This window comes from Prionailurus bengalensis, chromosome B1 (genome assembly GCF_016509475.1).
Source record: "Prionailurus bengalensis isolate Pbe53 chromosome B1, Fcat_Pben_1.1_paternal_pri, whole genome shotgun sequence".
NCBI classification, from domain to species: domain Eukaryota; kingdom Metazoa; phylum Chordata; class Mammalia; order Carnivora; family Felidae; genus Prionailurus; species Prionailurus bengalensis.
In genome coordinates, this window is record NC_057344.1 from 67,616,315 (window position 1) to 67,688,403 (window position 72,089).

Genomic DNA, 72,089 nt, shown 5'->3' on the forward strand with positions numbered 1-72,089 from the left:
GAAGGGAGGGATTTGCATCATCAGTTTTTAATTTTAACTTTCTGTTAACATTGTGGAGGAGACTAAAATGTGCAAGGAGTTAGAACAATGTATAATTCACTGCAAAATTGTTGAAAAGAGGTCATGAAGACCTGAGTTATATAATATAGACAGCAGATAGATATGTGAAAAAATATTTAAAAGTATAATCTATATAACTAATAATAAATTAGGATATTCTTCTTCCTAGCAGTTCCAACTAAATGATTACATAAATCACATATGAAAATTACCTCTGTTGGACTACTAAGGCTTTATAATAAAAATACCATAGACTGAATGGCTTAAACAAGAAACATTTATTTTCCACCCTTCTGGAGGTTGGGAAGTCCAACCTCAAGGAGCTGGTAGATTTGATGTCTGACATGGGCCCTCTTCCTGAGTCATAGACTACTATCTTCTTGCTGTGTCCTTACATTACAGAAAGGCGCTGGGATCTTTTTTATGAGGACATTAATCTCATTCATGAGGCCTCCACCCTCATAACCTAATCATCTTCCAGGGTCCCAACCTCCAAACACCAACACATTAAACTTTTAATATAGGAATTTTGGAAGGACACGATCATTCAGTCCATAGTAACCTTCTTTGCTCTTTCTTTGGATAATAATTTATTTAAGTTTTATATATGTGATTAATTTTCCCACTCACAATCAGATGTGATTATCACTACCTATGTTGAAGCATCCATTAAAAGAGTGCCAGGATTTTATGAATAAAATTCTGGTTCATTCGTGATGGAGGAATTCATGTTGGACTCAGTTGGACACTAAGAAATTACAAAATAGGGATCAGGGATGCCTGGGTAGCTCAGTTGGTTAAGCATATAACTTCAGCTTAGGTCATGATCTCCTGGTCCATGAGTTCAAGCCCTACATCAGGCTCTGTGCTACAGCTTGGAGCCGGGAGCCTGCTTCAGATTCTGTCCCTCTCTCTCTCTCTGCCCCTCCCCCACTCATGCTCTGTCTCTGTCTTTCAAAAGTGAATAAACATTTAAAAATTTAAAAAAAAAATAGGGACCAGTATGTGAAGCAATTGTTTTCTGGCATTGAAAAAGAGAAAGCACAAGGCCATGATCTTTAAAAGAAAGGAAACAAAAAGCTCCACCATCATTCTGAGCTTGTACCTAAGGGCACTACCCAAACTAAACACAGAGAGATGGAATCCAAAATGAGAGTAGTGGAAGATGATTTCTTTATGATGTTCCAGCTAATGACAGGGAAATGAAGACTTGATTGCTCCTGAGTTGTGCAGCATTCCACTAATAGACAAGGACTCTCCACTGACTTGGCCAAACTTTTTCAGAACTCTCTTCAGTTTGAAGTTCTTTCTTTTCTTTACTTCATTCTCTCTCCCCTTTAATAGGTGTTAGATCCACATGATTACAGTCTGAGTTTCTCCCTCCCTACACATGTACTATCCTTCCTTATCATTCACAAGCATTTTCTCCAGAAAATCTCTTGCACATCTAATCCCATATTAGCTTCTTCTTCTCTGAGAACCAAAACACATAGAGGGGGTATGGGAGGGTTTAAGAAAACAGATTTAGAAAGGGTTTAAGGACTGGCCACTCATCTACCAGCAGAGAATCGGAGTGCTACGTGGGCAATCAATAGATGCTAGAACAAAATGCAGGCCACTTATTGCAGATTTTGCCTGGGGAAATATTCTGATATACGGAATATCTTTAATAATATAAAGTTTCAGGCATTTGAGAGATATAGCAAATGCTTACAATAACAATGGAGTTGGCTGGTTGTTCCTAGGTTGATCAATGACCTGTGGAGATATAAGGTGAAACTGAGGATAGTTGATAAGCAAAAATTTTAATAAAAAACCTAGAGAGCTTCTTCTGTAGCTTACAGGAAAAGCCTTGTCTCCTTCAGTAGTAAAGATGACACAGCTAAAGGGCAAACTCAGGGTCTGACAGGATCTTGGAATTCCAAAGACATGTAAATTCTTAGTGAAGACAGGTGTGTGATACTATTTAATGACTCCCGGTTGGAAAAAGTTGGGCCCCTGAAACATGTAATGGAGACATTGAGTACATATTGAATACTTGGTATTTTAAGTCTCCAACCTGTATAAACCATCAGGGCTTTCATAGGAGGCCCAAGACCCTGAAGTGAAAGCAAGCACTTCCCTAATACAGGAGGAACCTAGAAAAGCCATCCTTCCCCTCTCCCCCATGAAAGCAAAAAATACTTACATGAAGAGGTGCTCTTACCTCTTTTCTGGTTGCCAGGTCAAAACATGAAGTAAATTTCTCTGTCACCCAGCTTTGGATATCCTTGACTTCATGAACATGAAAGTGTTTACATTCCCCAAGAAGCTTAAGAGCAAGCATGTGTGTCAGGATCCAGGAGAGTACTCTTGAGGCTGGATTATTAACGTTCAGGATTAAGTGATCTGGAACATAAGACTGGATAATCAAGGATTTATTGGCTTGAGGGACATTTTCTTGTGACATAGGCTTTAACACTCTGGCATGAACCACAAGTGATGTGGCAAATGTGCTGCTGGCATGACCTTTAGAAGTCTAGAGAAAGTAATGGTCCATGCTAAATAAAGTAGAAATGTCTGGCAGATGGTATTGAAGTAAATGGGAAATGAGCATGAAAGATAAGATATATTATGTTAGCCCAGAAAAGCCCCCCAACACAGGGAATTATGCCCTTCAGAAGGGCTCAAAGTTAACACCAATCATCAAGACCATTAAGAACATGCTACTAAAAGAAATACTATCATCATTAAGACAGTCAGTGATGGCTGTTTCATGCAGATCAGGGCTGAGCTTCACCCATTAATAGTAATGGGAATAAGAAGACCATGAAGTAATGGAAGTCAGATGATAGTGCTTAATGCCATAAATTAAGGACCTATAGTCAACATGATGGCTGTCAAGGTTGTGGGTTGCCAAAGGCCCATGACACATAGTGAATTACAGAGATGGTTAATGAAGCATGGTGTCGGTAGGGCCAACTTAGATGGGTGGTCAGTGAAAATACTGCTTAATATCTACACTCAGGGGTGCCTGGGTGGCTCAGTTGGTTAAGCGGCCGACTTCGGCTCAGGTCATGATCTCGCAGTCTGTGAGTTCGAGCCCTGCATCAGGCTCTGTGCTGACAGCTTGGAGCCTGGAGCCTATTTCAGATTCTGTGTCACCTCTCTGACCCTCCCCCATTCTCTGTCTCAAAAAAAATGTTAAAAAATTTTAAAAAAATATCTACACTCAAAAGAAGGCAAGAGTGAAGGAACAGAGGGCTGTGAAAATCTACTTCTAAAACAGACATACACCTTTCTCTGGTGCTGGACCAAGGCCAATTTTAAAAACTAGAATTTATTAACTGAATAGATGGCTGGGTCTTAGGAGAAAGACCAGCAACATCATGGCAAGTATGGACTGTAATGATTTCCTAAATCTTTCCCTGGTGATATCTAGAACCACTTATGCAAGTGACTGTATGCTGAAGAAAGTATATACTGAAGAAAGTATACGGGAATGCAGACTTTTTGAAGATGGTTGGACAAAATTTTTAGTTGACATTGACCCAAAGCACTAACTCTTTGTTAGAGTGGAGATTTACAGAAGCCTAGAATAAATGGAGTCCTGGTTCCACTTGGTACATGGATCGATCCAATAGTCTTTCCACACACTTTGAGACCATAACTGGGGTTGACATATTTGGAAGTTGAATTAATTCCAACATTGAGTCCTTGATGCAAGAGTTACCAAGTACACAGCACAAAAGGCTAAGTGGAAACCTCTGAAATTGCTTCCTACCCTAGATAAGATAGTAAATAAAAAATAACATTGCCTTCCAGGATGGAAATGTGGAGATTAGTGTCATCTTTATAAAGCTAAATAATGCAAAGATGATGGTATCATATCTTTGCTTAATTTTCCAGCTTAGCCCTCCAGTAATGGATAGATTCTAGGGAATTTCTGAAAGGTACTGCCAACTCAACCAATGGTAGTCTCATTATAGTTGCTGTATAATTGCTGTATAGTTGCTGAATATGGTATCATTGCTAGAGATGATTAGCAAGGATTCAAGCACATGATAAACAAGCATTGGTTTAGCAAAAGAATTATTTTCTATAATGATCAGAAAAAGGTATAAGAAGTGGTTCATATTCACATGGAACAGATAACAATATTCATTTAGAGTTTTGCCCTATGGCCAGGTTTATTTTCCAGCCCATTTTCACAAGACAATCTAAAGAGATTTTTGCCTGTACATTTCACAGAACATTAGATTAATTAATTTCACTGATGTTATTTTGCTGGTCAGGTAGGACAGACAAATGATGGCTAGTATATGAGAAGCATTGGTATAAAACATGAATTTACAGAGTAGAAAGAAAACCCTATGAAGATACAGGGATATGACATTTACAGATGTTTCTCCCACTATATCTCTTGCATATTTAATCCTGCTTGACTTCTGCTCCTCAGGAGTTTCAAATTAACATACATATTTCCAAAAAAAAAAAAAGAAGAAGCATACTTAATAGTGAGAGATAAAAATATTCCCCTTCATGATTGGAGAAAGGGTGATGATGCTCATACTTAACACTACTATTCAATGTGCAATTGGAAGTCATATTTGGTATGATAAGGCAAGAAAAATAAATACGAAGTATAAAGTTTGGAAAGGAAGAAATAAAAATGTTATTTATTTACTCTCAATATGATTGCATGTAGAATCTCCTAAATATTCAATCATTATTTTACTAGACTGAATATAAGAACTTAGCAATTATAGAGTACAAATTCATCATATAAAATTAAATAGTTTTTCTGTGCTAGCATTGGGCAACTGAAACTGTAATTTAAAAATATTATTTATGGGGTACCTTGGTGGTTCAGTTGGTTGAGCGTCCGATTCTTGATTTCCACTCAGGTCAAGATCTCATGGTTCATGAGATCAAGCCTACTTAGGATTTTCTCTCTCTCTCTCTTCCCCTCCCTCACTCATGTGTGTGTGCGTGCGTGCGAGCTCCTTCTCTATCATAAATAAATAAATAAATAAATAAATAAACAAATAAATAAACTTAAAAATATTATTTACAATGCTATCAAAAACTATAAAGTACTTCGTGGTTGATTTAATAAATATAAGCGGTATTTCTATACAGAATACAACACTTGAGAGAAAATAACAATAAGAAAGAATAAAAACAAATAAATGAATTGATATATAATGTTAATGGATTAGAAGAAATATTAACATGTCTATTCTTCCCAAAATTGTCTATAGATTTAATGCTAGTCCAGTTTAAATCTTTATAAACTTTTTAGGAAAATAGAAATGTTCAACTTAAAATGTATATACAAACAGCCAAAAATAGCAAAAATAATATGTTAAATGTTGTACAAAACTAGAAAACTTCTTTGTTAAATTTTTTTTAATGTTTATTTAGTTTTGAGAGAGACAGAGAGATGGAGCGTGAGCTGGGGAGAGCCAGAGAGAGAAAGACACAGAATCTGAAGCAGGCTCCAGGCTCTGAGTGGTCAGCCCTGAGCCTGACATGGGGCTCTAACCCACAGGCAGTGAGATCATGACTGGAGCTGAAGTCGGACAGTTTTACCAACTGAGCCACCCAGGTCCCTCTAGAAAACTTCTATTAGCCTATTTTAAGATATTCTACAAAGCTAGAATAATCAAAGCATTGTGGTACTGGCATAAGACTAGATATACATATTGGTCAGTGGAAAATAATGAAAAACTCAGACACCTCAAGTATTATTCTTCACAGATAAGTTCCATTGAGTTTTGACCATGAATCTAAAGCATTTAATAGGTAAAAAAAAATCTTTTCAATAAATAGTTTAGAATGTCAAATATCTAGAGGAAAAAAAAATAAACCTTGACATTTACCTCACACCATTCACAAAATTAAGTAGAGATGGTTTAAAAACCTAAAAGCTAAAAGGTGTGGAATCAAAGTTTCTACAAGAAGGGGGGGAGAGAGAGAGAGAGAGAGAGAGAGAGAGAGAGAGAGAGGGAGAAGAAGAAGAAGAAGAAGAAGAAGAAGAAGAAGAAGAAGAAGAAATGTCCTTGTCATCTGGGGGTAAGCAAAGATATTTTTTAGGACACAGATGTCATTGAAACAACATCTCTGGGCACTTATCACAACTGTAGTTGGCAAATATCTGAATTCTCTTTCACTGATCTATACCTTTTCATTCTATTGACTTGCCCAGAAAAATGCCACAATGAATTTCTACCCAACTAATTTTGCTTATTCTTCAAGATTGTATAAATACATATCTTTCCTTACATATTTCTGCCCCACATCTTTTTCTTCACCTGTGTCCACCTCTCTGTTCTCATTGTAGTTTTTCAGCTTTTATCACAGCGTTATTCTCACACAGAATGTATTTTGTTCATTATGTGTCACCTACACTTATTAGCTAAAATGTAACTTGATGTCAAAACATGACCTTCAAAAAAGTCTGAGATATCTCGATTTTTTAAATTTTAGTATACACGGTTTATACATTTTTTGAAGAATTATTTTACTAAACCCTGCTTGTTAAAAATAAGCCTAGCAATAAAATAGTGAGTGAGTTGGAAATAGTTACAAGAAAAGCAAATAGGGTCAAGCAAGTAATGAAAGCTCAGAATTACGTAATGGCATCAATTATGGGAAAAAAATAGGAGATGTGATAAACTTAAAACACAATAATTGCTATAATTTCAAGCACATACCCCTTCCCAAAAACAAAATTTTGAGATAGAAAAAGTGTGCCAAATTTTCTAATAAACAATAGGAAAACCTGAAGTTACAGAGGCTCATTACCAAAGCCATTTATTTATTCACTTATTTATGCATTTACTTATTTATGCTTTCAGAAATATATACTTGCGAAATAAATGCCAGACACTAAACTCTGAATTCAGGGAGATATATAGTTAAGTAGATATAGATAGGTAGATTTGTTCTGTGAGAAATAATTGATTATCACTACATAAGTTTAAGGCATACAGCATGATGGTTTGATTCATATATATTGTGAAATGATCACTACAATGGGTTCTGTAACATCCATCCTGTCATATATATATGACAAAAAAAGAAAGAAAGGAAATTCTTTTTCCTTGTGATGAGAACTCTTAGTATTTACTCTTTTAAGAACTTTCTATATACCACAGAGCAGTGATTATATATATATATGTATACATAATTGTAAATATTATAATATGAATATATTTATGTCCATATGAATTTATGTCATTGTATTTATATTATTACATTATAGTATATTATAATAGTTATGTTATATATTATTATATTTAATATATATTATATATCATATTTTATATATTATATTTGTTATTACATTACACTATATTATATATAATGTATTATTATATTATGTATTATGTTATATGTTATATTATAATAAATTATATTATATGTATTTATAATATATAATATGTAGTCATATATTTATATATGATTTATATAATATATACATTATATAATATATATTCATATATGTTATTTATTTTATATAATTTATTATATATAATTTATATATTTATTTTATATAATTAATTTTAAATAACATAATATATTTATATATATTATAGATATAGATATATAGATATAGATATAGATATAGATATGGATATGGATACAGCTATAGCTATATAGATATAGATATAGATAGAGATAGAGATAGAGATATAGATATAGATATAGATATGGATATGGATACAGCTATAGCTATATAGATATAGATATAGATAGAGATAGAGATAGAGATATAGATATAGATATAGATATATAGATATGGATATAGATACAGCTATAGCTATAGATATAGATATATAGATAGATATACCAAAACTTCTTTTCTTTATCCACTTATCTGTTAATAGGAACTTAGGTTGTTTATATGTCTTACAAAAAATGCTGCTATGGGGCACCTGGGTGGCTCAGTTGGTTAAGCGTCTGACTTCAGCTCAGGTCATGATCTCATGGTTCGTGGGTTCAAGCCCCGTGTCGGCCTATGTGCTGAGAGCTCAGAGCCTGGAGCCTGTTTCAGATTCTGTGTCTCCCTCTCTCTCTCTGCTCCTCCCCCACTCATGCTCTGTCTCTCTCTAAAAAATAAATAAACATTAAAAAAAACAAATTAAAAAATGCTGCTATTAACATGGGGTACAGATGTCTTTTTGCGTTAGTGTTTTTATTTATTTATTTATTTATTTATTCCCAGAAGTGGAATTGGTGGATCACAGGGTAGTTCCATTCTTAATTTTTTTTGAGAGAGAGACAGAGAAGAGGGGAGGGGCTGAAGGAGAGGGAGAGAGAGAATCCATAGCAGGCTCCATGCCCAGCACAGAGCCTATTGAAGGACTCAATCCCACATCTGTGAGATCAGAACATGAGCCAGAATCAAGAGTTGAATGCTTAACCGACTGAGTTACCCAGGTGCCCCACTATTCTTAATTTTCTGAGGATATTTTATACTGTTTTGTATAGGCTATACTAATTCTTACCAACAATGTATGAGGGTTCCCTCTTGTCCACATCCATGCCAGAATTTGTTATCTATTCTCTTTTTGATGATGGCCATTCTAAAATGCATGAGGGGCTATATCATGGAGGTTTTAATAATGACTAGTGATGCTGAGAATTTTTTCATGCACCTTTTGGCCTCCAGTATATCTTTTTGGAGAAATGTCTATTCAGATCACTTACCCATTTTTTTTTTGATATTTCAACTTTTTATTTAAATGGTAGTTAATATACAGTGTAATATTAGTTTCAGGAGTAGAATTTAGTGATTTATTACTTACATATAACACCCAGTGCTCATCACAATAAGTGCACTCCTTAATACACATTACCCATTAGCCCACCCCCACTTCCTACTCCAACAACTCTATTTGTCATCTATAATGGTCTCTTTTATGGTTTGTCTCCCTGTTTTTTTTTTTCCTTTCCTTTGTGTTAATCTGTTTTGTTTCTTAAATTCCACATATGAATGAAGTCATATGATTTTTGTCTTTCTCTGACATATTTTGCTTAGCATAATATACTCTAGCTCCATCCACCATCTACATCGTTGCAAATGGCACAGTTTCATTCTTTTTGATGGCTGAGTAATATCCCATATATATTGGAATACTACTTTTTATTCACTCATCAGTAGATGGGCATTTGTGCTTTTTCCATAGTTTGGTTATCGTGGATAATGTTGCTGTATCATTGGGGTATATGTATCCTTTCAAATCAGTATTTTTGTATCCTCTGGGCAATACCTAGTAGTGCAATTACTTTGTCATAGGGTAGTTTTGTTTTTAAATCTTTGAGAAATCTCTATATTATTTTGCAGAGTGGTCATACAGTTTGCATTCCCATCAACAGTGTAAGAGGGGACCCCTTTCTCCACATCTTTACCACATGTGTTGTATACAGTGTTATTAATTTTAACCATTCTGACAGGTGTGAGGTGGTATCTCATCATGGTTTTGATTTCTATTTCCCTGATGATGAGTGATGTTGAGCATCTTTTCATGTGTCTGTTAGCCATCTGTAAGTCTTCTTTGTAAAAATGTCTGTTCATGTCTTCTACTCATTTCTTCACTGGATTATTTGTTTTGGGGTTGTTGAGATTTATAAGTTCTTTATAGATTTTGGATACTAATGCTTTGTCAGATATGTCATTTGCAAATATCTTCTCCTATTCCACAGGTTCCCTTTAGTTCTGTTTATTGTTTCCTTTTCTGTGCAGAAGTTTCTTATCTTGATGATGTCCCAAAAGTTCATTTTTGCTTTGGTTTCCCTTTCCTCAGATGTGTCTAGTAAGAAGTTGCTGTGGCCAGTGTCAAAGAGGATGCTCTCTGTGTTCTCTTCTAGGGTTTTCATGGTTTTCTGTCACACATTTAGGTCTTTCAGCCATTTTGAATTTATTTTTGTATATGTGTAGGAAAGTTGTCCAGTTTCATTATTCTGCATGTTGCTGTCCCGTTTTCTGAACATCATTTGTTGAAGAGACTGTCTCTTTTACATTTGATAGTCCTTACTGTTTTGTTGACGATTAGTTAACCATATAGTTGTGGGTCTATTTCTTGTTTTTCTTTTCTGTTCCATTGATCTGCGTGTCTGTTTTGTGCCAGTACTATGCTGTTTTTAGGAGTACAGCTTGCTTTGTAATATAGCTTAAAGTCTGGAATTGTGATGGCTTCAGCTTTGCTTTACTTTTTCAAGAGTGTTTTGGCTATTCGGGGTCTTTTGTGGTTCCATACAAATTTTAATATTGTTTGTTCTAACTTTGTTTAAAATACTGGTGTTATTTTAATAAGGATTGCATTAAATGTGTAGTTTGCTTTGGGTAGTATAGACATTTTAACAATTTTTTTCTTTCAATCTATGAACATGGAATATTTTTGCATTTCTTTCTGTAATCTACAATTTCTTTCATCAGTGTTCTATAGTTTTCAGCATCTGTATTCTGAAACACAGATTTTACCTATTTGGTTTAGAAGTATTCCTAGGTATCTTACGGATTTTGGTACAAGGTAAATAAGATCAATTCATTGATTTCTCTTTCTGCTGCTTCATTATAGGTGTATAGAAATGCAATCGATTTCTGTATGTTGATTTTTTATCCTGGTTTTTACAGAATTGGTGTAGCAGTGCTAGCAATTTTGGGGTGAAGTCTTTCGGATTTTTAGATTGAGTATCACATCATCTGCAAACAGTGAAAATTTGACTTATTCCTTGCTGATTTGGGTACCTTTTATTTCTTTGTGCTGTCTGATTGCTGAGGCTAGGACTTCCAGTACTATGTTAAATAATAATGGTGAGAGTGGACATCCCTGTCTTGTTCCTGACCATAGAGGAAAAGATGTCAGTTTTTCCTCTTTGAGAATGATATTAGCTATGGACCTTTCACATATGGCCTCTATGATGTTGAGGTATGTTCCATTTATCCCTACTTTGTTGAGGGTTTTTATCAAGAATTGATGCCCTATTTTGTCAAATGTATTTCCGCATCTATTGAGAGGATCAAATGATTCTTATCCTGTCTTTTATTTATGTGGTGTATCACATTGATGGACTTGTGAATATTGAACCACACTTGAATCCCAGGAATAAATCTCCTTAGATTGTAGTAAATGATTCTTTTAATGTACTGTTGGATTTGATTTGTTAGTATTTTGTTGAGAATTTTTGGATCCATGATTATCAAGAATATTTGCCTGTAATTCTCCTTTTTAGTTGGGTCCTTGTCTGCTTTTGGAATTAAGGTACTTCTAGCATCATGGAATGAGTTTGGAAGTTTTTCTTCCATTTCTATTTTTTGGAACAATTTGAGAAGAATAGGTATTAACTATTCTTTAAATGTTTGGTAGCATTCCCTTGGGAAGCCATCTGGCCCTGGACTTTTGCTTGTTGGGAAATTTTTGATTCCTGATTCAATTTCTTTCCTGGTTATCAGTCTGTTCCAATTTTCTGTTTCTTCCTGTTTTAGTTTGGTAATTTATATGTTTCTAGAAATTTTTTTTCCATTTCTTCCAGATTGCCCAATTTTTTGGCATATAGTTTTTCATAATATTATCTTGATATTGCTTGTATTTCTGTGGTGTTGGTTGTTGCTTTTGCTGCACACCAAAGGTTTTGGACTATCATGTTTTCATTTTACCTTTGTTTCCATGTATTTTTTTTTATTTCTTCTTTAAATTCCTGGTTAATCCATTTATTCCTTAGTAAGATGTTCTTTAACCTTCATGGATTTATGGTCTTTCCAATTTTTTTGTTGTGGTTGACTTCAAGTTTCATAACATTGTGGTAATAAAATATGCATGGCATGATTTCAGTCTTTTACTTGTTGAAGCCTTATTTGTGACCCAGTATGTGTTCTATTCTTGGGAAAATCCCATGTGCACTAGAAGAGAATGTGTATTCTTCTGCTTTAGGATGAAATGTATGTCCTATAAGTCTATTTGGTCCAGTGTGTCATTCAAAGTCATTTTTACCTTGATTTTCTGCTTAGATGATCTGTCCATTACTGTAAGTGCAGTGTTGATGTTCTCTACTATTACTGTATTATTGTCAGTGAGTCCCTTTATATTTTTATGTAAATGATTTATAGATTTGGGTTTCACCACATTGGGGGCATAAATATTTACAATTGTTAGATATTCTTGTTTGATAGACCCCTTTATTATGATATAGTGTCCTTCATCTCTTGCTACAGTTTTGATTTAATCTCTGGTTTGTCTGCTTATGAGTATTGCTACTCCAGTTTTCTTTTGATGTCCGTTAGCATGATAGATGGTCCCTATCCCCTATTTTCAATCTGCAAATGTATTTAGGTCTAAAATGAATCTCTGGTAGGCAGCATATAAAAGGGTCTTATTTTTTCATTCATTCTGATACCTTATGCCTTTTGATTGGAACATTTATTCCATTTACTTTCAGATTATAGATTGATATGAATTTAGTGCCATTATATTATCTATAGAATCCATGTTTCTGGAGATTTTCTCTGTTCCTTTCTAGTCTTTGTTATGTTTTGGTCTTTCTTTCCACTAAAAAGTTCACTTTAACATTTCTTGTAGGACTGGTTTAGTGGTCATGAATCCCTTTAGTTTTTGTTTATCTAAGAAACTATCTCTCCTTCTATTCTGAATGAAGCCTTGCTGTGTAAAGTATTCTTGGTTGCATATTTTTCACATTCAGAATGTTGACTATGTCATGCCACTCCCTTGAGGCTTGTCAGGTTTCTGTGGAGAGATCTACTGCTAATCTGATTTGTCTTCTCTTATAGGTTACGGATTTATTTTTCCTTGTTGCTTTCAAGATTCTTTCCTTATCTCTGTATTTGGCCAATTTTACTAGGTTTTGGCTTACTGTTGGCCAGCTTTTATTGATCTTGATGGGAATTCTTTATGCTTCTTGGATTTGATGTCTGTTTCTTTCCCCAGATTATGGAAGTTTTCAACTATAATTTGCTCAAATAAACCTTCTGACTCCTTTATCCTCTCTTCTTCTGGGACTCCTATGATATGAATGTTATTACACTTTATGGTGTCACTTATTTCCCTAAGTCTACATTCATGACCCAATATTTTTCTTTCCCTCTTCATTGCAGCTTCATTATGTTCCATAGTTTTACCTTCTATATAACTTTTTCATTCCTCTGTTACGTCCATCCTTGTGGTCATTATATCCAGTTGTTTTTGAATTTCAGTTATTGAATTTTGCATTTTGGCCTGACTAGTTTTAGGTCTTTTATTTCTGTGGTAAGGGACTCTCTGGTATCTTCTATGCTTTTCTGAAGCCCAGCTAGAATGTTTATAAAGAATTTCTGAAAATATTCAGTTTGAGGTGTATTATTGGAGTAGCCTTCAAATTTTATGCAATTCTAGATTGTTTATTTAATTATGAAATATGTACCTAAATATTGATTCCCTGTAGTTTTTTTTTACTGCATTTCTTGTGAATAATATTTGATAAAGTCCTTTTCAGTCAGGTTCAGGAGAACTTTCTTCTCTGATATCTCTTCAAATAGACAAAATCTTTTGGTTGGAGAACATAAAATGACTGTTTAGGAAGATGTGGAAATGCAGTCTTAATCTCTTGATGACAGGATAGGAACCTGTGTCCTGTGTCCTTTGAAATCTTTTCTCATGTCTACCTATAGCAAGATAGAGCTCATTATTCCTGTGTATATAGGCCTATATGATTTTCAGTTACTAGGAAGATAACAAATATATCTCCAAGAGAGTGAACCATATACAATTATAAGACTTCATGAGAGTATCTTTGAAAAGATATGGTGCAATGGATTTTTATTTAAAATATTACTGTATGGATCATTGTATACTCTGCCTTATTTTCAGGCCTCTTTTTACTCTCAGGTTTATTGTACCTTTCCAGGCTACTACAATCATCATTTATCATTCATGACTTGGCATGTGACCAGTGTGTGTATCAGCTGAAATAAGTCAGGTAACCTAAAATGATTTTATATTCTTCCATTATTTGTTGGTCTCTCCTGGGTTTAGAAATATCCTTAATGGATATTTCTCCTCCTGCGGGAATGGCATATTATATTCAATTATAGATCTTATCATCTTGGCTCCAAGGTTTGAATTCCATAATTTTTGGTATATCTGACTCATGAACAGGATGGAGTTTTAGAAGTAAGTGGAATTTGGAGTTTTATGAGAAACATTTGGAAAAAATGGAGTTTGGGTAAGGAGGAGAAGAGAAATGAATTGAGACTGGTTCAAAAGGAAAGAGATTGAAAAGATAAGGGAAAAGAAGGAAACATGGCTATAAGAAGGCAACTGGAGGACAAGGATGAGGAGAATTAACTAGAAAAGTGATCTATTTGTTATTCCTTATCTTTGCCAATGTTTCCATTAGCTTTGACCAAAGAGTGTTTTAGTGAATCAACTTCTGGTTCAGAATTTCCTTTAGTGGCCTCTGTATACAGAAAAAAGAAAAGAAAGAAAAGAAAAGAAAAGAAAAGAAAAGAGGAGGAAAGGAAGAAAAAAATTGCACGATGGGTCTGAGAAATGTTATTCTCTTTCATTTTGTAGTCACTTCTCAAAAAAAAATAGTTTTGTTAAAGTCATATGTTCCCCAGAGTGGTCATTTGTATTAGTTTGCTAAGACTACCATAACAGAGTACTACAATCTAATTAGCTTAAACAGAAATTTGTTTTTTTCACAGTTTTGGAAGCTAGAAGCCCAAAAACAAGAAATCAGCTGAATTAGTTTTATTCTGAGTGCTGTCTCCTTAGTTCATAGGCAGCCGTCTCTTCCCTATGTCTTAGCATGGTCTTCTCTCTGTGTACATCTATATTCTAATCTCATTTTTTATAAGTCACCAGTCGTTTTCTTATTAGGGGCCACACTAGTGACTTCATTTAACCTTAATTTTTTCTTTAAAGGCCCTATCTCCAAATGTAGCTGTATTATGAAGTACTGGGGGTTGGGACTTCAACATGAATTTTGTAGGGACACAATTCAGCCTATAACACCACAGCTGATATCTGGTTGGTGAAATCATGTCATTTTTTGCTGGTGCTGATAAGAATCAGGATTGCAATGAGTACATATAAGAAGCTGAGTTTTTCTGGAGTAAGAGAGGATTTAGATTTAGAAAACCCATTGAGAGATACTAGTGGTCAATGGAAAGTTTTTCGTGAGCATTGAACATTTAAAATTGTACCTCAGTCCCTTCCCCATTATTTCTTGGCTACTTCTTCATGCAGATCTGACCATCAGCAACCTCTGGAACATAAATAAAACAGAGATCTTTGTGTCAAAATCAGTATTTCAAGATTTAAAAAATTAAACTGGAGGAGAATCACTTTTAGTTTTATTAGTTGCCAACTCAAGGCTGACTTGGTGAAAACAGCAAACTCAATGGCCTAGGAGACCCATTCAAAAATACCTCTAGGGTCTATTTCTGTGCTCCAACTTAATCTTCTTTGTAGGACCCTTTTAGTCAGTATAACACAAAATAGAAACACAGAAGAACAAAAACGACAGGAGGAGAAATGCCCTGTTTCTGCTATGGATTCCAAAACTAATAGGAACCAATAACAAAATCCAGGTAATAGACTAACAAAAGATAAAGAACTTGGCACACAATGTTCTGAACTGGTGTTGGCTTATCATGTAAATGAAGACTCAATGAACTGTGACAGGCAAATCAAAGGGTGCCTTCATGTGTACCACAGCTGGCTGAAACTTGAGGCAGCTTTCAGGAAACCTGAATGAAGACCACTGGAATGAACATAGTCTCTTTATTCAGAGGCTGCTATAGCAAGAGCCAGCTACTAACACTAGCACTTTACAAAGACTTGAAAGAGGGCAGGGGAGCTGGAGGTTATTGTCATGGAAAAGATAGAGATAGGAAAAGTAGAAATTGGGCATTCTATATGATACCTTTGGGGAGCATATTTGTTTTCTCTGTTTTTTCTTCAGCTGGAAATATGGGCAAAAACAAGAAAGCTTGCAGTCATTAACCAAATCCTAACCGTTTTGGGATGATTAATGTAGAGGTTGTGTTTGGCCCCTGAACTGATTGTTGCAGAGTTATGGTTTGTGGTTGACTTCTTAGGCTGTTTCCTCAAGACACTGGATCAGAGTTCTATTGTCATATGTCAAATTGTCTTTTTGTACACTTAGCCTGTCATATATCATACAAGATATATACTATTTAATCCAAACTTCTTTATCTACCTATCTATCTATCATCTACCTATTTATCATCTACATCTATATAGATCTATATAGATATACATGGATGAATACCAAGATTATATAACCAAATTGTATATATTATTCAAGAAGAATTATAGAAGCATATCTGAGGATAAATTCTGAACTCCGTGTGGAAAAAGGCAATGCTTTGCCTAAACAGAAAAACAAAACAAAACAAAACAAAACAAGTGTGTGGAATCTAGTTAAAGAGAGAAAGGGAGAGGATATTTTCCAGTAGGATAAGGATGCACGAGCAGACATCCAGATTGTTACATAAAACTGTGCAGGAACATAAAATCAGTGAAATGTGTTTAAATGTAAAGAGAGGCAAGAAAATGGGTGGACAAGTGGCAATAGCTATACTGTGGATTATCTGGTTAAGGAGCTTATGATTTGATCTTCCTATGATGGAAAGTTATTTAAGCTTTTGAAGGGAATAGTGACTTAATATGAATATCCTGTAAAGAAATTGCCTAGAGGACAATGGAGGATGGATTTCACTGGGGCAATATACAACCAGAGAAAGCATGTTTTAAGTTAGTTTAAGGATACTCAAGTGATAAGTGCCTGAAATGTGACAGTGAAAGGTAATAGAGATGAGAGTAGGAAGCAGAAACATGAATCAGTTAAGCAGTAAAGGCAAAAGGACTTTGTGATTCAGAACAGAGGGGCGGGGGAGGAGCTATACTTGATGGATGGAAGTTCAGATCACTGACACAAAAGGGGAGTGAGAGCCAATGGAGTAACTAATGATGTTGTTTCATGTTGAGTATGTTGAGTTTGCCTTTCCTATGAGAGAGTTAGACAGATATTTTCAACAAATACTTTTATGTAATCTCAAATTAAAGGAAGATTTAAGGGAAGATGCTAGGAGTTTGCAGGAGAAAGCTGGCACCATTACAGAGTTAATGAGACTCGGTAAAGTGGAAAACGACAGTAGGTGTCCCTGCATATGTTTATATAGAATTATTTCCTTCCTCCAAAATAGCACTTACCACACAGCCCTAGATTTTTAAGTGGATATTTAGGTGCCTGGTGTATAAAATCCTGTTGGCATTTGACAGGAAAGAGTTTAATATCATGTTTACCATTCTAATTACAGTCCCTAGCATACCCCTAGCATGCTTTAATAGCTTAATATTTTAAATAAATCAATGAATAGAGATATGGATGACAATATAATCTTGAAGCAAGCACAAATTTAAAGGATATAGGAAGAGAAGGGGACACATAAAAATGACCATGAAAGAATGGATGAGAAAATGAGAAGAGTCACACTAGTGTGATATCAAGGAAGGTAATGGAAGAGAGAATTTAAAGAGGTAACCAATAAACTGCAGTTCACATGATACAGAAAAGCCTCAGTGAGTAAAAGCCTAAAATCAATTGGCTTTGACAACAGGATATTTGCAGATCGTAGCTAGAATTATTTCCACAAAGTGAAAAAGGCAATGTCAGAATGCAGTGGGTTGTGATAGAGTAAATGGAAGAGAAAATTAAGACAGAGATCGTGGTCCACTCTTTAAAGAATGTGAGTGAAGAAGTATAGAAATTATAGGACTGTTATAGGAAGACCAGCATCAAATAACATATTTTAGGTTTTATTTTCTAAAGTTTACTTACTTATTTTGAGAGAGAAACAGAGCATGAGTGGAGGAGATGCAGAGAGTGGGAGAGAGAATCCCAAACAGGCCCCGTGCTATCAACATGGAGCCCAACACAGGGCTGAACCAACAAACCGTAAGATTATGGCCTGAGCTGAAGCCAAGAGTTGGACACTCAACCAACTGAGCCACCCAGGTGCCCCCAATAATTTATTTTGTTTGCAATTTTGAATCTGGGAAATTTGCACATGTTTTTTAAGAGGAGGCATAAGTAAAGAGAAAGAGAGATTCAGGATGTAACAAGAAAGGAAAAAAGCAATAACTAATGAGAGCAATTCCCTGTTGGGATGAAATGTCTTTAGTAAAGAAAGTAAAGGAGGTAAAAAAAAAAAGCGTGGATGGAAAAAACTTATTTACAAGTTCTTAGGAAGAAATTTGACACAGGCAGAGGGAGTAAAAAGAAATCACACCTGATAATCTCCATTATTTTATGGGCCAGGATTTGATTTCACATTATTTGGCTTCAAATTCATAGTAAGTCTCAACATAAAACTAACTATACACAGATATTTGGAGACTGGGCCAGAATTAGAAAATAAGTTTCCACACATCGGGCTCTGTGGCAGGTCATATTTGTTATGGTTGTAACAAATTTCCCCATTCCCCATCATCTTGTTACAATTGGATGTTGATACTTCTCCCACTGAAAGATGGGATTGGGGCACCTGGGTGGCTCAGTCTTAAGCGTCCAACTTCAGCTCAGGTCATGATCTTGCGGTGTGTGAGTTTGAGCCCCGGTCAGGCTCTGTGCTGACAGCTCAGAGCCTGGAAGCTGCTTCAGATTCTGTGTCTCCCTCTTTCTCAGCTCCTCCCCTGCTCACCGCTCTTTTTCTCTCTCTCTCTCTCAAAAATAAATAAGCATTTAAAAAGTTAAAAAAAAAAAGATGGATGTTTCCTGATCTAGTGTCTGGGGGAAAATGTGAATAGTCTTAAAGTAGCGTGTACTGTAAGTCTTCAAAAGTGATGCAGCTGTTTTCCTGAGGCATTTATCCTTGGAACCCAGCTACCACAGCGCTTTGAGAGACTCCAGGCCATTCAAGAGTCACGGATGGCAATGTGGCTCACAATTCCAGCTGAGCTCCTAACCAGCATCCAGCTCCAATTTGTGAGCCACAGGCATGAGCTATTTGGAAATAGATTCTCCGGCCCCTATCATGTTGCTGCATGGAGCAAAGATGAGCCTTTCCCTATAAGCCCTGCCTACGTTGCAGGTACACGAGCTAAATAAGTGGTTGTTGTTTTAAGCAACTGAAATGTGGATGTGTTATGCAGCAACATTTACTGAGAACAGCAGCATTACATATATTCTAGTAAACAGTTTTATGCAGGACAAAGCCAAAAAGCTCAAGGCCCATGAAGAAGTAGAAGCAGAACCCTGACCATCCTTTTTTTAAGAAAATACTTAATTTACATGTGCTGATGACAGATTAGCTAAAGGACATTACTGAAAAGCATTATGTAAGGGTTTTGTTTAAATGCTTATGGCTATTAGACTTGAGAAAATCACTATAGTAGAACATGAGATTAAAAACTTTTTTCTATGAAGAAAGATAAGGAATAGAAAGGAAGATACGATTATGACTTAACAAGTTCACTCAGCAGCAGATGGAGTTATTAGTGAAGGATGAAAGATAAAAGATAGGAAATAAAGAGACAAAGGTAGTGGGGTTAACAATCTGGAAAAACATCAAAGCATCAAAACTAAAAAGGAAGATGTGTCTATTCAAAAAGTGAATCTATTACTCAGAGATTAGTAAGGCCAATACTGTGGGTGTTTTGAAATCAAAGTAGTTTCATTTGAACACCTAAAAATGGAGAAGAAAATCATGTGAAAAAGTGTGAAGGACTGAGTTGAAAGGAAATATCAGAATTGATGTATCAGTCTTTAGATATTTAAATAAAGTCATATAGAATAGTTTTAACACACTCTGAAAAGGTCTTATAAATCATTTTAGGTAGAAATTATACCTTTGAAATGTGTCCTTTTATTCTGATTTCCTTTGGTTAATAGATAATTTGTGTGGAGATATATCAAAAGAAAATATCTATTTCTATTATATCGTATATAGAAGGTATTTTAGAGATTAAAAAATATATGATAGAAAAAGTAAGAGAAGCATTTTACTGTGAATATAGTATGAAAGTAAGATAAATTTAAACAATTGATAAATTGATTAATTGGGGGCAAAATTAATTTTATAGCAGTATATTAAAATGACAAAATATTTTAAATGTGATACTTGTTATTCCAATACTCATTATTAATCTTACAATTATAATTATTCTTACATTATACATTGTGATTGAATAGTCTTGAGGCATCAAACTTTTGGTTTTGCAGTCTCCCGTGATACGTATCAATTGAAATCTTAATTAGGGGCTTTGAAGTAAAAAAAGAAACAAAACACACAATGCTCAATAATAGGTATAATTACAGTAAATTTCATAGAGCATGATTACTGCATCACATCATATAGTGCCATAAACATAAAAGAACAATATTTGCATAATATTGTCATTGATCAAAAATTATTTGATTTTGCAATATTCTCTTTACATTGTTAAGAGCCATGAAAACTATGTTTTCCAAGTTATGATCAGTTGGTATTCTTTCAAAACAGTCTGAGTGTTTTAGAACAGAAATATTTTGTATCTTAATATTAGCAGTTCACATCTGTATTTACACTGTGTAATTGGGTGGTCAAATATTTGTTTCCTTTTCTAAAGTCAATATCCCTGCATTATGTATTTCTGATTTCTAAAAGTGACAAGCTTCCTTGGTGTTTATATCATCAGAAAACTTGCAGATAGTTTCACAACTTACTTACCATTTCTTTCCTAAAAATTATCATGTTAAGGTCTTAAGCTGAACAAATGAAACACAGGTTGAGGATGTACGAACCAGGAGATCCTATTATATCATTACATGGAAATAACAAAGAAATCATTGTTTTTTAAAAAATTGACACGATTCTATAAACTATCATGCTATTATCTATTTTTATGTATAAAAGTCAGATAAAGAGAAAAATGGTCACTCGGTAAAAAAGTCCATATATATATATATATACACACACACATAATGTCTTTAAAATGTTCAGAGAGATTTTTACTTTATATTAATTTAGATATTTATCTGACTTGTGAGGAGAGAGCAGGGTTACTGCAGAGGTGGGAAAGATATTTTTCATTTTCTACTATTTTATATAAATTGATTACATGAATGCAGTTATTATGCAAAAAATAATAAATAATTTGAAAACAGTGGCAGTCAGCCACAAAGTGTTGGCAATGTCCAATACAAACCCATTTCCTTGCCTCTCTAGCTCACTCCATCATTAAGAAGTGAAGACAAATCAGAGTGTTTATACTTGAAAGAGCAATAATAGGGGACTCAAAAAACAGTATGTGAAGAATGTGGGAGAGAATAAAAGATTTCTGTGGCCCAATGGATCACAAAACACAGAACAGTAGAGGTAATTAGATTAATATTTAAGAACTTTCCCAAATGTGAAATCAGTAGATATTTAGCTATTCACTAAAATATCAATATAATGAAAAGAGATAAGTGTATCTTATCTGAGTTTTGCTTATTTTAATAAAGATTATTTGGCTTAATGGAAAATGTGCACCACATAAATCGTTGGATTTTGCTTTTAAAGACTGTGAGACTTGTTTGAAAATACAAACAAAATTCAATCAGACATGGATTAATTCAGAGCTGGAGAAGTCATTCACTCTACAGTTGCCTCTCTACAGAAGAGACAAGAATCAGGACCAAATTTTGTAGCCTGAAGAAGTTAAAGAACTGGTCATTTTTGACTCTTTTTTTTTTCTTCAAATGTTTATTTTTGAGAGGGAGAGAGAGAGACAAGCAGAGTGTCAGTGGTGGAGGGGCACAGAAAGAGGGAGCCATAGAATCCAAAGCAGGCTCCAGGCTCTGAGCTGTCAGCACAGAGCTTGATGCCAGGCTCAAACCCACAAACAGTGATATCATGACCTGAGCCAAAGTCGGACACTTAACCAACTGAGACACCCAGGCACCTCCATGTTTGACTAGTTTAAAATATATTCTGAGCTACCTACTAGCTCTATTTACTTAAAAGCAGTAGCACTTTACTGACTTTACTGCTTTTTTGTGTGTGAATTAATCTACCACTACCCAAAAATTGTAAACAAATCCTTTGGACTGGGCTTATTGTTCGGAGTTAAACATCATTCATATATACATTTACATTGTCAATCAATAGGGTTAAGGCTTGTTTTAATTGGTGCTGGCTTAAGTAAAGACTCTTTATTTTATTTTTTTTTAATTTTTTTTAACGTTTATTTATTTTTGAGACAGAGAGAGACAGAGCATGAACAAGGGAGGGGCAGAGAGAGGGAGACACAGAATCTGAAACAGGCCCCAGGATCTGAGCGGTCAGCACAGAGCCCGATGCAGGGCTGGAACTGACGGACCATGAGATCATGACCTGAGCTGAAGTCGGATACTTAACCGACGGAGCCACTCAGGCGCCCCAAGACTCTTTATTTTAATAGCATTATGAAACTGTCATTTCCACTCTGGACATGCTTCAAAATGGTTACTTAACCCCTTCCCCCTACCCAAAATATGTGTGAATCTTTCTTGGATCTTAATCTAGACAAACAGGTGGTGTTCCTGGAAGTAAAAGAAATAATAGTTGCCCAGGAATTTCTCACTCTCAATCTAATCCACACTCAGCCTCCAGCAATTTGTAAACATTATCATCTAAGTGTTTCTATTACTCTATGGCTCACAAGGACTATCGCTGCAAACTAATCTCCGTGGGGAATCTGTGCTTTGCTCATCTTTCCATATTTTGATTGATGGGTTGCTCTGTGACATCAATTCTGATGGATCAAAGCCAAGTCATTGATTTCCAGTTTGCTTAGCTCTTTTTCTTATCGAAACGAGGAGAGTGATGACCTCCAAGCTTTTTATATGTCCATTCAGGAAACAGAACTCTCCACACTAAATGTGAAAGGCTTTTTTTTAAAAGATAATTTTACCAAAAGAAAATATATAGATAGATATCAATGAATAGATAAACATAAAAATATATTTTGATTTTGTGCTCCTAAATCACCTTTTGTTTTTTCATAACATCAATATCAATTTGTTTTTAGTCACAGTACTTAACATCCGTGCTTCTCTCTTCCTAGGCATGTAAACATATTTTGAATTAAGGCAATTAGTAAATAGCCTTAAATCTTTAGAAGATATATTTTTTTGCTTTATTTATTTGTATCATTTCTCTAAAATTCTCTTATGAAATTTTTACAAAGTAGACACATTTATAATAGTTATTTATATTACCCATGGGTTTTCCATAATTATGACTTTATTTTTTTCCAAGAATTGTTATGCTTTGTCTTTGAGAGATATTATATTCCATTCACAGGCATCCAGTATCTTTCTAAAAACATATAATTTTTTAGCTAATTGTTTATATGGAGGAATCACAAATCTGTTTACTAAAATTTCTGGAAATGGTATGTAATAGTTTTATAAATAGTGTTGATCAAGATAAGAAAAATATGAAAGCACAGTAATTATTAAAAAATATAATATTATTTCTGTGACACTTAATTTTGTGGTGACTCAAGCCAGCCCTCCTATAGTGTTTTAAGTTGCCAAAAAAAGAGATTATAAAATGTGACATGAGACAGTGTTAAGAAATAAAATAGTTTACATTTCCTTTCTTCTCAGAAGTCTCCTGATTCTCCCAGAAGCAATCATGTTGTTTCCACAGTGAGAAGAAAGAACTGTAGGGAATTTTGAAGGATGCTAGAATTAAATAAAAAGATTTCCAACTTTCCAAAGAAAAATGATGTGTGCATTAAACATTGTTTTTAAAATTCTTTCTTTAAATGTAAATTGTTATTGTAATCAGTCGTAATGAAACATGGAACTAACTATGATATCTATAACATTGGGGACTGTCTCCATAATTTTAAAGTCCTGTAACTGAGCTAATTATTTAATCTGTTGTATTTGTTTTCCATACTGCTACAACTGCAGAGACAGCATCATTTACCTGACTAGAATGAATTTCAGTGAAAACCCTTCATGAATAATCAAAGAGGGAATGAAAAATAAGTAAAATTAGTTTAAAGTAGAAAAAATATGACAAAAATTACAAAATCCTAAAGACTTAGAGATAACATATATAAAGCAAATGCTACTATTGAAAAAGCAAAAATTATACAGTACAAAAGTAAACAAGTAAGGACGACTTTATTCCAGAGTGTTGCTGTATGAGGCAGAGACCTAATGCAGTCTGAACTGCACCAAAGCAACGGCTGTGAGAGATTTTAAGAGCTGGGGTGGGGGGCTCCAAACCACCTGGGTTCGTTAATTGGCCTTTACTCAAAGGAAGATTAGATTTTCTTGCATCTTTATGGAAGAAGGTAGTCTTACAACTTGAAGTAAGGAGCCCACCAAAGTTGAAGATATTCCCCTCTGTGTCCGCAGAGACTGGGAGGCAGGGGCACCATCTTCCTTGTTGATTACATTTCAAAGGGGTGATCCCCGGGTCCCTGAGACAGACCTAGGTTTTAAAATTGGCAAGAGTCTTTTAAAATGACTTTTTCTCAAAAAGGCGGAAAAAGAGTTTGTAATTACAAGTATTCTAAGTAAACGCTCTAAGAAAAAACAGGAGCGGGACCTCAGTGGTTGGGCCACCTGTGGTGACAGGGGAGGTCAGGAGCCTAGAGGCAGGAAGCAGTTTGTAGAAAACTTGGTCAAGATGATAGAAATGTCGAGGATATCTTTGTTTTTAAAAAGCCAATAAAAGCTGTGCGTGGCTGTAGTATTTCAGATTTTATATTGAAAATATCTCCATAAAATTATACTCACACATAGGCATCCCCTCTTTCAAAAAATATAAAATAAATTCCAAATGTTTAATTCTTTAATTAAAATGACAGTAAAGAGGGGCGCATGGGTGGTTCAGTCTGTTAGGCGTCTGACTTAGCTCCGATCTGATCTCACCATTTGTGAGTTCGAGCCCCACATCAGGCAGTATGCTGATGTCTCAGAGGCTGGAGCCTGCTTCAGATTTTGTGTCTCCCTCTCTCTCTGACTCTCTCCTACTCAAACTCGGTGCCTCTCTCTCTCTCAAAAATAAATAAACATTACATTTTTTAAAAAATGACTAAATATTTTAGTGTTTTTTAAATATACAATATATGCACATAAAGATGTATGCATTTCTATAACACATAAATTCATTTGAAAAAATTATCTATATTATATGACAAATAAATGCAAGTCCATTTCCCATAATCTTAGACATGTGTTTAATCTTAAGTATATAAAATAATATTTTTGTATATACACGTTTAAGGTATTATATATATTATGCTTATACATATACAATCTTAGGCCAATATCAACATAAGCATGACAAGCAATTTAGAGTACAGATTATAGCTTTATTTTGGAGGATAATTATATGCAGTACTAAATTCTATGAAAATAAGAAGCTATTAATTCTATACAAATATGGGCCATTGGGATAAAGTAGTAAAATGTTTACAATACACACCCAGAAACATTTTGACTTATTTTATAGTGACATAAATATTATAAATAAATATTAGTAATATAAATAAATTATTTAAGGAGCATTAAAAATGCAAATAGGGTTTTCATTTTCAATGTAATATGAGTCTAATTTGTAAACTTTCTTCTATTTCTTCCCTAGAATTTAAAGAAGGTAGTTTTTAAACATAACACATGTGATAAATATGTTATTTATATCTGAATACTTTCATGAATAACAGACAATACAATTCTAGTAACTTTTTTCTCCTCCGAGTTTTTCTGTTTCCTGGTATTTACACAAAGAAAATACAGTGTTTTGGTGTCATGTTTTGTTCACTTATTTCAACACCAGGAAAATGAAGAGACAAGGGAGGACCAAGGCCTCCCTATCTCTATCTCCCTATATATCTATCTATATATCTGTGTGTGTGTATGTGTGTGTGTGTATATATATATATATATATATATATATTTATTTATATATATATTATGTTTGTTTATTTTTGAGAGAGAGAGACAGAGAACATGAGCAGGGAGGGGCAGAGAGAGAGGGAAATACAGAATTTGAAGCAGGCTCCAGGCTCTAAGCTCTCAGCACAGGGTCCAATGCAGGACTTGAACTCACAAACTGCGAGATCATTACTTGAGCCAAAGTAGAATGTTTAACTGACTTGAGCCACCCAGGCGTCCTTACTCCTTTAAGTTTTGGGAGTCATTTTGATCTATCTATTTATTTACAATTTAATTTATTTTAACAAAAAAACAATAAAATTCTAATAGCTCAAACTAAGAAACAGCCTGGTGTCCAGCATGCTAAAGGGTAAATATGCAGTTGCTATAGCTCCATAATGGAATATTAGTCATCAGTATTTTAAAAGATTACAGATATGAAACACCCGGGTGGCTTAGTTGATTGAGCACCCTACTCTTGATTTCATCTCAGGTCATGATCCCAGAGTCATGGGATCAAGCCTCAGGCTGGGGTCTGTGGCAAGATTGCAGCTTGCTTCAAGTTCTCTTTCTCTCTCTCTCCCTCTGCTCCTCCCCTGCTCTCTCTGTCTCTCTCTCTCTCCCTCTCTCTCTCAAATAAAATTAAAAAACAATTTCAGACACCATTGCTAAGTCTTAAAAACATTATGGTGAGTGAAGGAAGCTATGCACCAAAGAGTAAATACTACATAAATCCATGTACATAAAATTCTTTAAAAGGTAAAACTAACCAATAGTTAGCAAGAAAAACTAGATCAATGAATGCATTAAGTCCTGAAACTGATTACAACAGTTGGCTGGAAAGAGGGAAATTCTTGGAATGAAAGAATTCTCTATATCTTGATAGTGGTGGTGATTATATCTGTATATAGATGTCTAAAAGCTTCTTGAATGTTCACTGAACTGTGCAGTTTATAATACATAAAAGAGAGGGTTTAGTAGCATAAATAAAATGTGATATAAATTATTTAAACTTTCAATATTTTATTTAGCACATTGAATTATTAAAATTTGAATCACTGAAATAATAAATATTTTCTTACCTTGAAGTTTCAGAAAAAGTTAAAAACTGATAAGATAATTTTTATGATAAATAAATTGTTAAGATATATCCTTAATAATACTGAGATGTAGAGAAACAAAAACAGGAGTAAGTTAAAAGGGAAATAGGCAAAAGATTCTAAACTATAATTTACAAGAGAAAAATGCAAACAACTAATGAACAAATAATGTTCAAATTCATTAACCATAATCCAAAATGCCATTTTTACTTACTTTGAACTCTAAGTTCTGTGCCTTAGATTGTTGATATTTTATTCTTTTTATTACTTATTTATGTATTTTTAAAACTTTATTTACTTAATTTGAGAGAGAGAGAGAGATAGCATAAGCGAGGGGAGGGGCAGAGAGAGATAATCCCAAGGAGGCTCCGTGCTATCAGGACAGAGCTCAACATGGGGATCCATATCGCAAACTGTGAGATCATGATCTGAGCCGAATCAAGCTGAACACTTAACCAACACTTAACCATTTGAGCCACCCAAATTCCCCCATTATTATTTTTTTTATCCTTATCATTTTTAAATAATAGAAGCTATGTTATCCAGGGCACTTGGAAATAGATAATCACATATAAGCAGTTGCTAAAACATGAGAATGACTTGACAGTATATATTTAAAAAAGGTATGCTCACTGACATTCTTCTAGGAGTTTTTTTTTTTTTAATTTCATTTAAGTTTAAGTTAGTTTATATATAGTGTAATAATGGTTTCAGGAGTAGAATTTAGTGACTCATCATGTACCATAACACCCAGTCCTATCCCAACAAGCGTCCTCCTTAATGCCCATCACCCATCTAGCTCATCTCCCCACTCAACACCCCTTCAGCAACCCTCAATTTGTACTCTGTACTTAAAGGTCTCATGGTTTGCCTCCCTCTCTGTTTTTATCTTATTTTTCCTTCCCTTCCCCTATGTTCATCTGTTTTGTTTCTTAAGCTTCTTCTAGGATTTTAACCAAACACTAAAATATGCTTAAATTATGAGTCATAAAATACTGAAAAAAGTCAACACTAATAAAAACATCAAAACTTCAAAAAGCACACTTTGAAAGCAAGGTGAGACATATTTTATCCTGGACTTACCCAGTCATTCATAGTAATGTACTGGAGGAGTATTGTTTATTAATCTGTGGTATGATTACATTTCATAATATATGTGTGTATGCATGAAACTATATTATACACATTTATAGAAGAAGTATGCATTAATCATGTGAAACCCAGACAGACACAATTAGATGTCCCAGAATATATACAGAAACAGCATGGAATTAAAGGAGGAATATTTTTCTCTTGCTATTTAAACTAATGAAAGTAAAGGTTAGTAAAAAATATGTATATATGAAATTAGTATACATCGAATAAAAATAATTTTACTTCATTTCTTCTTTATGTAATTTTGGACTGCAGTTTCTAATTTATATTTTTAAAGAGACAAAATGTCCTCAATAAAACTATAAGTCTTTTCTATTGTGGATAGCAAACATTAATTTAATAATATAAAGTTTTATTTTGAATTGAAAAATATTTTATTTTTTAATAAACATTATAGAATTTAACATTCAACAACAAAGGGGTTAGAGGCATGTAACTTTTTACTCCCCTGAAACTTAATTAATAGCATACTGTTGACTATAAGCCCTACTGATGACATAAACAGTTGATTAATATATGTTTTGTATTTTATATGTATTATATACTGTATTTGTATAAGAAAATAAGCTAGAGAAAAGAAAATATTTTTAAGAAAACCATAAGGAAGAAAAAATACACATATGGTACTGTAGTGTATATGTTGAAAAACATCCACATATAAGTGAACCCACATGGTTCAAAACCATGTTGTTCAAGGTCAGCTATGTGTATGTGTATGTGTGTGTTACCTAAGATATATTGTACTTATATTCTACTTATTATCTCTGTCTCTGTCTCTCTCTCTCTCTCATCTATCTTATCTGCAATCTGCCATTTCAAATATATGCTCTCTTGGACTCTGTTTTTTAAAATCTCCAGTCTCTTTGCTGGCTGCTCAATAATGATCACAGATTAGAAAAATTATATCAAGGATAAATCATGAAAGAATCTCTTCAAATTATTTCTTTACATTATTATTTTACATCCTCTATTCAAAGCAAACTGCTTGATGATGTAATAACATCTCACCTGTTCTATTTAAAGTTGGAAGCTTGATAAAAAGTTATAAAAAAACAATGGGTCTCAAATATAGTTGTAATAGGTTGCATGTCCCCATATGAGTATAGTGTTTGGTAAAGTTGAAAAAAAAATCTTAAATTAAAGCCTATATCTAGAGGACTTTCAAGTTTACCCAAACCAATTTTTTTTTTCATAATGCTGATATTAGCTTGTTTTATTGATTTTCATTCTGCATTAAATTTGTTTTTGCATATGTACATTTTCTTAAGATAACAAAGATGTGCCAACTTTCCTCTTTTCTCAACCTCTTTTACTTATATTTGAATGTTTTAGAGCAGTTTTAAGTTCATAGCAAAATTGAGAGGAAGCACATGTGTTTCCCACATACCCCTTCTCTTATATTTGCATAGTATCCACCAATTTCAACATGCCCCCACCCTACCCAAGTGGTATATTTGTTACAATTGATGAACCTAGATTGGAGAAATGTAGGGAAAGTGTTCTGTGACCCTGTAATTAGGTTTCAGTCTTTTAGTGAGCTTATGCCTCTAGATTGTGGTTTTCACAAGTATTTCTCAGATTATTCTCCCCCAGTAGGTAAGACAGGATGGCTAGAGTAGATTGCGGTTGTTTATTTCCATTTTCCTAAGTCATTTAGGCTCTGATAATACCTCAGCAGGTTAGTCTTTGGTTAACTAAGAGCAAAGTCCTCCAGCTTATTTCAAAATGAGTCCTTTTCTATAGTAAATGATATTATAACAACTTTTATGGTGACAGATAATAACTAGAATTATTGTGGTAACCATTTCATATGTATATAAATGTCAAATCACAAGTTTTATTTCTGAAACTAATACAGTATTGTATCAATTATTCTTCAATAAAAGGAAAAATAAATTATATATATATATATATAAAATGACAACAAAAACAAATAAGCAAACAACAAAAGAAAAAGTCTCTTCCTGTTCCTCTCCCTGCTGGAAGGACCAGTGGATTTCTTTCTGACACTTACTTTGGGAACTTGGTTGAGGTCCTGGTGGTAAGTCTCATGATATTGTGGGCCTTCATCCTAAGGACTAGATACCCCTGGAATTCTTAGCCCTCAGACTTTTCCACAATAAGTCTCCAGCAATTCATTAATTAAAGTTAGGTTTTCCTACCAGGGCACTAGTGCCCACAGTGGTTTCTCCAAAATACAAAACAAAAATCCAAGACTATAAATGAGATAATTAAATTATTGTCAGTTTGCACTATAGAAACTTTATCACCGGAAAACAGAAAAAATAATGACATAAATTTGGAATTGGCTGATCATTTCTTACAACACTCAAAGAGGTTTACAAAGAAGAAATCAGTTTCAAATAAACTTTAAAAGAAAAGGAGTGACCAATTAAAAATATAGGATTATATAAGATAATTTCCCAATAGTTAGGAAGGGAATAGAGAGAATTAGCAAAGAAACCCATGTGAATACAGTGGCAACATTTCAGATTAATGAGAATATCTAAATAAATCTAAATGATTTTAAAGGAGAAATTTAAAAAACAATCAAAAAAGAACAATTAAATAATAATCTTAATGAAACCCAAACAAACCAAACCAAAACATAAAGTAATTAAAAAAAAAAAAACAAACAAACTAGTGTATCCTACTGCTTTGGCCTAAGAGTTCTCATTATCAACTGTGTAACAGAAAATAATGGAACAATTCTTACCATGTTCTTTGAAAGTACAGAATGTATTCATTAAAAATGCTGACCCTGAAATTTCTGTTGCTGGTAATGACAGAATAAAATCTTGTAGGAGTAAATACCCTGTGGGGATGGGGTAATATATACATAAACAGGTGGAACAAGAAAAAAAAAACTTACATGGTCACTGCAGAGGAGAGAGTGGGAGACATTCTGTGATTAGGGGTATAGTATACTGTGATTGGATGGGAATTTTATAAGATAAATTTCATTTTTACAGTTTTTAACTTTGCATGAGATTCAGCCATGTGCAAGGGAAACCCCAGCCACTGAAAATAGCTGGATTAATCCCAGAAGGGAAATGTTAGAAAGGGGATTCCTAAACTCTGCTAGCAAAATCTCAGACTGGTCTTTGAACCATGTATCTCAGCTCTACAAAAATGAAAACCTGAGGAGTTGTCACCCCCAAAATAAAATATGTGCTTCAAACAATCTACTCTCTTCCTAAAACAAAAGACAAGGCACTGTTTGAGAAAAAAAAAAAGAAGGAATCCATTATGTCTACAGCTTAATCCAGAACTCCAAAATTTAACATTCACAATCTGCATGATAATATGCAAAGCTACTCAACATATGAAGAACCAGAAAAATAAATATGCTATCAACAGAAAATAAAATCAAATGACAAAAATGTTGAGATGACCCATGTATACTAGAATATGCAATTTATAATTTCCAAGAGGCCATTAAAACTACCCTCAATAAAAAGAAACTAAAATATTCTGACAATGAATGAAAGCTAAAAAATTCCAGCAGAGAAATAGAAACAAATAAAACAACCAAATAAAAACTCTAAAACTGAAAAGTTCAGTATCCAAAATATTTCAAAAACACTAAACAGACTTTATCACAAAATAGATCAACAGAGGAAAGAGTAAATATGCTTGAAGATAAATCAAAAAGGATCAGTTAATGGCATATTAGTCATCAAAAAGAATGAAATCTTGCCATTTGCAACAGCATGGATGGAGCTACAGTGTATTATGCTAAGTGGAATAAGACAGTCAGAGAAAGACAAATACCAGGGTTCCTGAGTGGCTCAGTCGGTTAAGCTTCTGGCTTCCGCTCAGGTCATGATCTCATGGTTCACGAGTTCAAGCCCCATGTCAGGCTCTGTGCTGACAGCTCAGAGCCTGGAGCTGCTTCAGATTCTGTGTCTCCCTCTCTCTCTGCCCCTGCCCTGCTCATCCTCTGTCTCTATCTCTCTCCAGAATAAATAAACGTTTTTAAAAAATTTAAAAAAAAGAAAGACAAATACCATATGATTCCACACATATGTGGAATTTAAGAAACAAAAACAAAGAGCAAGGGGGAAAAAGAGAGAGAGGGGCAAACCAAGAAATAGACTCTTTTTTTAAAAGTTTATATATTTATATTGAGAGAGAGAGAAAGCACGTGGGCATGGGAGGCATGTAGAGAGAGAGGGAGAGAAAAAGAATCCCAACAAGGTTCGGTGTTTCCAGCAGAGTGACTCACGCAGGGCTCTATCTCATGAACTGTGAGATTATGACCTGAACCGCAACCAAGAGTCGGACACTTAACCAGCTGAGACACCCAGGCGCCCCAGACTCTTCTTAACCATAGAGAACAAACTGATGGTTACCAGAAGGGAAGTGGGAAGGGGGTTGGGTGAAATAGGTGATGGGCATTAAGGAATGCACTTGTGATGAGCACCCGGTGCTGTATGGAAGTGTTGAGTCACTATGATGTATACCTGAAACTAATATAACACGGTGTGTTAACTAACTGGAATTTAAAGAAAAACTTTACAAAAAAGGCATCTGTTAGAGAACATCAACTGTTGCAAAAAAAGTGAAATGGTGTCCCAGAAAAACAGAGGAATAGAGCATGTATAGCAGAATAATATACAAAGAAATAATTGAAAAATGGAAAGAAAAAGCTGACATATTCTCAAATCTGATGGAGGAAGACATTTTCAGACATAAGACATTCAATGAACACCCTCTAAATTGGACATGAAGAAGCCCAGACTGGGGAAGATAGCAGGTAATAATGAAACTACTGAAAGCCAAAGATTAAGAGCAAATCTTAAATACAGTATGAGGAAAATGGATGCATTATAATACATGGGACCAGCTATTCAATTAATAATGTATCATAAAACACTTGGGATGTAAGTATAAGGTAAGGAAGCAATTTTAAAACGCTAAAAGAAAGAAAAAAAATTAATACACAATTTTATATCTAGAAAAATTATACTTCAAGAAAAAGGTAAAATAATGACATCTTCAGGAAAAAAGAAATCTAAGAGAGCATATTGCCAGAAAACGTGCAATAAAAGAAATGCTGAAGAAAGTTTTTCAGGGCAAAGAAGAATAATTCCAGTTAAAACTTAGATTTTAAGAAAGGACTGTTTAAAATCAGACATGTTGGGGCGCCTGGGTGGCTCAGTCGGTTAAGCGGCCGACTTCGGCTCAGGTCGTGATCTCGCGCTCCTTGAGTTCGACCCCCGCATTGGGCTCTGTGCTGACAGCTCAGAGCCTGGAGCCTGTTTCAGATTCTGTGTCTCCCTCTCTCTGATCCTCCCCCGTTCATGCTCTGTCTCTCTCTGTCTCAAAAATAAATAAACATTAAAAAAAATTTAAAAAAATAAATAAAATAAAATCAGACATGTTAACAATCTAAGGAAATATATAAGGTATTGTGTGTGTGTGTGCACATATCTTAAATTTATATAACACTACTTACGGTAAAAAAGCATTTAAAAAGTCCTTATAGGCATTTTAAAAACATTTTAAATGTAATACAAGTGCAAATCATAACATAAAGAAAGGATATAGACATTTTACATTTACATTTTACACAGAGTAATACAATAACACTGTAAATTGTGGAAATTTAAAGATATATCTTTTAATTCCTAGTAATATCACTACAAATAATGCAAATAAGTACAGGCTTGATGCTGAAATGAAAAATTAAAATGAAACTGTAGAAAATTAAACAATCAAAAAGAGTCCTGCAAAAGAAGACAGTCAAAATCTACAGATGCAAGTAGAAAACACAAAACTAAAATGGGAAATAGAATAAATAAAACAGAATGGCAATCTAAGCTGACCTTATGAATAATTACATAAAAAGTCAATTGATGAAAGATTCCAACTTAAAGCTACAGATCACCAGAAAGAATAAGAAAATCTAGACACGATTATATGCTTTTTAAGAGACAAGCTTTAAATATACATAGCTCAGAGCAGTTAAAATTAAATGGTTGGACAAAACATAACATTCAGTCCAGCAAGAATAAGCAACCTCTAATACCTATACTAATATCAGGTAAAATATGTACCAAGACAAACAATATTGTTGGATGTATAGAGAGAGATCTCCAAATAATAGAAAGAACCTACTCATATGGTAGTATTAATAGTCATAAATGTGTATGCACATATGACAGAACTTTAAAATACATGATGAAAAAAGGGACAGAATTAAAGGAAGAAATAAATAATATACAAACAGACAAAAGTTTAAAAACCACCTCTTAGGAAGAGATAAAATAACCAAAGCAAATATCAAAAAAGACAAAACATTATCAATTACCTTTCCTTAATATTTATCTGTTAAATACTGCACCCCAAATTAACATATTGTTAGTTGTTTTCAGTGTCCATTGTAAATTTATTTGGCTACATTATATTTCAGTTAATTACCAACCGTTAATTAATGATAATTAAATTATAATAAAATATAAAAATCATAAGAGTATATTATCTGACCACATGTAACTGAATTAGAAATCAATAATGATTATAAAATAGGAAAAAATCCTCAAATATTTGTAAATTAAACTATACACTTCTAAATAATCCATGGGTAAAGAAGTGACAAATAATTAGAAAATAATCTGAACTAAATTAAATAGTAACACAGTATATCATAATTATGAGAGACAGATAATACAATAGGTTGGAGGAAACAGCCTCGAATACTTATTTTAGGAAACAAGAAAAATCTAAAATTCCCAAACTTAGAAATTAAAAATGAGTTTCTAACTTAAGAAATTAGGAAATAAAAGATCAAATTAAAACCAAAATAGAATGAAGAAAATGATACAGATAAAGCATTAATCTGAGAAAAAAGAAAATGAACAAATAATAGAGAAAAAACAATGAAATTAAAAGCTGGTTTATTGAAAAGATAAAGAAAATTCATCAGTTTCTAAATAAACTGATAAAGGCTAAGAGAAGACAAATTGCAAGTAAGAAGGAAAGATTATGAACAGTTTTATGCCGAAAATCTGACAAATTAAATGAAATGTACAGATAACTTTAAGAAACATAAATTTCCCAAACAGAAGGAAACAGGAATAGAAAAGCTGAATAGTCTCTAGCTTTAAAAAAAAAATCTTTCCACAAAAACCACTCCAGGCCCAGATATCTTAGGGGTCAAGACTATCAGTTATTTGAGGAAGAAATAATACCAATATTACTGAAGCACTTTGAGAAAATATAGAAGACAGGGGCACTTACCAACTTATTTTCTGAAGTCAGTGCTATTTTCTTACCAAGGCAGACAATGTTTTGACATGAAAAAAACCCTGCAGCTGTAGACTTGACACTTAAGAAATGAAAATGTATCTTATTTCAATAACTATATATTTTGATTCTTCTTATAGAAATTTCATCTGTATTCAGATGTGAGAATATAATTTGAATTTTTAACTTTTTTTTTTGCACTTTACTAGGTTATTATCTTTTACTTCTTTGTAATAACTTGTCTTATTAATAAAAAAATATTTGTAAATAATAAAGAATGCTTAGCCAAGGTAAATAACATTTTACCATTTGCTTTACAAATTTCCAGTTTTTTTCTGTACATTTTTCTATTTTTTTTTTTATGTTCATTTAAACAGCCCCCCAACCTGGGGCTGGATTCCATGAACCATGAAGTCATGACGAGCAGAAATCCAGAGTGATTAACCAACTGAGCCACCCAGGCGCCCTAACATTTTTTCTTTTTAATAATGAGTACAAACATGCCTCTTAGGTTAATTTTATAAACATTTAGTATTTTATTATGTAATAATCATAATTATCTTTAATGACTGGATACATATTAATAACAATAAGAGAAACAGATATATTTAATTTATCAAAATTATTTGCCAACTACTATACTGAGCAATGGAAATCAAATCTGTAATATTCAGTATAACTTAACAAGTTTAGTAATATTATGTCAATTTTTTGTTGATACCTTTGGTATCCAATTGTTAAGGCAGTTAACATGTAATAGTTGCAGCAATAGGTAGGTCTACCTAATTCCTAAGCATATATTACAAAATATCATTAAATTTTGATAAAAATATTATATTAAATACAATATTTGATCTACAGATGATATTCTTATATTTGGTCATTTAATTTAAATGTAATTGGGTGTATTTTCTTAGTACAGTTGTTTGGAAGATTCATATTTTTAGGTAGTTTCATGCATGTATATATACACACATATCTCAGAAAAAAATTTATTCTTGCAAGTGATGGTCAAGAAGATTAAGATAGATAGATAGATAGATAGATATTTAAAGACACTTTGTATTTTAGAGTAATTTACAATATAAAAATTTTTGCAATATAATTGATTTATCACATATAGAAGGAAGAAACTATTGCCTGTTTTTCTTTGTATTTGCTACAAAACTTGAAAGAATAGAAAATATGGACATAGCTTTCAAATATCATAGTTTACCTTAACTCATAAAAAATCATAGATTCTCAGACCTGGATAGGCCATCAGAAATATTCTAACACAAGAATATTTAAAGATGTTCATTTTAATATAAATACTGAAACCCAGTAAAACAAAATAAGTGTCTTTACCTACTGTTACTGCATCATTCATCCAACAAACACTTAACTGAGCACATTTTGGGGTTTCAAGGATTGAAAACAAAACAAAACAAAAAAGACAAACCCCTTGCCCTTTAAAAATTCTGTTCTAATTATGGAAATTGATGAGAAGAATTGGCCCTTTCGTTAGAATGGCCATTGGCAAATCCACCCCTTTCCTTTTCTTATGCTTAGCATCAAGGGGCTCCAGTTGCACTGATTCCTCTCAGGGGACAAGCAACAAAGCCTCTCCTAACATCAGCACACTTGTTTGTGTGTGCACACTTGCTTGCTCAGCAGTGTTGCAAGTTCTTAAACCCTATTTATGAACTACCTTTCTGGACCTGGGTGACTTTGGTTTTGCATATTCAACTATCGTCTCTCAATTCGATCTATAAATCTTAAAAAGATACCTAGGAAGAGTTCCCACTTCTTGAACACTTTGCACAGAGTGTCCAGCTCTGCCTGACCTAATACACCTCTTATAAATCCAGGAGAACCTGGAGGATCTTGTGTGCTTTTCTATTCTCTATCTTTAAATTTTCACTTCCCATTTTATTTACTTTGCACCAAGTAGCTCTACTGATGTTTTTGTCAATAATTGATTAATCTCATGTACTTCCTTTTTATCAGCCCATGCCTTTAGAATCTAAATTATTTCCTCTTGTCACACACATACAAACACACACACACACACGGTCACTCAATCAGTCAATCTGCTACTGGAAAACAGCCCTATGCGATAGTCAAATCTAATTCCACATAGGCCACACATAACAAATATTACATTTCATTCATCTTTAACAAATATTTTTTAAACCTAATATTAATTCTTATAACTCACAGACTCTCACTCAGTTTTCTTTGAAGATTTATCTGGTTAATATTGCTCCAAATTGATCTCTCATACCTTTTATCTCCAAAGTTGTAGACATGTGCTATGGTCTTATGTCTTATAAGGCCTTTCAACTAGTTTAGGATACATATGTTAATGAGTCATCAGGCTATTTCTTTCAATTTGCATAAAAATAGGAAACCTAGGATATAATTAAAACATGTATTGAATTTATGAATAAATGATCTCAGTGAAAATTTTAGAATACATAAATTTTATGTTTTATAGTAATTGATCTTTGTGAAATATGGATATGTAAAATAAATGTCTTCTAACAGAAATGGGAAAAGAACTGGTATATTGCAATCAGAGTATGTATGGTTTATTCTTATTTTGTCATTTATTAGTAATGTGTGATACCTTTCCTTTCAATTTTATGAACTATATAATACGAATAGCAAGCATTTGTCTTCATTTCAGTAGCTAAATATGATAAATCATAAAGGGCACTATCAAATATTAAGCATTCCATAAACCTATTATTTTATTTCGGCTGTTTTTATGTCATTTTTAAATCTGAATTTCTATAGATCTCCACATCTATATATAAATTTCAAATATCATGATTTTTGAAAGTACACTTCATTTTGAGTATATTTGTCTTTTTTTCATTTCTCATGCTATACCTTACAAGTCTCAATTTACACATTTTATAGACAAACTTATATAGTCTTTCTTATGACATAAAATCTTAAGTATGTGCCTCATATCCAATGGACATGGAAGAACTATATTTGGTCATTAAAGTTTTTATTTCATTTTAGCAAATATTTTATATGGCTTAGAAAATAAAATAGATTTCCTGTTAGATAATGATGGGGAACCTATCTGTATTGTTAGTCCGGTTGTTCCTCTTTGGCATTTTTTTCTCTCCAGCTTTCTTGACATATTACTGACATATTACATTGTGTAAGCTTAAAGTGTATAACTGTTGACTTGATACCTTTATATATTGATGATTACCAGCATAGCATTAACTGACACCTCTATTCCATCACATAATTATCGTTTGTTTTCCATGGTGGGAACAATTAAGATTTACTTTCTTAGCAACTTCAGATATATAATACAGTATTACTAGCTATAATCACCATGCTATACATTAGATCCTCAGAACTTTTAATCTTATACTAGAAGTTTGTACCCTTTGAACAATAGTTTTCCCTTCTCCCACCCTCCAGTCTTTGGTAACCATGATTCTATTCTCTTTCTCTGAGTTTTGCTTTTCTGGCTTCCATATATATGATATCACGGAGTATTTGCCTTTCTCTGTCTGACTTATTTCACTTAGCATTATGCCCTCAAGATTCACCAAAGCTGACCCCAGTGGTAAGATTTCCTTTTTCCTCATGGCTGAACAATATTCCAGTGCTACATACCACATTTTCTTTACCCATTTTTCCGTTGACTGCAACTTATGTGGTTTCCATATCTTGTCGATTGTGAATAACACAGCAACGAACATAGAAGTTCAGCGATTTTCCCATGATCTTGACTTTATTTCTTTCAGATATATACCCAGAAGTAGGATTGCTGGATCATATAGTACTTCAATTTTTTTTTTTTTGAAAAAAATGCCTATTCAGGTCCTCTGTGCAGTTTTCAATAGGATTGTTTACTTTTCATTTGCTTTTGAGTTGAAGGAGTTCTTCATATATTTTGGACATATAACCACTTATCAGATATGTGATTTGCAAATATTTTTTTCCCATTCTATAACTTTCCTTTTCATTTTGTGTGTGTGCCTTTTCATTTTGGGTGGTGTGTGTGTGTGTGTGTGTGTGTGTGTGTGTGTGTGTGAGTGTATGTATGCTTGTTTTTGTTTTGTCTTTGCTGTGCAGAAAAGTGTGATATATTTCCACTTGTTGATTTTTCCTTTTGTTGCTTGCATTTTTGATGTCGTATTCAGAAAATTGTGGTCAAGACTTAGGTGAAGGGATTTTTACCAATGTTTTCTTCTAGGATTTTTATGGTTTCACATTGTGTCTTTAAGTCTTTAATCCACTTGAGTTAATTTTTATGAGTGTGGTAAGATAGAGATCCAATTTCATTTTTATGCATGCAGCTTTCCTTTTTCCAAACAGCATTTATTGAAGAAACTATCTTTTCTCTGTTGATTATTATTGGATACTTTGTCAAATATTAATGGGCTATATATGCAGGGACTTGTTTTTGGTTTCTCTGTTTTGTTCCATTGATCTGTGTGTCTACTTTTATGCCAAAACCATACTGTTTTGATAACTATAGCTTGGTAGTATAGCTTAAAATCAGGTAGTGTAATGCCTTCAGATTTGTTAATCGTTCTCAGGGTTTCATTGACTATTTAGGGACTTTAGTGGTGCCATACAAATTTTAGAATAGTTTTTTTTTTTCTATTTCTTGGGAAAACATCATTGAAATTTTTAAAAGAATTGCATTGAATCTGTAGATTTCTTTCGGTGCTATAAACAATTTAATGACAACTTTTCTTCAAATGCATGAGCATGGAGTATTTTTCCATTTATTTTTGTCTTATTCATTTTCTTGCATTAAAGTTGTGGTTTTCAGTGCACAGATTTTATTTGATCTCTTTTGTCAGATTAATTCCTAAGTTTTTAATTATTCTGATCCAGTTGAGAATGAGTTTGCTTTCTTTCTTTCTTTCTTTGTTTCTTTGTTTCTTTGTTTCTTTCTTTTTTTTTTTTTTTTTACATTTTGGTGATCAGATATGGACACACAACTACTCCTTGTATGTTGACTTTGTATTCTGCAGCTTTACTGAATCTGTTGATTAGTTCTAGCAGTTTTTGGTGGGGTTTTAAAGGTTTTCTCTATATAATATTATATAATCTACAAACAAAGACAATTTTACTTCTTTATAACCTAATTTGACACCTTTTCACTTCTTTTTCTTGCCTGATTTATTGGGCTAGGACTCCCTCTACTATGTTGAATAGGAGTGGTGAGAGGAGGCACTCTGGTCTTTTTCTTGATCACAAAGGAAAAGCTTTCAAACTTTCACCAATGAGTATGGTATTGGCAGTGAGTTTGTTATATATGGTCTTTAATGTGTTGAAGTTGTCTTTCTATACCCAATTTGTTGAAGGTTCTTATCATGAAAGAATGTTGTATTTTTTTAAATGCTTTTTCTGCATCTGTTGAGATGATCATACGATGTTTATCTTTTATTCTATTAACATAGGATATGACATTTATTGATTTGCAGATGTTGCACCACCCTTGCATCCCAGGGATACAACTCACTTGGTCATGGAGAGAGAGAGAGAGAGAGAGAGAGAGAGAGAGAGAGAGAGAATCTTTTCACATACATTTATCAGGGTTATTGGTAATTGTTTTCTTCTTTTGTAGTGTTTGTGTCTGGCTTTAGGATGAGGGTAATGCTGGCTTCAAAAAAATTAATTTCATGGATAAAAAGGATGTTGCATATCTATATTTATATAGAATGGAATACTACTCAGTGATCAAAAAGAATGAGAGCTTGCCATTTACAACAATGTGGATGGAGCTAGAGTGTATTATGCTCAGTGAAATAAGTCAGTCAGAGAAAGAAAAATATCTTATGATTCCACTCATATATAAAATTTAAGAAGTACAACAGATGAACATAGAGGAAGGGAAGGAAAAATAAAATAAAAACAGAGAGGGAGGCAAACCATAAGAGACTCTTAAATACAGAGAACAAACTGAAGGTTGCTGGAGGGAAGGTGGGTGGAAGGATGAGCTAAATGGGTGATGTGCATTAAGGAGGATCCTTTTTGGGATGAGCACTGGATGTTATATGTAAATGATGAATCACTGGGTTCTACTCCTGAAACCAGTCCTACACTGTATGTTAAATAACTTGAATTTAAATAAATAAATTTAGAATCACAAAAAAAGAAAAAAAATTAGTTTTAGAGTGTTCCATTCTCTTTAATTTTTTCAAAAGTGTTTGGAAGTATTGATTAGTTCATGTTTAAATTTTAAAATAAGAATTCACATAAAAATAAAAATAAAATAAAAAAATAAAATAAGAATTCACCACTGAAGATGTCTGGTTCTAAGCTTTGCTATGTTGAGAAGATTTTATTACTTATTGAATCTTCTTACTTTTCATTAGTCTATTCAGATTTTCTATTCTTTCTTTCTTACTTTCTCTTCTTTTATTTTTCTTTTTTTTTTGGTAAATTATATGTTTCCAGGAATTTATCCTTTTCTTCTAGCCTATCCAGTATGTTGGAGTATAATTGTCCATAATAATCTCTTATGATTTTTATATTTCTGTGCTACCAATTGTAATATCTTATCTTTCATTTCTTTTTTTTACCTGAGACTACCTCTGTTTTTGAGTCAGTCTAGCCAAAGATTTCTCAAATTTGTTTATATTTTCAAAAAAAACCAAAAAACAAAAAACAGCTCTTGATTTCATTGATTTTTTGTTGTTGTCTTTCTGGTATCTATTTTATTTATTTCAACTCTGATCTTTATTTCTTGCCTTCTGCTAACTTTAGGCTCAGTTTTTTGTTCTTTTTCTAGTTGCATGAGGTGTAAAGTGACATTGTTTATTTGAGATCTTTCTTGTGTTTTTATGTAGGCATTTATCACTATAAACTTCCCTCCTACAACTGCTTTTGCAGCGTCCCACAGGTTTTGATAAGTTACTTTCTTTTTCATTTATTTCAATGTATTTTTTGATTTCCCACCTGATTTATCCTTTAACCCATTGTTTGCTCAAGTTAGTCTCCACATTGTTGTGAAATTTCCACTTTTCTTGCTATTGATTTCTAGTTTTATATAATTTTTGTCAGAGAGATACTTGGTATGATTTCAATCTTATTAAATTTGTTAAGACTTTGTTTTGTGATTTATCATGTTATTTTTCCCAGAGAACATCATATATGTTCATGGGAAGAATTTGTACTCTGCTTCTGTTAAATGGAATGTTCTGTGTAGTCCTGTTAGTTCTGTTAAATCTAAAATATGGTTTAAATCCAAAATTTCCTTATTGGTTTCTTTGTCTGGATGGTGTATCCATTGTTGAAAGTTGGGTATTAAATTCCCATATAATTGCACTGTTGTCTATTTCTCCTTTCAGTTCTGTTAGTATTTGCTTAATATATTTAGCTATTCCACTGTTAGATGCATATATATTTATGATTGTTATGTTTTTGATGGATTGACATCCTTATCATTGTATAATGACTGCTTTGTCTGTTATTACCATTTTTAAAGTTTATTTTGTCTGATATAAGTATAGATATACCTGCTGTCTTTTGATTTCCACTTACATGGAATATCTTTTGCATTCTTATATTTATTTACTTTACTGTGGCTATGTGTGTCCTTAAATCTGAAGTAAAACTCGTAGGGAGTATAAAATTGGGCCTTTTTTAAAAATCCATCTAGCTGTTCTGTGCCTATTGATTGGAGAATTCAATGCATTAATAATTAGAATAGTTATTGATAGGTAAGGACTTACTAACATCTTAACGTTTGCTTTCTGGCTGTTTTTTAGTTCCATTTTTTTTCTCTTGCTGCCTTCCTTTGTAAATTGGTGATTTTCCATAGTGGTATGCTTAGATTCCCTTCTTTTTATCTTTTGTGTACCTATAGTAGATTTTTTTCTTATGGTTCCCATGAGGCTTACATAACACATATATGTATGTACATATAACACTGATAATACTGTAACTTTAATAGCATTCAAAACTCTATCATTTTACTCTTCTTAATTGTTATTCTTATAATGTCACCATTTACATAGTTTTTGCTTGTGTATCTATTAACAAATTGTTGAAACTACAGCTATTTTTATTATTTTTGTCCTTTAGCTTTTATATTAGAGCTAGGTGGTTAACACATCACCATATTACAGTATTAGAATATTCTGATACTGACTATATGTTTGTCTTTATCATAATGCTGTACATTTTTGTATGTTTTCATATTACTAATTTGCATCTTTTTGTTTCTGCTGGAAAAACTCCCTTCAGCATTTCTTGTAAAGCAGGTTTAGTGGTTATGAATTTCCTTAGCTTTTGTTTACTAGGGACATTATTTCACCTTTGATTCTGAAGGACAGCTTTGCTGAGTAAAGTATTTTGGTTGGAAGTTTCTTTTGTTGTGTACTTTGAATATATCATTCCATTCTCTCTTGGCCTGCAAGGTCTCTGCTGAGAAATCCACTGATCACCTTGTGGGAGTTCCCTTGTATAAAAATTTGTTTTCTCCTGATGCTTTTAAAATTCTCCTTGCCATTGGTTTTAGACAGTTTTATTATTATGTGTCATGGAGAACATTGCTTTGGTGTGACATTTGAATGTAACCTATTGATTTCATGAATTTGGATGTCCAAGTCTTTCCCGGGGTGTGGGAAGTTCTCAGCCATTAATTATTTAAATTTTTTTTTTCAACGTTTATTTATTTTTGGGACAGAGAGAGACAGAGCATGAACGGGGGAGGGGCAGAGAGAGAGGGAGACACAGAATCGGAAACAGGCTCCAGGCTCTGAGCCATCAGCCCAGAGCCCGACGCGGGGCTCGAACTCAACAGATCGCAAGATCGTGACCTGGCTGAAGTCGGACGCTTAACCGACTGCGCCACCCAGGTGCCCCAGCCATTATTTATTTAAATAAATTCTATTTTCTTTTCTCCTTCTTCCGGACTCCAATGATATGTACATTATTATTTATATGGCATCCAATACTTCCCACAGACTTTCTTCATTCCTTTTCAATCTGTTTTCCTTTTGCCTATCTGACTGGATAATTTCAATTGGTCTATCTTCTAACTCACTTCAAGTCTGCTGCTGAAAATTATTGAGATCAGCCTTTGTTTTCTTCAGCTCCATATTTTCTGTTTGGTTCATTTTATGTTTCTCTTTGTTGAACTTCACATTTCATTCTTGTGTTGTGTTTCTGATATCATTAAATTGTTTATCTGTGTCCTCTTATAGCTCTCTGAGCATCAGTATAACAATTATTTTAAATTCTTTGTCAGGTAATTCCGGATCTCCATTTTATGGGTCTGGTTACTGGAGGTTTACTGTATTCTTTTGGTGGCATCATGTTTTCCTGATTGTTCATAATCCCTATAGCCTTGCACAGGTGTCTGTGCATTTGAAGAAGCAGTAACATCTTCCAGACTTCACAGACTGTATTAAGGGAAGGTTTTTACTTTCAGATGGGGGTATGCTGGATCATACCATGACTCTGATTCTAGTGGTGTAGGCCACTGAGTATGGGAATGCATGAAATCAACAGATATAAGGGAATATGATGTCTCTTTGGCTCAGGCCACTGAGTTCCACAGCATCAACAACTGTGTAGTCTTAGCAAACACTGTAGTGGTGGGGGTTTGCAGTGACTATAAGGGTTGTTGTGGTCCTCAGTGATGCCTCCAAGACTGGCAAGGACCAGAGCAGGCAGTGGTGGTGGCCAGAGCTGGTGGTGTTACAAGGCCAGCTGTAGGTGCCTATGTAGTAGCAATGACTAGTTGCAGATACACATGTAATGATGGGGGTCGGGGTAGTTAGCAAGGGCTGGGACAACTGTGGGCTCATTGGCTGCTATCGGGGTTCTGGTTGTCATCCTGCTTTCCTGTGGCTGCACACTGTCCCCTTGGGCACATACAGTGCAGTAGAAACTGATGATGTAGTGAGGCTGGGGGCGTGGCAGTGCACAGCTAGAAGGGCTAGCTATAGGTACTTGTAGTGATATAAACCAGTGACAGAAGGGAAGGCATGACCACAGAAAGCTGTGAAGAACCTAGCTGTCAGTGTGCTCACCATTGACTGCACACTCTCCCTTTGGGTATGCATACTGCAGGGGAGGCTGATGAAGAACATTAGTCTATAGGATGCTGTTGGAGTGGCCCGTCTTAAGTGTGGACACAGTGGTGGGGGTCAACTGGGAGGGCTAGGCTGGCATTTTACCTACATGCAGCTTCAGAAGCTTAGCCTGGCTGCCAGCATACCTTCTAGGCTCCAGAAGAGCAGGGAAGAACTCAGGTAGCTGACATGTTACAAGTGCAAGCTCAGAGACCTTGGATGGTTTCCAGTGCCAGTCCTAGGCTCCAGTGGGTGGTGGTGGTGGATGAAGCAGGGAGAGAATAAGGTGGTTGGCAAGTAGCTGGTGTCAGCAAACCCAAATACCTGTGGGGTGAAAGTTGGCAGGATCCTCAGGGTGTCTGCAGAGGCTATGCTGGCTATTGACTCATCAGCGGCAAAATCTGCTGGTTTTGTCTACAGAGCCAGTCTCTGGGAACTGATATCTCTCTTGCTGTATGCAAGCATGCTAAAATAACCTCTGCTTTCCTTCCATGATTCTGGCTACCTCAAAACATATGTTTTGCCAAACTGGTTGGGATAAAACCAAGGCAGGATCTTTACACTGTGCTCCTAGAGGCTGGAGATCTGGTTGCTCATGCTCCGCCTCCTTTCCTGGTGAGAAGAACTCCAACTAGGAAGTACCTTCTTGTCACTGAATGATGCTAGATTAGGAGATGAGATGACAAAGGAACAAAGAAATTATCTTCCTTCTCTCCTTATTGTTTTTTGTTTGTTTGTTTGTTTGTTTGTTTTATTGTGTTGCTGAAACTTCCTAAGTGGATTTTACAGTCTCCCATAACTCTTTTGGTTCATAGATAGCAATCGATTGATGTTTGTCAGGGGGGACAGGGAAGCTGAGTTCTCCTCTGTTGCCATTTTTTCTGCAATCCCTCCTGGGCAATTTGTTCTCTCTCCTTATTTTCTCATAAGATCCTCCAGTGCACACAATATCATGTAAATGTCACGATTCAGAGTTGTGCACGAAAGTACTCAGTTGGAATTGAGATTTAGTAGATTAAAACTGCAAAGTCGGCAATCCCATGGACCAGTTAGTGTAATGTAGATTCATAAACTAATAATAAAACTAGCCATATGAAATATGATGTGTGAATCTCTTGCATAACTATGTGTCACCTCTTTCAGTGACCAAAATAAAAGAGCCACTCTGGCTCACTGTTACAAACCCCATTTCTGATACAAAAAGTTACATGTGTACATGTATCTAGCAAATATGTTATTTCCTGTGATATTAATTAATATGTAAATGAATATGAGTAGTTCCGAGAAGCCATCTAAGACCACCTCCCTTGTAAAACTGTCAAAAATTTGTTTTGCAATTATATGATGCTTGTTCTGGCTTGAGAGCTGAAATGTGAGTTATTGTTGTACATGAGGCAGAAAATAATTTTTTGTAGTGCATTTAATACATACTGAGGTCTTAGCTCTCCAGAAATGTTATAGTTAATAGGAATTTTTAAGCCTTTTTTTCCTGTTCAAGACATTTACTGCGTTTTATGTGTAACTCTTCAGAATGAGTGCTTATTACAGTTACATTTTGTTAAAGTAAAAACTGCTATGGATTAAAACCCTTGATAAGTAGAAAGACAGCATCCTACTTAGCATGTACCTGCATTTTCAATTTATTGATTATGTTTTGGTCCTTAGGTGTGACAAAACCAATGGGGAGGCTTAAAAATAAACCTATTTTCATATTTCTTATGCTCAAATCCATATTTACAATTTTAATATTCCAGAATAGAATTTTTTTAAACTTACATATAATTGGTTAAAAATGAAGAGCTAATTATATTATGAAATAAGAAGACTAGAGGACTTATAAACTCCACCTACTTATTACCTCTACAGGTTCTCCAGTGCTTAACCATATTAGCAACTGTTTTATCTTTTTAAAAAAAATGTAATGTTTATTCATTTTTTGAGAGAGACACAGAGCACGAGCAGGGAAGGGGCAGAGAGACTGGGAGTCACAGAATCAAAAGCAGGCTCCAGGCTCTGAGTTGTCAGCATAGAGCCTGACGTGGGACTCGAACACCCGAGCTGAGCCGTGAGAACATGACCTGAGCTGACATCAAATGCTTAACTGACTGAGCCATCCAGGCGCCCCACAACTGTTTCCTATTTATCTCTATTTTGATAACCTGCTGAGCTCTCCAACTTCAACACACACAAAACTCAACTTAATATATTTCCATTTAATAATCAACACACTTTCTAAACCTTTCAGGTTCTAGTAAAACCACATACAAGTAAAAAAAAATCATGAAACCACCAATCTTTGTTTCTGTTACAAAATAAAATAAAAAATAATGAAAAAAAAACAGATTTAGAGTAATGTGCAATTTAATTCTCACATCCATCATTTATTTAACAATATAGAGTGTCTATGAAAGTAGTATGTATTTATTGTAGCTCGAGGAATAGTATAGTAAGTGGAATATATAGGTCCCCTGTCTGGTAGTGGAGAAAGATAGTCAATTAACAAAACACATAAATGCATAGCACTTCAGCTTGCAGTAAGTGCTCTGGACTGACATCTAGAGTGACAAATGAAAAACATTTATTTCAGTCAAGAGCCACTCATCCTTAATGAATGGCTAATCCCAGCCTTTAGCCTACATGCAAATACAAGAAAATGTAATAGTATAAATGCCTATTTCCTGAATTACATAACTTAAGCTTCAATAATAAGATACAATAGTCTAGATTGAGGCTGCAACAATCTGTTAGCTCCTTTCTCTGTTACAATATGAGATTTTTTTTTAAAGTGTGTACATTCTAAAGGACTCTCTACCTTAACTCTGCATAAATTGCCAGAAAATTACAAATGAACAACTGAGAAATAAAATCCTAAACCAGAACAATCCATATTCAACTTGCCAAGAATATATGGAGCCATATGAATGCATGACAAGTGAGAATGTTTTCTAGGCGACCCATAACAGCTTTTTACATTAATAAGCAGAGACAGTTAGCTCCTGTTGCTATGTTTCCCCTCAAATGTCTGTATGTTAAAGAATATCTTTAATGTAATTTTGCATAAGTACGCATTGACTGTATGCTTTTTTCCAAGAACAAATAGTATTTCTCAAAGCAAAACAAGTCCTTCATCAACTTGAAGGGAAAAATAATATGAAACTTAAAATATGTTATATTATATATTTTTAAGTAAGCTCTATGCCCAGCGTAGGGCTCAAACTCACAACCGTAAGATCAAAAGTCATGTGGTCTGCCAACTGAACCATGCAGGCACCCCAGATTTTATCTCTATCTCTATCATCTCTCTCTCTCTCTCTCTCTCTCTCTCTCTCTCTCTCTCTAATATATATCTCTTTATCTTCTATATCTATATTTATATAGATATAGATATTTATATTTATGCATTTATTATTTTATTTATTTTATTATTTATTTTATTTTATTTTGGCAAAGGCAAACAATGAAAAATCTCTAGAGTCCAGTCTTACCCAAGTTAAACACATTATATATGGTAAGATTCTTATGGCAGAGATAAGTACATTGCAGATCCTCAAGCAATGTCATATTCATTTCCTTACTCCACTATTACACCTAGCAATTAATTGGTTAACTGGCTTCCAATCCTTCATCCTAATCGGTATTGCTTACATGTGAAAGTTATCTTGCAAGGTGTTTCCTATGTCAAATATGGAGACATATTTGTCTTTGGAAAATATCACATTTATCATTGTATAAGTTCAGAAGTCACACTGTTCTGAAAGGCAGTTATCCTTTTCTGTAATTGTTTTGTGTCATTTTAGTTTTAGCTCTGTTAATACTTTGTTAGTCCAGAATCTTGACTTTTACAAATTGGGTACAAAGTAGGCACTTAATAAGATCTTACTGATATATTGTCTGATGAATTCAGACATCCTTCTAAAATAAACTGTTCTATTATGCATAATTCCATTTATGCATTCAAGCTTTTTGAACTCTTGAATGAAGGCTTCTGTCAAAATATATCATATTTACACAAAATGCAGCAATTTGACTTTAAAATAATATATATGGCAAAAAGGAGTCCCTAGATAAATTTAGAGAGGGAGATGATAAGATATGAATGACAGGAGGGGATGAGTATTTTTACAGTATAATTTTAGGAAGACAAGAAAGTCAAAGAAATGATTAGAATTCTGGAAATTGAGTGACAGGATTTTTCCAAATGACAGTGAATAAGCAAGTGAAAAGATAAACAAGAATATTCTCTTTGGCCAAGGAGTAGGAGACATGTATTTGATAAGGAATGGTATGGTAAAGTCATAAGTAGATAGAGTGGCTTAAAAATCATCTAAAAATAAAGTAAAAATCATCTAAAAAAGAAAATAATAATTTTTAAGGACTATTAATGTTGAAAATAAAAAAAAATAAAGTGAAGAAAAACGATCTTTAAAATATCTAGTTTTAAGTGAATTAGTAACTTAAAAATGTGTGGTGAAAAACTTCCATATGTATTTTTTTCTTTTTTTATTGAAATGAGAGTCTCATAACATATGGTTAAATATTATTAAGTGTACAATCAGTGGCACTTAATTCATTGGTGGTGTATAATCACCACCTCTCTCTAGTCTCAAACTTTTCCATCACCCCAAAAAAACATTCTATGCAATAAGTAGATATTCCCACCTCCCTCCTTCTCTGGCAACCCCTTCCTGTCTTTATGGATTTGCCTATTCTGGGTATATCATATCAAAGGAATCATAAAATATGTGACATTTTGTACCAATTTTCAGAGGAGAAGAAATGGTAATTTAAAATAAGGCATTTAAACCTACAAAGTAACTTTATGAAATTTGAAGAAAAAATTTAGAATGAGGTCTCTGACAAAAATAACCAGAGTAGAAATATTTAAAGCATTTTTATTTTTGAATTAGCAATGTGATTTATCAACTGTGAGTAAATTTGTCACAAACATAGTTTAAGCAACCTGTGTAGAAACCATAAAATGGGAAAGAATATGGTGACAGACCAGGACCAGTTTGTTTCCTTCCCAGCAGGTTTATACAGAATTTTGAGACAGCGTATTAAAAGTACCTATCTGACTATGCTGCACATAATAACCATGTAATAAATTAGGCTAATTTTTAGTTAATTGATGACTGTGCACACATAAATGTTGGTTTTCCTCTTATGGAATCTCTGAAAATGTATCTGTTGCAAACAAATTTTCTTAAGACACAGACACTTCCATACAAATCGTGAAGGGAAAAAATGAAAAAGAATTTCATATTTTATCTTAAACTGAGACCAGTTCTGGGAATTTACTTGTCAAGTAAGAGTGAGTAATATTGGAGTCCAAATCCATGAGCTTTGAAAGGCTGTTCTGTGGCTAACAAGGAATTGTGCTCCTCCAGTAGGCTTGTTAATGTTTCAATACACAACAAGTTTGGAAATAATTTTCCAAGCTACTACTTTGTATCGAGTGTTGAAAAAGACCACCTGGATTTGCTTACCACACTGAGAATTAAAACTCGGAGAGCTATAGTATCACTATTGCCATATAAAAATGGGAATAATATATAAAAATTGTTTTAAAATACTGATTAATTTGAAATAACTTCTCTGCCAAATCCAAACTTCACTAGAATATAAGCATACTAAAATTAAAATGCCTTTTGAATTGAAAACCAAATGAATGAATGAATGAATGAATGAAGAAATATGGAAAGCAAGAATAGAAGAATCATAAGAAAACTTTTTCAGGCTAAAGCATAAAAGCTATTGTTATTTCTTTGGCTGCATGTCCTTATTTATAAAGATATCTTTTCCTAGAAAGGTATTCTTTATTTTTCCAAAATAATTTGACTTGTTTGAATATCAAGGTCTTATTTTTCAACATACATTTAAAATTCTGTTTTGGGGCACCTGGGTGTCTCAGTCAGTTAAGTGTCTGACTTCGGCTCAGGTCATTATCTCATGGTCTGTGAGTTTGAGCCCCAAGTAGGGGTCTGTGGTGACAGCTAAGAGCCTGGAGCCTGTTTCAGATTCTGTGTCTCCTTCTCTCTCTGTTTCTCCCCCACTAGTGCTCTGTCTCTTTCTCGCTCTCAAAAATAAATAAACATTAAAAAAAGTAAAATAAAATAAAATACTGTTTAATCATTAATGAATTCTTTATTCTCCTTAGTAAAACTAATCCCTCCCTCCCTCTTTCTATCCCTCCAAATTTTCTGTTTATAGACCTGTTAAAACTATATTCCATTGATGGTTGAAATCTACATCTTTAAATATAAGCCTTCTGTTCTGTAAACCACAGAAGCATAGACATGTTGTTTATTGCTTTTGTCCTGGTGATTTGTACGGCAAATGACACACAATTGGCAGTCATTATATGTCTGTGGTAATGGTTGCAATATGTAAATGAGTAAAAGGGCATATTGGAAACAATGTTATGTTGTAAAGTTCTGCATACCTAATAAGGGTTTGTAGTATTTTTTAAAGTAATTTTACAATTATTTTCATCTTTGAAAATATGTTACTAGTTTTCTGTTTTTTGTGGACTCACAACTTTGAAATCTTTTCTGAATTATGGAAAATTTTACTGGAGATATTCTTTCTCCCAACTATTTGAGAAAATTGAGATGATTTTCTGGTTCTGTATCTAAAGGCCAAAAAATTTCAGAAATAAAGGCTATGGGGTATGTTAGGGAGCCAACTTCACTGGGCTATGTCCCCATGCCCAGATGTTGTGAATGTTGGCTGACAGGGGTTACAGACACCTCTTCTCTAGAAAATCATTCTCAGTCTGAGAAGTTAAGCACCTTACCTCTTGTCTAAGTAGTCAATCCCCAACAATTGATTGACAGGGGTAAAAATCTCCCTTTTGTCTCAAAATGTGTCAATCTTGTGTTGAGATGCCCTGTGGGACCAGAGGGATGCTGCTCTCCTGACAAGGCATTCTTAACTAGCTTTGCCTCCCTGTTCTGTGCCCATCAATTCCCTTTCTCTAGAGCACTGTCCTCAATAAATAACTCTCACATAAATCCCCCAAACTTATTGCTAAGGAATCCAATCTGAGATATTTCATATCTGACACAGTCCTAGGAATCAAACTCTAAGGATGCAATTGTTCTGTAAGTGGTCATTCTCTGGCTGGATTGCAAAGAAGACCACACAACAGGTAGTATGTAGGTGAGGACTGAAGAGTCCTCTTATTTACTGCAGGGCTATTTTCCCCTGGGGAACCCTGTGATGGAATATAGGTGTAAAGAGGTCCTCTGACTTGTGCATTATCACCTGTCTTTGGGAGTCTCACTTGTTGTATTCTTTCCCTGCAATGGTATCATTGCCTTATCGTAAGTATTGTTATGTGACTGCAGTTACCCATTTTAACGAAGAATGTACCACAAGTATATAATCAGAAGGAACAGTGAAAATACATCCATGGACAGTTTTTGGAGAATGAATTTATGTTGGTACTTGTTTACCCCTTTATTTGTTTCTTTTTCTGTTTTTTTTTAAAAGTTTATTTGTTTATTTTGAGAGAGAAACAGAGTATAAGCCTGGAATGACCAGAGAGAAAGAGAGAGAGAGAGAGAGAGAGAGAGAGAGAGAATCCCAAGAAGACACTGCACTGTCAGCATGGAGCCCTGTGTGGGGCTCAAACTCACGAACTGTGAGATTATGACCTGAGCTGAAACCAAGTGTCGAATGCTTAACCCACTGAGCCACCCAGATGTCCCTCTACTTGTTTCTTAATAAGCAAAAAATGAGTACAGTATCTCCTAATTATAAGCACTACATGAGAATTGAAAAGTACATGTAAGCAAAATGGTTGAAAAATCAGTATGTTCTCTGTGTTTTTAAATGTCAGCGTTTATGTTGGGTTTAATTTGGTTTTAACAGTATCATAAATGATGAAATTGAATAAATATTGTATTCTAACCTCCCCACCCTCCCCCCTTCTCCTCCCCCCCAAAAAAGAAAGAAAAAGAAAAAAAAACTTTAAAAAGAATGGAGAAAATAGCAAACACAAGGAATGTGGAATTAGGTGACTTTTAATAGGTGACTAATACATTTAAGAGATAAAATGACAGGCTTAGATCATTTAGGCAGCAAATTGAAACAAAGTGTAAGGTGCCATAGAACTTTTGGAACAACACTGAAGTGACAGTCTTCCGTAGCTGGAGAGCCAACCAAGCTAAAAGCCAGACACATGGCTGTTAAGAGTGGCAGAATATCAAAGCTCTGAATTGCCAGGCTAGATAATGATCTAGGGCCACCGTAGGGATGTAGGGAAAAACCAGGATACTGAAATCTGGGATGGGGATATATATAAAGTTTTTTTAAAGAAGATGGAACCCTAGATTCTCATAGACCCTCCAAGCTTGCAGTTCTGATTTGGGGCTTTGTCTTATACCTTAAGATTTAATTTCTTTTTTTTTTTTTTAACGTTTATTTATTTTTGAGACAGAGAGAGACAGAGCATGAACGGGGGAGGGTCAGAGAGAGGGAGACACAGAATCTGAAACAGGCTCCAGGCTCTGAGCTGTCAGCACAGAGCCCGACGCAGGGCTCCAACTCACGGGCCCCGAAATCATGACCTGAGCCGAAGTCGGCCGCTTAACCGACTGAGCCACCCAGGTGCCCCAAGATTTAATTTCTTAACAAGGGCCCAGTGAGATGGATGCCTAGAAGCTTAACATAAGAAAGGGCCCACTTTACATTGTGGCCAGAAATGCTGTGATAGACCACTGGGAAAGGGGTGGGGGGAAGATGCTTGAAGAAGTGGACATACTACCATTTAATTACTATTGAAGTTTAGTTACTATATCAAAATGCAAATAAAATGGTGATGGTTTCAATAAATGAATTGCTTGCTAAATGGGTAGAGATTTGTGAATATACCCATTAAGTGGTAATACTTGCTCAACATCATTAACTTTTCATAGTGTCTTATTGGTTCCATGGTCTTAGAAATAACATGTTTTAATAAAATGACCATGAATATACTGTTTTGTTTCTTGAAATGGAAATGGTGATGTGACATAGCTGTCTCTGGATTGGTTGAAGTGTTTTTTTTCATAATAATTACTCTTTGTTACTCATTATTTTGATTAAATTTCAAGGACTGTTCTTTTTTCATTTAAAGCTTCACAGGAACTGTAAATTTCTCCACACAGGATCATTCCTCAGTTCATTATGCTGACTAACGAGAAGCTTTGTCATGTATTTATTTAATGAATATTAAAAAATGAGAAATTAGGAGTATTTGCTTCTGTTCATTTTGTTTTCTCAATCACTAGTATTGTAAATGAGTCAGTGTGGTATAAAAGAATAGGACTAGTAATGTAAAATCAATGGGAAATAGAGTTAGCATCATTTATTTGACCCTTATCATGGAAAATATATTCGTATTTTTATCTTTAAGATTTTAAAGCCCATGTATTAATATAATTAATATAATGTAATATAATATAACATAATATAAATTCATGTTAATAGAAGAATCAACACTAATCTATTCTCTCCTAGTTAACTTTTAACATGTAAATGAGAATAGCCATGTTCCAATAGAAATGTGCAAGTTACCTTTTATATGGATAGAGATGGAGTTGATTTTGCCAAAAATAAATATTTATTGCAATCAGATGACATTTTCTCCAATGAAAATTTAATAGGGCTGAATAATATTCACCATAAAGAATATTTTACTATTAAGGACGTTTCTAAGAATTTCAGAAAGTATTTTTCTGAACGACAATAACACAGACCAAGGTCACACATAATTGCTCCATTTCCCCTTTCATTTTTTTTTCCCTTTTATGCCCAAGTTGCTTATCTGATGGAACTGGTTTTCTTCAGTGAATTTTTTTTTTTGCAAGGGATTTAAAAAATCTTTCCTGAAGATAATAATCCTTATTGCAGAGTGGTTGAAAATCTGACCTCTATAAGATTGAGGGCAAATATTATGCAAATAAAGACAAAAAGAATGATTGTGATGGCTTACCATCCCTTCAAAGACCTTCAGTAGTGCTGACTTAACACTAAACATCTTTGAGAAGCCAGGCTTCCCAACATATTTAATTCATCCTAATAGTATCAAAGGTCAACTGAATATACAGTAGTCCACATAACTACATTAAATTGAATTTTGATTTCATCAGTGTTTGTCTTGCCATAAAAGTGACACAGCAGGCTCAGGTTATATATTTAAACTGAACACCTAGGCATCCATCTGGTGAGACATTGGCAAACTAGCCTGTGGGGGAAGCCCCGCCCACCGCCTGTTCTTGTTTAGTAGTTTTATTGTCAGGTAAGTGCACCCACTTGCTTATTATTAAGACTACTTTCACGTTAGAATGACAGAGTTGAGTGGTTGCAACAGTGACCATGAGTCCTGCAAAGCCTAAAAAATATATTATCTGTTCCTTTTTACAGAAAGTTTCCTAGTGCAATTAAAGTTGTTTATAAACAAAGTTAGTGTTGGAATTAGAAAGTCTATCCCTAACTAGAAACAAAAATCTAATCTTACAACACTTCCTAATTCTAGAAAAAGTAAAACCTTTTCATTGGTTTGTTAACTTATTTTAAAATATTTGGTGATTTTTAAGGCTGAAGAAACACACAAAAAATTGGTTTCTGTTTTTCATAGTTGATATCTAAATTTATTGTGATATTTTATCATTTTTGCCTAAATTGTAAAGTGTGATCCCGTAAAGATTTTATATAAATCATAATTAAGCATCGATCTTAGAAAAATATACAGAAGTCATCTTATCTGTCTTCATTGGAATTTTACATATGAGAAAAATTAAATATTACAAGTAAGAAAGGAAGAATGTTAAAATAACTAACGGTGACACACTCTTTTTAAAACAAAAACCTGTTTTTGTTTTCTTTTCTTTTTTGGGAAATAATTTGGGGGTTGGAAATGGTCAAGGGCAGATCTAGAGAGAAACCTCATTAACAATTAAGAAGAACCATTAGAGTTTAGCGTTCTCCTATTTATATTAATGTTTGTTAGTTAATGCTATACACTTGCAACACAAAATATCTTTCTCCATTTCAACAACCAATACTGAGTTAGAAAAAAATCAGTTAACTATTAATAATAAAAATTCCTCATGTTCAAAGATGAGTTTTCTAACCACACGATTTAAAATTACTACTCTGATACATGGATTAATGTTTAAAATATATTGCATAACAAATAGTCCGTTAGAATTTAGGGAAGGTTCTCTTATGGATTGAAGCATATGGAACCACAATAATTAGATACTGATGATGATCTCATAAACTATGAGATATAGGCCAGAAGTCAAAGGCCAGTGGGTGGGAAGGATCACATACTTTTTTCCTTCAGTTCATTTTAATAAACTAATGTTGATGAAGAACCTACTAATGTCAGGCACTGAATTAAGTGTTAAAGATATAGTGATTAATAAATCATAGTCCGGGGCTATCAAGAACTCTTATTGTATTTTAAATATGAGAAATTGGCTTACACTGTATCCATCTGTTGTACTATAACGAGTCTATAAATAGTATCAAGTGTCAAGCTTGACAACTCCACAAAAATTATTGACACCATTCAAAATTCATTTAATTTAATTTAATTCTTTCAATGTGTCAGACAGAGTGATAGTTGCTAAGGTTAAAATGATGGGCCAAACAGACACATGCAAATTTTTCATGGAATTAGAGTTTCTAATGAAATACAATTGATTGAATATCATATGGCATATTTATAATTGCATTCTGTGAAAATTATGTAATCCTGATTTCATTTATACCTTTCAACCATTTCAATCTAGAAAAATTCAACTAAGATTTCAATCTAGAGAAATTCAACTAAGATTTCTTTGAATTTAAAACTACCAATGGTATCAGTTTTCCCTTCTATATCTGGACTAATGTTTCAGTATCTGGTGCACACAAAAGAAAAACCTTTCCTTTACTCAATATTCTCATTAAATATAGAGGAATAAAGAGAAGAAAATAAACACAAACTAAATTTTTTTTGATGTTTATTTATTTTGGGGGGAGAGAGAGAGAGAGAGGGCATGAGTGGGAGAGGGGCAGAGAGAGAGAGAGAGAGACAGACAGAGACAGAAAGAGAGAGACAGACTCCATCTTAAGAAGGCTCCAGGCTCTTAGCTATCTGCACTGAGCCTGACAAGGGGCTTCAACTCACAAACCATAAGATTGTGACATGAACCAAAGTCTGACTCAGTCTTAACTGACTGAGTCACCCAGGCACTCTTGAGCCCAAAAGTTTTAGAGCCTTTGTGAATAAAACATAATTGATTTCATATTTGTAAATATATGGAAAAGTGTAAATATATGGAAAAGTAGATGGCATCCATGCAAATACCTTCAGCATTATGATTCTTTTTTTATTTAAAAAAATTTTTTTTCAATGTTTATTTATTTTGGGGACAGAGAGAGATAGAGCACGAACGGGGGATGGGCAGAGAAAGAGGGAGACACAGAATCGGAAACAGGCTCCAGGCTCTGAGCCATCAGCCCAGAGCCTGACGCGGGGCTCGAACTCCCGGACCGCGAGATCGTGACCTGGCTGAAGTCGGACGCTTAACCGACTGCGCCACCCAGGCGCCCCCAGCATTATGATTCTTAAGATACATTTGAGATTCTCCACCCGTGAATATCCATCATTGACCATTTCACCTCCATTTCTTTTTTTTTTCTCAAACACACATGCAATTTGTTGTCCTTTGCCCCATTTCATATACGCATCAATTATCTTTTTCTCTTTTCTTTCTCCTTCCATCACAGAAAAACAAACAAACAAACAAAAAACCAAAAAAAACCCAAAAATGTTGTATTCTAATTTTTCATATGCAAAAGCATTAATTTATGAGCTGGATCTCTGAGTTCACAATAACAATCTGAATTTACAGAATATTCCAATAAAGAACTTCCATTTTCAAAAGGAATTTTGATGCCAGCTACTAAATTCATAAAGCTTCCATTCCTATAATTGCTAAATGTAGAAAGTGCAATATTCTATGAAATATTAATAGAGATAGCTTGCTACTTACAGAAGGAATATTTTAGTTGTTTTCCTAAGGATGATTAGATTTCAATCAGATGCTGTACACTTATTTAAACTAATTTGGACATGTGTCACATTCAGGAAGTCTTGATATTTATTATACAAATAATTATTAGCAGAGAATAAGTGTGTTTGTACAGTCTTTTCACTGACTTGATGAAGTCCCAGTTCTGCACTCACTGCACTAGAATGTAAGGTTCATCGGACACATAAAACAAGGTGCCAGAAGCAGAATTTTGGGATTTCTGTCAGAATCAGGTCATTAGAAATTCTTCGAAACCTATGGCTGACCAGGCTGACTAACAATTAATTTCTTCGGTAGCATAAGAGTTTCAGAGCTCTTAGAGCACAGCGATTTCTTTTCTTTCTATCTTTTTTTTTAATGTTTATTTATTTTTGAGAAAGAGACAGAGTGCTAGTGGGGAAAGGACAGAGAGAGAAGGAGACAGAATCAGAAGCAGGCTCCAGGCTCTGAGCTGTTAGCATGCAGCCCAATGTGGAGCTTGAACTCATGAACCAAGAGATGATGACCTGAAGTCCAATGCTTAACAGACTGAGCCACCCAGGTGCCCAGAGCACAGAGACTTCTTAGTGTCATGTTAACTTTTTAATGGCACACTTACACCAAGATAAATACCTAATAGCTCCATGTAGTATTTTGTTATGCCTAGGCAACTTAATAAATATAATGCCTAAATCCTTAGCACATGTTTGGTGAACATCAGAATCCAATTAGACACTGTCACTCTTATTCCCTGTTGCACATTGATTTTCATGTGACACGAGTTTTATTACAGCAACTAGTTTTGTAAAGATATGACAGTAGCATTGAACCTAAAGGCTTAAGTTACAGCCATGAAAAAAGAAAAAGTAATCTGATAAAATTTATGTCCTAATAGGGCTTACATCTTACTGGGTATGAGGCAGATAAAAAACAGGAAATAAATTTTTTAAAGTAAATATTATGTTAGAAAGAGATATTTGCCATTAAGAAAGGTAAACGATAGAAGGGCATAAGGGGTATAGAGTACCATTTTAAATTGGGCAGTACAAAAATGCTCCTGAGGATGGGACATTTTGGAAATGACTTGAAGAAAACGGTAGATTGAATTGTTTCATCAAAGGCTTTCTGGACAGGGAGAAAAATATGAGAAAGACCCTGAAGCAGGTATAAATCTGCCTGGTGAACTCAAAAAACATCAAGAAAGTCAGTGTGACTGGAAATGAGTGAGCACACATAGAAAATGGATTGTGGACAAATTATAAAAGGCATTAAGGGTTCAGTGTAAGGCCTTCGGCTTCCACTCTGAAGCTAAAAAAATCCCCTAAAACATTAAAGTGTTTGAAGCATAGAAGCAAGATTATGTAACCCATTGTTAACCTGGATCACTTGGCTGCTCTTCTGAGACTAGAATTTATGTGGGGAAGCAGAAAGACCAGGTAAAACACTATCGCAATCCAGGCTAGAGTTGGCGACATCTTGAATCAGGATAATAGTAGTGCAGGTGGAGAGAAATAGTTTTATTCTTAATATATTTTTAATTGGAGCTAAGATGACTTGTGGATGAATTATATTTGGAAGGTGAGGGAAAGAGGACTCGAAGATGTCTCCAGGCACTTCCTAAGAATTATTGAAGGGATATAGGAAGAACCCATTAAAAGAAAGATAATGAATTTGGTGTCAAATTTATTAAGATAGAGGGGCGCCTGGGTGGCGCAGTCGGTTAAGCGTCCGACTTCAGCCAGGTCACGATCTCGCGGTCCGGGAGTTCGAGCCCCGCGTCGGGCTCTGGGCTGATGGCTCAGAGCCTGGAGCCTGTTTCCGATTCTGTGTCTCCCTCTCTCTCTGCCCCTCCCCCGTTCATGCTCTGTCTCTCTCTGTCCCAAAAATAAATAAACGTTGAAATTTATTAAGATAGAGACTGTTGCTAAATATCCAGTGTCCTCTAAGATCATCTACAAATCTTATCTCTTACTTAATATAGGATACTGCTCCAGAAATTCCCCCTCCTACCAAGTGAGGGGATTCAGGACAGCCCTCCCCACAAATGTGCCACTTTATATAGCATGTGGAATATTTTGAGCTGAAGTCACTTAAGACTCTTCAAACTCAAGAGAAACTTTTATCTCTCCCTTAACCACGTAGAAGAATCTGAATTGGGGGCCTTTATCAGAATAAGGGTTAATAACAGAGTTATTAACAGAGATAAATTTTATCTGAGTGACCCATTTGTATGTCATCCCTTTCCTCTGAAATCCCAACTCCCCACCAATTTCTCCTTACATCAAAATGGCATACCTACCTCCTTTTGCTCGACTGTCTTTGGAATTTACATGCCTGTGTGGATTCCCTGTATATATTCCTATTAAATTTGTTTATCTGACTCACATCAGTTTGATTCTTAGTCTATCCAGAAGGACCTTTGAGGGGACAGGAATTCTTGCTCCCAGACATAAAGTCATTCTCATCAACATAAAAAGATCTTCAGACAGTCTCAACTGAGTTATCTATAATGTCTCCAAATTTTACACCCATAGTCACTAATAGACTCATTCCAATCACAAGTTTATATAAAAATTTTTCAGAAGCATTTACTTTCAGATCACCAAACCCAATGTTTAGTTCTAAGCTTTCATCTTGCTTAGCCTATCAGCAGCTACTGAGAATCACTTTTTCCTGCATCAAATATTTTCTTTACTTGACTTATCTTGGGTTTTTTACTGGATCTCTCTCTCTCTCTCTCTCTCTCTCTCTCTCTCTCTCTCCATCTCCTCTCTGATTCTCTTTCTTCTAGTGATTATCCCTTTAATTCCCTTACTGGAAATGTTAGAATGGCCCAAGGCTCATTTCTTGGACTCCTTTCTTGTCTCTATTTTCATGTATTCCCTGGTGATGAAGTAGTTGAGTTATACAATAAAGTGTTCAGATCAACAGAGATCATTTAAGAAAAACTAGACTGTTCATGTTGGGATACCACAGAAAAAGCATTGAGAACACCAAAGTATGAGGTTAAAAAGTGCAGTAATTGAAATTAAAGTTATGGAGAAATTATTGTTATTGCTAATGAAAAGCTAGAAATGACCATGATAATGGGTGGCTGAACTGGAGTGAAAGACAAGAACTTTAGAGAAGAGAAATTCAAGTGAAGGGGAAGACAAAGCCTTATTAGAATCATCAACATAGATATTAAATTAACAAGTATGAAGAAATAATAAGGATATACAGAGTGAGAGTAATCCTGGAGAAGAAACCTTAAGAGAAAAGTAGAAAAATGTCCAGATGAGAAGTAGGTGATTTGAATAGAAAGGACAAGTAGCAGAGTAGCTGTATAAAGTTATGCAACTAAAATAAAAGTGGGGGGCTTTAGGGACAGGGGAATGAGGATGAATTTTAAATGGAAATAAGAAGCTAGACAGCAGTTTTCAAATACACCCACACAGTGTAATCACTCAGAAAGCTGAATAAATGCTAATGTTTAAAACCCATCCCTAGCAATCCTGATGATTTTAGTCTGGGCACATCCTTGTAATTTTTAAAGTCTTCCAGATAGTGGTTATGTGAAACCAAGAGTACTTATTTACCCTCAGTTCCAGTAAATATAAGGAATGGAGAATATATCTACAGGGTATAAAATGATCCCAACAAAAGAGAGGTTTTATTCAGAGTAAAGGTTAAGAGAAAGGTTGCCTCATTTAATTATTCTCTGGTGATTACTTATGGATTTCCAGGACTGAGGGAAAGTTTTCAGAAGTGGGGAAAGGAAACTGGATGGGAGATGGACTGTGCTGAGTGTATGGTGATTAGATTGGAGTGAATGAGAAAAGCTGATTCTTGAGTGAATGAAGAAGCAGGTAAGTAGCACATCAGATTCCTGCTATGGGTCTTCAAGGCAGATGGTGATGGAAGGCTGTGAGTTTGGTTGGGGTGGAGTATCGGATGGTCTTTCTGGCCTTTTCTTAGCATCTACCTATACATGGAGACAGAGATTATATGTGGCAATCTTATTCTAAGGCTCTCACTTGACCTCTTATTCCTCTGAAAGGAAGCCATATTTCTCTGAAGGACAAACTTCTGGGGACAGCAGATTTTTTTTTGAAATCCTAGAAGCAATAAGGGGGTGGCTTTATCATTAACATCTCAAACAATTTAAGAATGTCTGCTACTATATGGCTACTTAACATTCATCTGCAAGGTCTAGGTGATGAAAGCAAACAGGAGGCTTTCACAAATAACTTAAAAAGCAGTCATTGTTTTATTTCGAGATCTTATCATTACTAAAAAAAACCTTGCAAGACAATATTTTGAAGCACAACATAGCTACTGAAAGATTTACGAGATGGCTGGAAACATAATATGCTCTAAAAATCAATAGCTTTTCTACATACACAAAATAAATTAAGTGATAATGTAAAGAATAACATAATATCAGAAATTGCAAATTTCAAGCTTCATACCCTTGACCTCACAGACTAGCATAAAGTTGTAATTGTTATAAGAAAAAAAGAACACAATTTCATAGGGCTTAGAAAGTGAGAGGAGGAAAATGAAAAGGGAGAAGCATGATGAAAGAAGAAAAAATTTGATGAAAAAGAGACATTTCAATCAACCTTTGAGCTTGGTTCCCTTTGCCGACAATAACAACAACAACAACAACAACAACAACAACAAAAAGGGTGTGGGTTTACAAATAATCAGATTGCTTGCATATCTGTTAAAGGTCTTTAAATGCTCTTCTTAAAATGAGGTGTATCTTTGACAAAGACAAGAACATTTAAATGCAGGGAGATGTTGGAAAAGTGTAGAAGAGAGAGAAGAGAGCAAACAGCCTGATAGGAGAAACAACTATTAGACAAATGAGGGAGGGAAACAGTTCTCAATCCCTGAACAACATGGTAGAAATATATATATATTTTTAATTTTTTTTCAACGTTTATTTATTTTTGGGACAGAGAGAGACAGAGCATGAACGGGGGAGGGGCAGAGAGAGAGGGAGACACAGAATCGGAAGCAGGCTCCAGGCTCTGAGCCATCAGCCCAGAGCCCGACGCGGGGCTTGAACTCACGGACCGCGAGATCGTGACCTGGCTGAAGTCGGACGCTCAACCGACTGTGCCACCCAGGCGCCCCAATATATTTTTAATAGAAGTATGTAACCCTTAACCCTACCTATAATATTGCTATATCAGGAAATTGAATTTCTTGCACAATGCCATGTATTCATTAAATGCTTCTTTCTAAGAAGCATTAAATTATGGAAAATTATATCTGATATACATTTTCTAAGAGGCAAAATATTTACGTAGCACCTGACTGGCTCAGTCGGTAGAGCATAACTCTGGTCTCAGAGTTGTAAGTTTGAGCCCCATATTGAGTGTAGAGCTTACTTAACAAAAAATCTTTAAAAAAGTTTTAAGAAGTCTATAAAAATGTAAAAAAAAATTTACATGTAGAAGACCTTTATTTTCAGTATTTTATGATAGTTTTATTCTGTACCTGTACAATTTTTTTTATCCTGCATGATATATGAACAGTTCAAAATAGTTACTTGTTCTTTCTTTTTCTTTCACTACTCTTCTTCTTTTTTAAAGTTGGTTTGAAATTAATATTCTACTCCCCAAGATCAACTGAGAGAATTTGAAGATTCTGATTTTGAATAACACTTTCTCAAAATTTAAAAAAAAAATGTATTTTAGTCTTATTGATGGTGGATGACTTTTGGTATAGTTTACATCATCTTCTAAGAAGAAATTGTTACCTCATTTAATTATGCTGTCTTTGTAATCATCATTATTATCTGAGAAGCCTTATCACACACCAATGAATATATACATTATTTAATGGAAAAACAAATATTCACACTTTGGGGAGAAAGGTTGTGTTTTATTCATTTTGTTAGTTTGCCCTATTTTTACTTTATTTTTTAATTTTTTTTAACGTTTATTTATTTTTGAGACAGAGAGAGACAGAGCACGAATGGGGGAGGGGCAGAGAGAGAGGGAGACACAGAATCGGAAGCAGGCTCCAGGCTCTGAGCCATCAGCCCAGAGCCTGATGCGGGGCTCGACCTCACGGACCGCGAGGTCGTGACCTGAGCTGAAGTCGGATGTTTAACCAACTGAGCCACCCAGGCGCCCCAGTTTGCCCCATTTTTTTTTAAACATTTTTTTTTCAACGTTTATTTATTTTTGGGACAGAGAGAGACAGAGCATGAACGGGGGAGGGGCAGAGAGAGAGGGAGACACAGAATCGGAAGCAGGCTCCAGGCTCTGAGCCATCAGCCCAGAGCCCAACGCGGGGCTCGAACTCACGGACCGCGAGATCGTGACCTGGCTGAAGTCAGACGCTTAACCGACTGCGCCACCCAGGCGCCCCTGCCCCAGTTTTAAAGAAATACTCTACATTAATTCAATTTAGATAACAGAGTATTTTGTTGTTATTTTTATTTTTGTAAGCACAACAGGAACTACATAATTTTAGCAATTTTAATTGATATAAAGCAAGGAATTAAAAATGTTATGAAGGGAAAGCCTATAAAATAAAGTTTAGAAACAGATGACAATTTGGAAATAATATTGCAAAGCATATATAGGCAAAAGATTTAGAAACTTAATTTTCAGTAGAAGCGAAATACATAAGATGATCAAGGCTTAATTAATTTTGATCATTAATCAAAATTTTATTTCAAATTTGCTGCAAGAGAAGAGTCATCTTGTCTAGCTAATTCAAAGATCACTTTTTGGCAGAGATATTTATAGCGGAGGTAAAAAGACTTTATGTAACCAGCTGTTAGGCTGCATTAAAAAAAAATCTGGTTGAAGATCATTAGATTCCTTGCAAGTCTGTTTAGAGATCTTTAAAGATTCTTCCTAAAATGGACATTTTGTTGAATGGATTTCCAAGAACATCTATTCAGCTCATTAAAGCGCATCTGAAAACTGTTTGAGCATTCTTTCAAGAATGCTAATTCAGTTTCCAGAGGATCAACTAATGAGGTTAGACCACAAAGTTATGCCACATTCTAGAACTGGAACACTTTTCAAAGCCCCCTTTTTAAAATAGGTAAATTTTAAAGATTTATGTGTTTGTGCTAATGTCATTTGAATTTAGGTTAGAGTCAATTTGCTTTTACATTTTCCACATGTGTAGATGTAAGCTTGTATATTTATAAAATGGTGACAACTGACACTGTGAGTAATATTTGTTCACAGATTGGCATTTTTCTTTAGATTATTTGCTGTATTATGCATATTTTCCAGGCAAATTCTCATCATTATCATTATTATAAGAATGACTCAGCTTCAGTGGGAGAATTTTTATTCAAAATTAAGCTTTTCTAGTATACATATTTTATTTGCCATTTTTTAATTTATATAGACTCTGAGTTATAGATATATAAAGTTCATTAACTAAAAGAATTAAATATCATGACTTATGTTCAAAATAAATACCAAAGGTCATGTGTAGCTGTTAAGCAAACCAAGGGCAGAGAAATAACTTTTTTATGGAGATATAATACTTCAGGGCTGAATTTTGGATTTCTTCTGTAGTGTCATTATATATTTTTCTTTCATTTTTTTTTTAAACTTTTTTTTTCAACGTTTTTTATTTATTTTTGGGACAGAGAGAAACAGAGCATGAATGGGGAGGGGCAGAGAGAGAGGGAGACACAGCATCTGAAACAGGCTCCAGGCTCCGAGCCATCAGCCCAGAGCCTGACGCGGGGCTCGAACTCACGGACCGCGAGATTGTGACCTGGCTGAAGTCGGACGCTTAACCCACTTCGCCACCCAGGCGCCCCTATATATTTTTCTTTTTGCTGTCCTTCTCACCTGGCCCACTTTTCAACCAAAAAACAAGTACCCACTGATTTAAATATTTGGGATTGCCTTCTTTCTTCAAGATTCTAAATTTTGTGAGGGTCCTTGGCTTTTCAGAGAATAAAATTCTTCAAACCTATAGGACAGATAATCTCCAAGGTATGGAACAAGTACAAGTTTAAATTTGGGGGAGAACTTTACAGACACCATTTCCATATATAAAATACAACCTTTGTCCAATGGTCTCCTAGATTGGATCCAGGAAAAGAAAAAGAATGTTGGGAAAGCCAGTGAAATCAAAATTGTCTTTTTTTTTTTTTTTTACTTCATAGAATGTGTAAATGATCATTTCTTAGTTGCTATAATTTTACCATGGTTATGTAAGAGGAAATATAAGCTGTGGGAAGGGCATATGGAACACTCGACTATTTTTCAACTCTTCTGTAAACATAAAATTATCTCAAAATATACATTTTTAAAAATGAAAAAAAAATAAAATGAAACCTTTGTGGTTTCCTTAACAGATGTCTTAAAGTACTTAAGTAAATGCAATTTATCTTTAACTATAATCCTTCTATCATCTTCAGTTTTATACACCCCATTTATGTAATTATACCCTGGTTTGAAAGACAGATGATACATATTGATCTATGCAGGCAATGATATCCACATGAAAACAAAATAAGTATAAAATGTCTGGCAACCATTCTGAGTAGTTTTGCAAACAAGTTCATCTATATATAATATTTAAACAGAATCATTATAAATTCTAACAGTGACACTGTTTGCAAAGTATGGTTTGATTTTTCACAAGGGTGTTGTAGTTAGAACTAAGAAAATTTAATCCAATGCCCTGGATCAACAGACAAGAGTGGCTTTTCTAAGCTGAGACCATTGTAAACGTATAGCTGAAACTTGCAAAATTAAAGATTGCAGATTAGGAAAAAAGGTAAAAGACCTTCACCATATGTTTATCAGAAAATAAAGTTTTTAAAAATGATACATCTTGATTTTTCTTCTAGAATATCTGGTCTGCAGCTTCTAATTCATTTCAGGACATTCGAGCTAGTGTTAGAGAAGAGCAGAAATCACCAGATAATGATAAGACTGAATAGTTCAATTAGTTTATTGCAGCAACTAACAATATTATAGCCGGGAGTGAGGAATTCCCTGTTGACAGTATGGTACATACAATGAGACCTTACCTGTAACAGTTTCAAAAACACTTAGAAGGTCTTATGGGATAATGCATGCAGAGGATAATCCATATGTAAAGTCAAATAAGTACACAGACACAAGGAATTTTAGCTTCTCTTTAGTTGTGGAAAACATTGGGTTATTTTTTTCTTGCTTTTCTGACTTCTATATTAGTGCAAGAACAAGACAATAGGTAAATGACCCTTTGAAGAGTGCAACTTTGAGTTGAGTGGGGCAATATCTCTGCCATCCAGCTCTTTGCAGGGGCGTTGGCATGGAGTTGTAACCAATCAGCAGCTGCAGGTGCCACCATTCTGTCTTCAGCTTCACTGAGTTTCCCGTGGCCAGAAATGTTCTAAGTCACCTCCAAGTTACAAAGCATTCAGCAAAGGCAAGGCAGAGTCACCAGAAATGGACACCTGATTTCCATGACAAATACGGTCATGCTGTATCAGCTAGGGGAGCCACTTTCTGTGTTGCTATGTGGGCGTATATGGCAACACAAATTGGAATAGAATAAAATCTGTCCCTGGTTGGCAGAGTCACCCCGAAGGAATGGAGAGATCAGCAATCAATCATACCAGCTGGTGTAATATTGAATTGTTTAGAAACCAACTCATAATTGATGCCAAGTAAAAGTACCGTGTACCCATTAAAATATGGCATGATTGAAGAAATAAAGTACATTTGAAACCTTTAAAAAAACTCTCCCATCTAGGAAAATATAAAGAAAAAAAATAACTTCTCTGTTTCTTTATGACAAGAAAATGCCTACCCAAATATTATAAACTATTCTCCACTCTATACACTTCCTTCTTTTAGGAAAACAAATCAACATACACCTTAATATGTGTGCCTTTTATTTGTATGCATATATATAGAGTCAAGCAAATAATAGTAGATAGCACTTAAAATTTTAAATTGTAGATTCTAACTGCAATCTTTCAAAATATATTTATGATAATGTCTGTTTAATACAACTATTTTACCTTTTAAATTTAAATGTTTTGAAGAGCTAACATTTACATATAGATAAGGTCACAAAAATAACAATTGTTTTCTGGTGACTAAAAATTCTTTATGCATTTAAATTCTTTAAAAACATTACTTATTAATTAACTTATGTAATATTAGTTTAAATAGCTACTGTCAAATATGTAAGTATATACTACAGAACGAATATATTATTAATCAAATTCTTAAATTAAAAAACTTGCATTTTAATGTTTATTTTTAAGAGAGAGAGAGAGACAGAGCATGAGTGGGGGAGGGGTGGAGAGAAAAGGAGACACAATCTGAAACAGGATCCAGACTCTGAGCTGTCAGCACAGAGCCTGATGTGGGGTTCAAACATGGGAATGGTGAGATCGTGACCTGAGCCAAAGTTGGATGCTTAACTGACTGAGTCACCCAAGTACCCCCCAAAACCTACATTTTAATTTGATATCTTAAGGCAATAAAACTTTGCTGATATTAAAAATGTATTAGTGAGTTATGTCAAGCACACTTTAGATAAATATTCATAAGTGCATACTAATAACAATAAGTAAGTGAATAAATTTATAAATGAAGGAGAAGAGCCACATCTCTTGTACAAAAGAATTCCAAGTAATGTACGTAGATACTCCATCCGAACGGAAGGAGGGAAAAAATCCCTATTCATTAAGCTTGCACTACATATAGTGATTTCCTTCCACAGAGCACCATGTGGAAGGAAAGGGGAAAAAAAGTAACATTACAGAAGAAAGACCTGACAAACACTACTTCCTCCAGGTAATCAAGTTCAGCATCAACACTCAGATCTCTTGATGGTAGTGTGTACCCTTGATATTATCATATCTGATAAAACTGGCACTTTGCCTCTGTGATCTTTCCCCCAGAAACCCAAGCCTTAATGTAATCATGAGAAAAGAATCACATTGCTTCCAAAACTGGACCTTCCTACAACCTTCCTCACCAGTATTCTTAGACACCATCAGGATCATCCAATTTAAGGAAAGGCTGGGACACCTGGGTGGCTCAATCTGTTAAGTGTCAGACTGCAACTCAGGTCATGATCTCAAGGTTAATGAGTTCCAGCCCTGCATCTCACTCTCTGCTGTCAACACATATCTTCTGTCCACCTCTCTCTCTGACTCTCAAAAATAAATAAACATTTATTTATTTTCTCTCTTTCTTTCTTTCTTTCTCAAAAATAAATAAACATTAAAAAAAATAAAGTTTGAGAAACTATCCGAGCCAATAGAAGCCTAAGGAGACAAGACAACTAAAGGCAATTCTGTAGCCTGGACAGAACTACTGACAGAAAGATGCAAGGACCTGTTCGTGCTTATGGAAACCAAAGAGATATTTGGGAAAGGCCAGCAGGTTATGTTTGGGGCACTGATAGCCTCTCCTATAGTCATTTGAGTGGTTTTACAGAGGACTCCTTAAATTCATGGAAGTGTGTAAAAAAATTGCTTAGATGATATCAAGAATGCTAATTCATTCCCAAAGGAGTAGGTAATCTCAAAACAGATTTTGCTTCAGTTCAGGTTGGAGCAAATTTTAGTCATAACAAAGAAAATGTGATATCACTGTGTCAATGACTATAAAAGATGAGCAAAACAGAGTTGGCAATGCTGTAGCAAAATGTGTATTTTCCCACATTGTAAGGGGTAGTATAATTTGTTTCTATCTTTAAGGAAAGCAGTATTTTAAAGTCTATTGCTCGCACAGGCACGCATGAGTGGGGAGGGGCAGAGATAGAGGGAGAGAGAGAGAGAATTCCAAACAGGCTTTACACAGACAATGCAGAAACTGACACAGGCCTCAAACTCATGAACCTTGACATCATGACCTGAGCCTAAATCAAGAGTCAGACACTTAACTGACTGAACCACCCCAGTGCTCCAGCAGAACAGTATATTTTTCAAAGGTGTATGCAATTTGATCCTGCTAGCTTAATTCTAGATCCATACTTGCACGTGATAATTACATGAAAGCAAAGATTCATCTTAGATGTTTATGACACCAATGTTTGCAAAAGTAAATAAAGACAAAAAACCATAGAAAATCAGATCAAATTCTATTTTAATTCTTATTAATTATATGTAGATGCTAAAGCAGGGAGAGTCAAACTTGGTCTAGCAGGGCAGTAACTTCTTTCTGTAAATAGTGTTTTCCTGGAAAATAGTTACAGCTATTTGGTTACATAGTAAGCAGAAAATAAGAAAATCATTCAAATGGAAGTCAAGAATAGGCCAATAAGAAATTTCACTTTTTTCATTGTTTTGCTTAGGGCTGTGTAGCAATTTTATAGGTAAGCAAAGTATAAAATAAAGTAACAATAATGTACAGTACCTTTTGGCATGAGAATTTCATTTGTCAATCAGGGAAGAATTTATGTAACTGAACAAAATGACATAGTATTGCTAAACCCGTTTATCAATTTCCTTTTATAAGTAGGTTTAATTTTGGTGATCAAGTTGCTTGCTCATAAAACGTTCGCAAAATGTTATCATTAGTTCTATCCCTCCTGGGTTATTGCTATATACTTTTGATTAGGGGATAAATGATCAATCTGAAGTAATAAAGCTTTAAGTTGAGCCCTTTTACAGGGTTTTTGCAGTTTGTAAGGTTGTTCTTATTATCTTTTAAAATAATTTAAGAACAAATTACAGTACTTTCAGATGTGATTACATTCCACTACCCTCATTTTCTTCCTGAGCATAAAGACTGAATATGATACCAGTTTTATCATTTTATCAGGTATATCATTTTAGTAGGCACATTAGCATTTTTAGACACCCATGGAAAAACTCATTTTAAAATTTTCCTTTCTATTTTAAAATTTCATCTTCAGCTTTTTAATGAGTTTTTTGTATCTCTCATTACTTACATATAAGAAGAAGACAAGAACATCTGTATAACCACATGGTAGCTGCCCCACAAAGTGATCGCATTCATTGGTGAACTATTTTTCTTTTTTTTTTAAATATGTACTGTATTTTTAAATTTCCAGTCTTAGGCGATGACCTGATTTGTTTATTCACCCTTTCAAAAATTATTTTTATGTGCCATACAATAAAATAATAAAATAAGTTCTGGTGATGAAGAAAATACTAACATATGCATAAAAATTAGTTCCATAATTGGGTTCACAATGTAATGGAAAAACAAACAAATGGAAAAACAATGTGGCAAACAAACAAACAAATAAGTGTATGAAGAAAATAAAATAGTATTATGAGAAAGAGAGTTTAAAGAAGTAATGAGACTTCAATGGAGGGGTCAGGAATTCCCTCCCAAAGAAGTGGCCACTTCCACTTGTTAATAAACTACCCTAAAAAAATCCTTGATTTACAAATCAGGGAGTATGGTCGGTTAGACACTCAGAGGGAGCCTCCTGACCAAAGAACTTAGCACATAAAATATCTGACATAAAATGAAAATATAAAACAACAAAATGTTGCAGTAAATCATTACGCTGGTATATGTAATATA